The sequence below is a fragment of the Pelophylax lessonae genome, assembly GCF_965119305.1.
Source record: "Pelophylax lessonae genome assembly, chromosome: 4".
NCBI classification, from domain to species: Eukaryota; Metazoa; Chordata; class Amphibia; order Anura; family Ranidae; genus Pelophylax; species Pelophylax lessonae.
The window spans coordinates 255,236,527-255,308,615 of NC_138771.1; the positions used below are offsets into that span (position 1 = coordinate 255,236,527).

Sequence of the window (72,089 nt, forward strand, 5' to 3'; positions counted from 1 at the left end):
AGCATGATCCGAGGTGCCCCTAGGGAGGATGGAGGCCTCAAGGGTGATTGCTAGAAGAGGGTTGCTTTCCAACATGATATCTTTTCAGGAGAGGGTGGCATAAGTGGCAGAGTGGCAGGTGAAATGCCTCTCCCAGAGGTGCTTCCACCGCCAGACGTCCCACAGGCCGTAAACTTCCGCCCAGCGGGAGAGGGGGGAGTCCACCGCCGGGTCCACCCCCATCCTGTCCACACATGGTATCGGGGGCATGTTAAAATCACCAGGCAGTAACACCTGAGCCGCAGGATACTTAGCTAGGAGCGGGGTCAACGTATGGAGAAGAGACATACTAGCCGGGGGAGGATTGTAGATACCTGCAATAACCATCTCATGTCTGTCACACATACTGTAGCATGCAGAATGACATATTTACCCCCGGGGTCCAGGTGAAGATCCAAGAGGACAAACTGTAGGGACTTATGGATTAGGATGCTAACACCCCTCGAGTAGGAGGAGTAGGTGGAGTGGTAATGGGAGCCCACCCAGGGTTTATTAAGAGCCAGTATTCTACTACCCACGAGGTGGGTTTCCTGCAGAATACAGATATGTGGGTGGTATTTCTTTAGGTAGTCAAACATGGGGGATATTTTGAATTTAGAGTTAAGGCCCTGGACATTCCATGAAACAATAGTTAGGGGAGCCATGGCATCTGGGATGAAAATATCATAAGAGCCTGGATTTCCACCCAGGCCCCAGAAACAACTGCACAATGACTAAAGCCAGACTGCATAGCGATAGAGACCAGTGCCGACAATAGAGGGCAGCTCACAGCACGAGAGAGCGTCCCAATAGTCAGCTGTGCCAAAATTAAATCATGAAACAGACAGTACCATATGATAAACCCCAGCATAAGAAACATAAAAAACAAACCCCCTCCCCCCCACCCCGCGTCGCCCCCCAAACATGGGCGCGCTCTACATCCCCAAACCAGGATGGCAACTGCCAATCGGAGGAGTGAACAGTGGCACCCCGAAGGGTGTTGTGAGGCCAAGTTCTAGAGTCCAGGCCCACATGTAGATTGCTGTATGGAATGTTGAGATACCGGATAAGCGGTCCCTGCAGGAAAGCGGTTCTCCCGGAATAATCCGGGGGCACAATTCTTGAATGTAGGTAGTAACATAGAGGTAAGAACGAGGGTCAATGGAGAGGTTTTTTGGGTTGATCTCTGGAGAGTTTATAGTTGTGTTTTGCCTCCGTCCCTTAGAGTCTAGTGTGGGGGTATGGGTTGGTTTCTCAAGCCAAGGGGTAGGACTTTTACGGGCAAGTGAAAGATACACAGTTGTATAAAAGAAATGGTTGCAATTTATTGCGAATACAATTGTATATTCAACAAAAGAGATATTTTAAAAGACATTTGTGGTGATGTGAGGTGTTTGGGTTACAGACCCAAGGTGAATAGAAAGATGCTAGGTTTGGAAAAAGAGTTTCCGTGACAGTGGTGCAATATGTGTGACTTTGGTTATTTTTGATGAAAGAGACTCTGTTTCTCCAGGCTGGATTGCTTGGATGTTTCACAGAGAATTCATCAAACGTTGACCCGACGCGTTTCGGCTAACAAAGTAGCCTTTGTCAAGGGTTTTGTGTCACCAAGTCTGTAGAGATAGTGACGGATTTAATTATCATCTGTATATATCATAGTATTTTCATATAGTTGGTTACATAATGTCGGTGAGGAAAAACACTGGAAGTACATACGTTTGACCTGTTTTGGTGATATTTATTCAAGTCTTAGAAGATCCGCAGCGAGAACCAAGTGTGAGCAACCTGCAGGTATGGTGAGTGGTAAATATCAGGAGATATTGAATAAAAAGATTTTTTGAAAAGTCTAACATTATTGATGGTGGCGTCAACTTACTAGATATTGGTTGGATGGTCTGTTTATGCCTGGATTGGCAGATGAATTTTGGCGGCAAACAATATATATAAATATATATCTGGACGTCCTTGTATAGTGGCCAATCTGTAGGTGTATAATATATACATAGTGTTGGTATCCCAAATGTTTGAAGAAGGTGTGTAAAAAGGGGAGGTAAGTCTTCCACTACTTACAAAGTATGTTGCAAGTTCACGGTTACTGGGCAGCTCAGGATAACTTAAAAGTTATTTTTTCGGCTGAAAGTTAGGGAGATGAACATGTCTGTGTTTCATGTATATAAACACAGTGTGTATAATAATCTGATTGTTTAGAAGGGAGTGATAAGTGGGTACTTACTGCACAGGTGCAGCCGTCCTCAATGTCCACTCTGTATTTTTGGGTTCTATGCAGGTATCTAGATGCTGGAATTACATGTGACTTGTTTTGGTTAGAACTCCGAAAAAGACACAGGCAAATGGAGCCAAGTATAGTGCTTTTATTAGGGAGTGGTGATTTTAGCAATGAAAGGTAACACTTACAATTGTTTGGGGGTTCGCTGCAGGTTGCGTCCGCTCTGTCTCCTCGTTTCCCTCGGTGTGAGGGTGATGTGAGGAGACGCTGATTCCCCGGCCTTTTTAAAGCCCGTCGCGCGTGCGCACTGTGAGCCGCACGTACCGAGCTTCTTGTGCGACTGACGTCATTCCCTGTTGTGCGCACGCGCCTGTGGGGTGCGTGCGCATCGGGAGACTAGTCGCACATTATTGGCCGCCGACACGGGAGGAAGGAACCAAGATCCCGGGAGGGGGGTCTTACGGAAGATGGTATATTCCGAGGTGCCTAGTTTAACCCCTGGCTTGCTCAGGGGCTTTCCGTGCCGGGTGCGTTCTTCATGATTGAAAAATTTCATCAGAGGTCAATAAGTTATACCAAATATATTGAGAAAATGTAAATGTACAATAAATAATGCAGAGTATATATTTATTTATATAATCAATAGTATCATTAGTTTTAACAGCAGAAGGAAAAAGAAAGGAAAAAGGGCTCATTGTACCCTGGAGAACAAACAAATTTGGAGGTCATGTGGAAATGAAGGGGGGGGGGGGGGGGGGAGGAAAGAGGGGAGGGGGGGGGGTTTTGGGGAATTTTTTGTCAGAGTTAGTATATGGTCACGAATATGTATGTTCATAAAGGTGATTTTTTTGAACATAAGGTAAATTTAAACCTATTTTTTAGTATTACGCTTATAGAGGGATTTTATGTTTTAATCAGTTTTCCCTGATACAAAACCTTCCAAAAAGGGGCGATAGCTTGCTATTTCGTTTAGGCCCGGGGGTACGGTGGCTTTTAGACGTTGTATCCACCGTAGTTCTATTTGGAGGAGGCGTTTGTTCCAATCCCCCCCTCTATGTGGAATATGGATTCTGTCTAGAGCCATAAAGTTTATTTTGGGCATTTTGTAGCCATGTTGATACGCTACATGTCTTCCTAATGGGAGGTCAGGATTACACAGTTCCATGTTGTTTACATGTTTTCCAATTCTTTTTCCCATTTCTTGTTTTGTTTTCCCAACGTAGTATGCTCCGCACTCGCATCTCATTAAGTAAATCACTCCCTTTGTCTTGCAATTTGCAAAATGTCTTGGTATAAATTTTTCCCCATTTGGTAGTATAGTTTCCACACATTTTTTAATGACGTTGCATTGAGCACAGGATCCACAAGGGTACGTTCCTTTAGTTTTGCAGGGGTCTTTCCTGATGTTTTCTTTGAATTCACTGTGTATGAGGTTTTGTTGTAAGGAACCTGCTTTACGATATGTTATTGATGGGTTGTCGGAAACCAGATGTTTTATTTTGGGGTCCTCTTTTAGAATGGGCCAGTGCTTTTGAAGAATGTTTTTTATGGTGGGATGTTCGTTGGTATATCTCAATATAATCCGTGTGTTGTCTTTTTCTTGTTCTTTTTCTTTGTGTTTTTTGCCACCTGGTTGTTTAGTTGGGAATAAGATATGTTGTCTTAGATTTATGATAGTTACACCTTCCATCTCTATGGTTTTGTCTGTTTTTGTGTTTTCGTCTGGGTTTTCGGGTCTGTTTGCCCTAAAAAACCTTTCTGTTTTTTTGGGGGCTTTTCCTTAGGCTTATATGATCTTGTGAACATTTGATGATTTTTCTGGGGTGCTGGTGTTTCTCCTTCATTTGTTGAGGTAGGTTCAAGGGTGTAAGGTTCTTCTTCCCTATCTTCGGTTTCATAGTTTTGTGGGGGGATTATATTGAGATATACCAACGAACATCCCACCATAAAAAACATTCTTCAAAAGCACTGGCCCATTCTAAAAGAGGACCCCAAAATAAAACATCTGGTTTCCGACAACCCATCAATAACATATCGTAAAGCAGGTTCCTTACAACAAAACCTCATACACAGTGAATTCAAAGAAAACATCAGGAAAGACCCCTGCAAAACTAAAGGAACGTACCCTTGTGGATCCTGTGCTCAATGCAACGTCATTAAAAAATGTGTGGAAACTATACTACCAAATGGGGAAAAATTTATACCAAGACATTTTGCAAATTGCAAGACAAAGGGAGTGATTTACTTAATGAGATGCGAGTGCAGAGCATACTACGTTGGGAAAACAAAACAAGAAATGGGAAAAAGAATTGGAAAACATGTAAACAACATGGAACTGTGTAATCCTGACCTCCCATTAGGAAGACATGTAGCGTATCAACATGGCTACAAAATGCCCAAAATAAACTTTATGGCTCTAGACAGAATCCATATTCCACATAGAGGGGGGGATTGGATACAACGTCTAAAAGCCACCGTACCCCCGGGCCTAAACGAAATAGCAAGCTATCGCCCCTTTTTGGAAGGTTTTGTATCAGGGAAAACTGATTAAAACATAAAACCCCTCTAAAAGCGTAATACTAAAAAATAGGTTTAAATTCACATTATGTTCAAAAAAATCACCTTTATGAACATACATATTCGTGACCATATACTAACTCTGACAAAAAATTCCCCAAAAACCCCCCCCCCCTCCCCTCTTTCCTTTCCCCCCCCCCCCTTCATTTCCACATGACCTCCAAATTTGTTTGTTCTCCAGGGTACAATGAGCCCTTTTTCCTTTCTTTTTCCTTCTGCTGTTAAAACTAATGATACTATTGATTATATAAATAAATATATACTCTGCATTATTTATTGTACATTTACATTTTCTCAATATATTTGGTATAACTTATTGACCTCTGATGAAATTTTTCAATCATGAAGAACGCACCCGGCACGGAAAGCCCCTGGGCAAGCCAGGGGTTAAACTAGGCACCTCGGAATATACCATCTTCCGTAAGACCCCCCTCCCGGGATCTTGGTTCCTTCCTCCCGTGTCGGCGGCCAATAATGTGCGACTAGTCTCCCGATGCGCACGCACCCCACAGGCGCGTGCGCACAACAGGGAATGACGTCAGTCGCACAAGAAGCTCGGTACGTGCGGCTCACAGTGCGCACGCGCGACGGGCTTTAAAAAGGCCGGGGAATCAGCGTCTCCTCACATCACCCTCACACCGAGGGAAACGAGGAGACAGAGCGGACGCAACCTGCAGCGAACCCCCAAACAATTGTAAGTGTTACCTTTCATTGCTAAAATCACCACTCCCTAATAAAAGCACTATTCTTGGCTCCATTTGCCTGTGTCTTTTTCGGAGTTCTAACCAAAACAAGTCACATGTAATTCCAGCATCTAGATACCTGCATAGAACCCAAAAATACAGAGTGGACATTGAGGACGGCTGCACCTGTGCAGTAAGTACCCACTTATCACTCCCTTCTAAACAATCAGATTATTATACACACTGTGTTTATATACATGAAACACAGACATGTTCATCTCCCTAACTTTCAGCCGAAAAAATAACTTTTAAGTTATCCTGAGCTGCCCAGAAACCGTGAACTTGCAACATACTTTGTAAGTAGTGGAAGACTTACCTCCCCTTTTTACACACCTTCTTCAAACATTTGGGATACCAACACTATGTATATATTATACACCTACAGATTGGCCACTATACAAGGACGTCCAGATATATATTTATATATATTGTTTGCCGCCAAAATTCATCTGCCAATCCAGGCATAAACAGATCATCCAACCAATATCTAGTAAGTTGACGCCACCATCAATAATGTTAGACTTTTCAAAAAATCTTTTTATTCAATATCTCCTGATATTTACCACCCACCATACCTGCAGGTTGCTCACACTTGGTTCTCGCTGCGGATCTTCTAAGACTTGAATAAATATCACCAAAACAGGTCAAACGTATGTACTTCCAGTGTTTTTCCTCACCGACATTATGTAACCAACTATATGAAAATACTATGATATATACAGATGATAATTAAATCCGTCACTATCTCTACAGACTTGGTGACACAAAACCCTTGACAAAGGCTACTCTGTTAGCCGAAACGCGTCGGGTCAACGTTTGATGAATTCTCTGTGAAACATCCAAGCAATCCAGCCTGGAGAAACAGAGTCTCTTTCATCAAAAATAACCAAAGTCACACATATTGCACCACTGTCACGGAAACTCTTTTTCCAAACCTAGCATCTTTCTATGCACCTTGGGTCTGTAACCCAAACACCTCACATCACCACAAATGTCTTTTAAAATATCTCTTTTGTTGAATATACAATTGTATTCGCAATAAATTGCAACCATTTATTTTATACAACTGTGTATCTTTCACTTGCCCGTAAAAGTCCCACCCCTTGGCTTGAGAAACCAACCCATACCCCACACTAGAACGAGGGTCAGTAAAACCAGGAGCAAAAGGGCAGAGGCGGGGCTGCAGGATGTCAGAAGGACCAGTCTGGAAGATATCATCAGGGGGACAGGTGGAGCAGGCCTCCGCAACCAAGGCACAGGAACCGGCCTATGGCTCAGGACAAACAGGCCGCGTATCCGAGCGGAACAACAGGCAGGTAGCAGTACAGGTGTCAGGTCCTGGGGAGAGTTTCAATCCATTGGGAGGCGTCTTCTGGTGAGGTGAAAAAGCGGACAGATTCCCCATCTTGTACCCTCAGGCAAGCTGGGAAGAGCATGCTATACTTTATCTTCTTATTCCTGAGATCCAGTTTGACATGGTCAAAGGAGCGCCTGAGCCGTTGTGTATCCACAGAGTAGTCAGGGAAGATCATGATTTTAGCAGCTTCAAAACATAGAGTGTCCAACTTCCTGGCCTCCCGCAGGACCAGGTTCCTGTCCCTGAAGTTGAGGAGACGGAAAATTAATGTGCGTGGCGGGGATCCCGGGGGGCCACGGGCAGCTGGCATCCTGTAGGCCCGCTCCACCACGAAAAAGGGTGAAAACTGTGCCTGAGGGAGGAGGAAGCACAGGAGGTGCTCCGTGAAGGATGTGGGGTCCGGGGCTTCCACCCCCTCAGGGAGGCCCACCACACAGAGGTTATTCCTCCTGTTTCTGTTCTCAGCATCCTCTGCCCTTGATTCTAGTGCCTTGACCTTAGTCTTAAGGGTATGCAAGGTGGCAGTGTGATCATGTAGGATGTCCTCTGACTCCCCCACCCTGCGCTCTACCTCTGACATGCACACGCGCGGGGATCCCAGTGAGCGAACGGGTACGTCACTTTGCCTGCACGGGGCTGACCGCGGCAGTATATGTACTTGCGGCGGTCGGCAAGCGGTTAATCTGTGTTAGTGAGTACTGCGGAGATAATCCATCCACCTCACAGGGGTGGCATATCAAGATGCTGATTAGACAGCATGATTATTGCACAGGTGTGCCTTAAGGCCCATACACACGATAAGAAAATCTGTAGGGAAAATTCATCCGACGACCGATCTGCCGATTTTCGGATTGTTAGTATGGTGCTTTCGACAGCCAACTCCGACTTTTCGGCTGACAAAATCCTGATGTGCAGGCTATAAAATTTTTGTCCTCCGTAATACAACGTCCGATTTTCGTCTCATTAGTACAGATTTAGACGGAAAAAAATCTTAAGAGCAAGACTAGGCATGCTCAGAGATGAAAGAACACATAGAAAGCTATCCAACACATGACATCACTTCTGAAGTAGAATTCTGTCGTACGAGAAAATTCGTATGAAAATAACCTCTTCACTTTCCACATCAGACTAGCATGCCACAAAAAACGGACGACAGATCGTTCGATGATCTGATTGTGTGTACGGGGCTTTAGGCTGGCCACAATAAAGGCCACTGTGCAGTTTTATCACACAGCACAATGCCACAGATGTCGTAAGTTTTGAGGGAGCATGCAATTGGCATGCTGACTGCAGGAATGTGAGCATTTGCTGACTCAAGTCGGTTACGACGAAGAACTGCAGTCAGGTCGAGACCCTGATGAGGACGACGAGCAAGCAGATGAGCTTCCCTTAGATGGTTTCTGACAGTTTGTGCAGAAATTCTTTGGTTATGCAAACCGATTGTTGCAGCAGCTGGCCGGGTAGCTGGTCTCAGATGATCTTGGAGGTGAAGATGCTGTATGTGAAGGTCCTGGGCTGGTGTGGTTACACGTGGTCTGCGGTTGTGAGGCCGGTTGGATGTACTGCCAAATTCTCTGAAACACCTTTGCAGACGGCTTATGGTATAGAAGTGAACATCAATTCACGGGCAACAGCTCTGGTGGACATTCCTGCAGTCAGCATGCCAATTGCACTCTCCCTCAAAACTTGAGACATCTGTGGCATTGTGCTGTGTGATAAAACTGCACATTTTAGAGTGGCCTTTCATTTTTGCCAGCCTAAAGTACACCTGTGCAATAATCATGCTGTCTAATCTCTCTCTCTCTCTCTCTCTCTCTCTCTCTATATATATATATATATATATATATATATATATATATATATATATATATACAGTAAAACCTTGGTTTGAGAGTAACTTGGTTTAAGAGCGCTTTGCAAGACAAGCAAAATTTTCAAATAAATTTTGACTTGGTTTACAAGCGATGTCTTGATATACAAGTAGCTTCAAGTCACAGCTGAGTATAAAAGAGAAGAGAGGCGCCTCTAAGTGTAACAATATGGTTACATTTAATGAAGGTACAACATTTAGCAACTCACATGGTTGATGATTGGAACAGGCACATCTAAGTATGCAGGCATCCAGGCTAAAGCTGTCCACATAGACCATCCTCTGCACCGCCATCTACGTCATCCCTTCCATGCTGCCCCTCGCTTTTAGATCCCTTTACTGCAGGGTGGTCTTCCCGGTCAGGATTACAGACTGGCAGCCGGCGGTGCAGAAGATAGTCTATGTGGACAGCTTTACCCCGGATGCCTGCATACTTAGGTGTGCCTGTTTTATTCATTAACCATGTGAGTTGCTAAATGTTGTACCTTCATTAAATGGAACCATATTGCTACACTTAGAGGCGCCTTTCTTCTCTTTGATACTCTGTAGCTCCTACTGGATTTTGCTTCTTATCCCCTTGTGGAAGGGGCTATTTGTGGATGGACATTTTATGGTTATATAACCTATCGCAATGCTATAATCTTTTTATATGGACTATAAACTGAAGGACTTATGAATAAATGGTTGTGGAACGAATCATCTGAGTTTCCATTATTTCTTATGGGGAAATTTGCTTTGATATAAGAGTGCTTTGGATTACAAGCATGCTTCCGGAACGAATTATGCTCGCAATCCAAGGTTTTACTGTATATACAGTATCCCAAAAAAGTGAGTACACCCCTCACATTTTTGTAAATATTTTAGTATAACTTTCATGTGACAACACTGAAGAAATTACACTTTGCTACAATGTAAAGTAGTGAGTGTAAAGCTTGTATACCAGTGTAAATTTGCTGTCCCCTCAAAAAAATCAACACACACCAATTAATATCTAAACCGCTGGCAACAAAAGTGAGTACACCCCTAACTGAAAATGTCCAAATTGGGCCCAATTTGCCATTTTCCCTCCCCGGTTTCAAGCGACTCGTTAGTGTTACAAGGTTTCAAGTGTGAGTTAATTTTGGTGTTATCCCTCTCACTCTCATACTGGTCACTGGAAGTTCAACATGGTCCCTCATGGCAAAGAACTCTCTGAGGGTCTGAAAAAAAGAATTGTTGCTCTACATAAAGATAGCCTAGACTATAAGAAGTTTCCCAACACCCTGAAACTGAGCTGCAGCATGGTGGCCAAAAACATACAGTGGTTTAACAGGACAGGTTCCACTTAGAACAGGCCTCGCCATGGTCGACCAAAGAAGTTCAGTGCATGTGCTCAGCATCATATCCAGAGGTTGTCTTTGGGAAAGAGATGTATGAGTGCTGCCAGCATTGCAGCAGAGGTTGAAGGGGTGGGGAGTCAGCTTGTCAGTGCTCAGACCATACGCCACACACTACATTAAATAGTCTGCATGGCTGTCATCCCAGAAGGAAGTCTCTTCTAAAAATGATGCACAAGAAAGCCTGCAAACAGTTTGCTGAAGACAAGCAGACTAAGGACCTGGATTACTGGAACCATGTCCTGTGGTCTGATGAGACCAAGATAACCTTATTTTGTTCAGATGGTGTCAAGCGTGTGTGGCGGCAACCAGGTGAGGAGTACAAAGAATAGTGTGTCTTGCCTACAGTCAAGCATGGTTTTGGGAGTGTCATGGTCTGGGGCTGCATGAGTGCTACCGGCACTGGGGAGCTACAGTTTATTGAGGGAACCATGAATGCCAACATGTCCTGTGAAATACTGAAGCAGAGCATGATCCCCTCCTTTTGGAGACTGGGCCGCAGGACAGTATCCTAACATGATAAAGACCCCAAATACACCTCCAAGATGACCACTGCCTTGCTAAAGAAGCTGAGGGTAAAGGTGATGGACTGGCCAAGCATGTCTCCAGATCTAAACCCTATTGAGCATCTGTGGGACATGTCTGCAAATCACATGCGATGTCTGTGTATTGCAAATTCAGCCATACAGATTGTGTGGCTGAATTTGCATAGCATTCGGACCAAAGTGACACAGGACCCTTTTTTGGTCTGCACCAGAATCAGATTGCATAGGTGTTAACACCTATGCAATCTGAGATTCGTGTCCGAAATGGCGATATGCGGACTCATCTGGGGGTGTCGTTAACTTTGTATTGCCACCCCCAGCAATTCGCATATGGTTGTGTGAACTGCCTGCCAGTCAGGTGCGATGGGGGAACCTGCAGTGGATTTTCAGGGTTCCCGCGTCACATATGTGTGAACCGCCATGAAAAGGTATAATAAATTATTTACAAAAATGTGAGGGGTGTACTCACAAAAATGTGAGGGGTGTACTGGAGGAGTGCAAGGTCTTTACCATCCACCAGTTCCGTGATGTCGTCATGGAGGAGTGGAAGAGGACTCCAGTGGCAACCTGTGAAGCTCTGGTAAACTCCATGCCCAAGAGGGTTAAAGCAGTGCTGAAAAATAATGGTGGCCACACAAAATATTGACACTTTGGGCCCAATTTGGACTTTTTCACTTAGGGGTGTACTCACTTTTGTTGCCAGTGGTTTAGAAATTAATGGCTGTGTGTTGAGTTATTTTGAGGGGACAGCAAATTTACACTGGTATACAAGCTGTACACTCGTCACTACTTTACATTGTAGCAAAGGGTAATTTCTTCAGTGTTGCCACATGAAAATATATAATAAAATATTTTCAAAAATGTGAGGGGTGTACTCACTTTTGTGAGATACTGTGTATATACAGTATACATACATATGTATGTATGTATATATATATATATATATATATATATATATATATATATATACATATACATATGAAAGATGTTTTGATACTACATAACCACACCACTCCATCATTAGCCCCAGTGGTCTTGTCTGATGACTTTCTACTATCTGATGTTATAACCACCTTCGAAGTGTGCCAACATGTATTCTTCGTATGTACAGGTTTTACTTTTCCTAGCCTAATATCAGCAGCCATTGCAACTGCTGGTACATTCTACTGTGCGCTACCTTCTGCAAATTTTGTTTTATACATTATGAAAATTCAATACAAATTATTGAACAAATAAAAAACAAATGGGGTGGAAAGGGTGGAGATTCTCTTAAGGCCCCGTTCACACTGGGGCGATCCGACTTCCCGGGGCGACCCCGGAGCGGCCGGCACGGACTTCATAACATTGAAGTCTATGACGGTCGCTCCGGGTTGCCCCAAAGAAGCTCCGGACCCTTTTTCTAAGTCAGAGCGACTTGTGTCGCTCCTATTAGAACGGGTCCGCAGCTTCTCTATGGAAGGCGACCTACGGCGACCTGTGAGGCGACCAGGTCGCCTCACAGGTCGCCCCAGTGTGAACGGGGGCTTAAAAACCACCAAAAGAAAAATATTTGTCTCAAAATGATAATAAAAATGTAATTTGGGTACATTGATGCATGACTAATTGAGAAAGTGCTAAAATCTGAAAATTGGCATGGGCAGAAAGAGGGTGAAAGTGTCTGAGATTGAGGTGGTTAATGTGAAACTAAACTATATCCAAGTTCTCCAAAGAAAAAATTCCACACATATCCGCTACTTAATGGAGCCATAATCTCCTTTTCGTTGAATTGTTTTTTTATAGTGTGTTTCTGCTTCCTTATATAGTCCTTCCTGAGCTACCAAACCTATCCTTTTTCCACTCACTTTTGTTTTTTTATTTGAGCAGTACATGTCAGCTGTGGTCATGTGCACTGCTCTATGCACACTACAAATCCCAGAGTCCACTAGTTCCTACATACAGTGGCACCATGGAGAACAATTGTAGCCACCCTCTAACAGGAAGTCAAGTCACAGCCGCAAAAAACAGATATTTGGAGGAGGCTGAGAGCAATAGAAGGTACTTTGCGTGTTAAAGTGATATTAACCACTTAAGCCCCGGAGGAATTGGCTGCTCAAAGACCAGGCCCTATTTTGCGATTCGGCACTGTGTGAATTTAACGGACAATTGCGCGGTCGTGCGACGCTGTACCCAAATGAAATTGACGTCCTTTTTTCCCACAAACAGAGCTTTCTTTTGGTGGTATTTGATCACCTGTGCGATTTTTATTTTTTGCGCTATAAACAATATTTTTCAAATTTTTTTACATAAAATTTCCCCCAAAAATGTAAAAATCTAATTTTTTTTAACATTTTAGGCCAATTTGTTTTCTGCTACATATTTTTGGTAAAAAAATCACAATAAGAGTATTTTGATTGATTTGCGCAAAAGTTATTGCATTTACTAACTATGGGAAAGATTTATGCCATTTTTATCGTTTTTTTTAACTAGTAATGGCGGCGATCTGCGATTTTTTTTGCGGGACTGCGACATTGCGGCAGAATGATTGGACCCTTGACTGACATTTTTGACACTTCTGGGGGTACCAGTGACATTACTACAGTAATCAGTGCTATAAATATGCATTGTTACTGTCAAAATGACAGGAAGGGGTTAACTTTATTGGTGATAAGTGGGTTAAATGTATCCCTAGGGGCGTGATTCTAACTGTGGGGGGCGTGGCTAGTGATGTCATTACAGAGACATACGATCCTACATAGCAGGATCGTATGATCTCTGCACTTACATCAGTGAGAATGCTAGATGGCTGTGTTTACATCAGTCGTCTGCCTTTCTCCCTCTCCTGAGCAGGATCGCGAGTGGCCGGTAGACATCGGAGCCACCGGTCACACGCGCAGGGATGCCCATGAACGAGCGGGGGCGGGAGCGCCTCCAGCGGCGCGTGCTCGCCCCCTACAGGCTCCTGGGCGAGCGAAGTAGCCCAATGTCAGTTTGCCCAGGAGCGGCTGACTGCTGCAGTAAATATACTGACGGTGGAAGGCAAGTGGTTAAACAAACATGTCTATACTTACTTGCTCTGTGTAATGCTTTTGCACAGAGCAGTCCCAATCCTTTTCTTCTGGGGACCGCCGCCAGCCGGAATCGAGGCCTCTCCTTACCGGTGGGTGCCCCCATTGAATGTTGCACCTGTGTGTTGTTGATACCAAACCCCGCTGCTGCGTCCATTGATGCAGACAGTGGGACACTGCCCCTTCCCCCCCCCATGCCCATGTCACAGCATTTGATTGACAGCATCTGCTCAATGAGGAGGGAGACAGCAGGAGGAGAGGCTGCTCTCATGCACATTGCTGGATCAGATCGGGCTCAGGAAAGAAAAATGGGGGGGGGGGGGAGCTGAAGCACAGAAGGTTGTTCACCTTAGTGCATAGAATACATTAAGGTGAAAGACTTTAAAGCATTTGTTACCCTAACATTTTATATTCCTGATATGTAAGGAGTAAAATCCCAAAGTATTTGGGACTTGATATAGCGCTTGCTAATACTAACCAGAAATGGACAATTGCTTGTCAATATCCTAGGTTAGAAGTGGTGAACAAATAAATAAAGTGCTCAGGAATAATTGAGCATGTACGTAATAAAAAGATAAATGTGGATAAATAAATAAATGTCACAATTTATAAATATCACAATAAAATCATATAAGTTCCTTAAGACCCCGTTCACACTGGGGCAAGCCGACCTGTGAAGTTGCGGCGCGCAGCTCGCACCGCGACCTCGGAGTGGCCGGCACGGACTTCATATAATTGAAGTCAATGCAGGTCGCTCCGGGTCGCCCCAAAGAAGCTCCGGACCCTTTTTCTAAGTCGGAGCGACTTGTGTCGCTCCTATTAGAACGGGTCCACAGCTTCTCTATGGCAGGCGACCTACGGCGACCTGTCAGACGACCAAGTCGCCTGACAGGTCGCCCCAGTGTGAACCGGCTCTAATAGTGCCAAAAAATAGTCCAAATATAAAGTTCATAAGTGACTTCAGTGAATATGCAGGTACAACTTGAGTGCCAATAGGGAAAGTGCAGGTGCTTTGTGCTGGGTCCTCCAATAGTCCAAATGTTGGTACACGGTTGACACCACAAGTACCAGCATTTGGACTTTTGGAGGACCCAGCACAAAGCACCTGCACTTTCCCTATTGGCACTTAAGTTGTACCTGCATACTCACTGAAGTCACTTATGAACTTTATATTTGGACTATTTTTTGGCACTATTAAGGCACTTACATGATTTTACTGTGATATTTATTTATTTATCCACATTTATCTTTTTATTACGTACATGCTCAATTATTCCTGAGCACTTTATTTATTTGTCCACCACTTCTAACCTAGGATATTGACAAGCAATTGTCCATTTCTGGTTAGTATTCAGAAATATATAGTAACTAAGTAGAACTACTTCACTACTGTACTTAAGTACCGAAAGGCGGTATCTGTACTTTCCTAGAGTAGAATTTTTTTCTCCTACTTCCACTTTTACTTCACTACATTTTTTCGATGATTTCAATACTTCTACTCCGATATTTTTTTTTTGTGCTACATAATTACTCGTTACTATTATAAAAATTACCACTGCCAGAACAGTAGATGGCAGCTTTCATGAAGCTCAAAACATGTGTATAATGTCATGTGTACTTCTGACTTCTTTCTTTAATAACTTTAACAAACTTTTTACTTCTTTCTTTAATAACTACATAACACAGTACTTGTACTTTTACTTTCAGTACTTGAGTAGCAATTTTTTTAAAAAACTACTTGCAATACTTAAGTACAAAAAATGCTGAATACTTTAGTACTTCTACTCAAGTCACTTTTTGATTGAGCACTTGTACTTTTACTCACGTATTGGTTTCGAGTACTTTATACAACTTTGTTAGTATTATCAAGCGCTATATCAAGTCCCAAATACTTTGGGATTTTACTCTTTATCTACCTTTTATCCTATAGCAGCTGCTATTACCACTCCCCCCTCCCCCACAAGTATTTATATATTTAATAAACTCCCTCCTCCCAACTAGGACATCCATAGGCGCGAGGGATATACACCCTTTTGGAGTATATATTCACTTTTATTCCTGATATGTGCCTGCTGTACCATACACTTGTATAAGAAATGATCCTGTTCTCTTCATATTGCTTGCTTTATGAGAAATCCCTGGTGTTCCTGCCTGTCCCTGTAAAAACTGACCACACTGAGCAGGAGAACACATCGTGGTCAGTTCTTTAGGTGTGCTGCTCTCCAATGATCAGACTTGTCACTGTGAAGCTCAGTGTATTGCTGTTTCTCCTCCCCCTAGCTGTTATGCAGCTGAGAACAGAGGGAATGTGGTCACTTATAAAAAAAAGGCTTTAAAGGTGTAAATGAGCCTCAAGAAAACATTTTTTTTATTTTGCAATGCAGGTGCATTATGCCTTTAAATAGTGCTTGGCCCAACCAAATGATCTACAAGGAAAAGTCTGGAGCAGCCATCACTTGCCATGTTCTACAGAAGTACAAAAATAAGAAGAGTCTCTGAGGAACTAGTAGCTCAGGTCTATTGTACAGGGGGACTAGCACATGACACAAGGCAGACTCTCTGATCACTGCTCTGTCATGACTGAACCTTGGATCCCTTCCCTGACCGCTGCCCATCACTTCACAGGGCTGGCAATGAGCCCTCACTGACAGATCACACAGCAGCCTGGCCACGCCCTCCAGAAAGGCGCGCGAACCCGGACGGCCGGCGCGCGTTGCCAGGGAGACAAGGGAGGTGTACGTGCTGACGCTGTTCTATATGAGCGCGAGCGGCGGGACCTCTGCTCCTCTTATTATTTTACCGCCATCCTAGAGGGGCGCTCCCTCCTCCTGTCTCCAGGCACTGTGCGGCGGCAGCAGCAGCGGACTTCTGGCTCTGTCACCCCGGTAAGAGCTCTCAGCACGTCTCTCGAGCAGGCGGGACACCGACAGACATTGTGTTTTGGGACCGGGCGAGCCGACATATGTATGTGAGGAGACTGGGAGCGGCACCCGAGGGGAGGGCGGGGGAAAACTCCTATTACCCGGAACACACATAACGGAGCATCCTCTCCGCTCTGGCTGGATGCTCGGGCTCTGTCTCGCTCCCGCCGGACGTGTGACGGCTCCGGTCACAGCGGATGACAGTCATAGGCCTCGGCTGGGAGGGAAGTGGCAGGGCCGGAGCGCGCCCTAGAAGTGTGTACTGATGGCGGGAGCTGTCTGCTTGGTGGGGATGGAGGAGGAGAGGCGCTGTCTTCGAGCGGCCTGTCCTCTGCTATACACGAGGCGGCCTGGCAGCGCTGCACGTGTTGCTGTATTGATTAGCCTGGAGCGGATGCAGTGCGGCCTCCTCTCAGCTGCCGGAACAACGGAGCGCCCGACACGTGCACAGTATGGGCCGCACTCACAATGCCAGGATGTAGGCAGTCAGATGGGCCATGGCTGAGGAATGGCAGCAGTGATCCGCTGCTTACTCTACACGCCATCATAGAGGAAGGACAGCACATTGGGGGGAGTCAGATGGGCCATGGCTGGGGAAGGGCAGCAGTGATCCGTTGCTTACTTTACACACCATCATAGAGGAAGGGCAGCACATGGGGAGTCAGATGGGCCATGGCTGGAGAAGGGCAGCAGTGATCCGCTGCTTACTCTACACACCAGCACATGGGGGACTAAGATGGGGAAGGACAGCAGTGAATTCACACTCTACAGACCACCATAGAGGAAGGGCAGCAGTGATCCGCTGCTTACTCTACAGACCACCATAGAGGAAGGGCAGCACATGGGGGGAGTCAGATGGGCCATGGCTGGGGAAAGGCAGCAGTGATCCGCTGCTTACTCGACACACCACTATAGAGGAAGGGCAGCACATGGGGGGAGTCGGATGGGCCATGGCTGAGGAAGGGCAGCAGTGATCCGCTGCTTACTCTACAGACCACCATAGAGGGAGGGCAGCAGTGATCTGCTGTTTACTCTACAGACCACCATAGAGGGAAGGGCAGCAGTGATCCGCTGCTTTACACACCACATGGGGGTACAGCAGTGATCTGCTTATTTTACACACCAGAATAGAGGAAGGCCGACACATGGGGGGGGGAGTCAGATGGGCCATGGCCGAGGAAGGGCAGCAGTAATTCACTGCTTACTCTACACCCCACCATAGAGGAAGGGCAGCACATGGAGCGCAGCAGTGATCCGCTGCTTACTCTACACACCACCATAGGACAGCACATGTCTGGAGTCCAATGGGCCATGGCAGAGGAAGGGCAGTACATGGAAGGAGTCAAATAGGCCATGGCTAAGAAAGGGCAGCAGTGATCCACTGCTTACTCTACACGCCACCGTAGAGGAAGGCCAGCACATGGGAGCGCAGCAGTGATCTGCTGCTTGGTTTACACACCTAGCGCAGCATGTGTGGAGCGTCTGATGTGCCTTGGTTGCGGCATGGCAGCACGGGGACTGGAGCAGTTATCTTCACCTGCCATAGTGCTGCACATGTGATCAGTTATAACTCCAGCCATTTAATGGTTTGACAGTTTGGCAGAAAGCGCAAGCAAATGTGACTGTTGGCATTCTAGGCATGTCGCAAATGTAACTGTTTTGGTTTTTTAAACTGTTAAATTGATGGGTTTATTTCCGCTTTCAGCATTTTTGCACCTGTAAGCACCAGCCTAAACAGTTCTCCAGAACTGCTCTCCTTGTCCAGCCTGGGAAACTAATGGCTAAAATTTGGTACATGTGCTAACACTTGTCAGGGTAGACAGCTGGCGCACAGTTAACTGCAAAAGTTTAAAATGATTGTAAAAGCTTTATTTAAAAAGAATTACTACCTCTGCGCAGTGGTTTTGCAGAGCGGTTATGAATCGCCTCTTCTGGGGTCCCTCACCGATGCTCTGGGCTCCTCGGTGTGCCACCATAGGAATTTGCTCTCTATGTTGACACACCTGAGCCGCTTTGCGTTCGCCTGTTGACACAGCGTTGTCAGTGTACAGCAGCATGTTGCACTGCTGTACAGTAACATGTGATCGGTCAGGTGTGCTGCAGGATAGCTGGAAATTATAGCAGGTTACTGCAGCGCTGCATTTCAGTGTATAGAAAATTGCTTTAAAGGTGCTCTGCTCATATGGGAAGTGGGCGTTTATGCATACAAGGTACAAAAGCACTATTAACCACACTGAATGGACTGCTTCACACTCTTCAAATTCTGCAGCCTGTGCTTGCATTCCTATGTATGCAATGACCTCAAGCATGATGGAAGATACTATGTAAATGGAGGAATTTCTTCAGGGAAAAGTGGGGTCTGTGTTTGCAGCCGTTCAGGCTGTAAGGGCCCGTTCGCACCTGAGGCTGTGCAGGCTTACAGCCAAAGGCATAGAAACATCACATGGGCCTAAACACTTCCCCAAGGAAGGTGCATAAACCTGGACGACTGACATATATTACCAGGGAAATGAGGGAGGTGTGCATGTTGATGTGCTGCAGTCCTGTGTGGTTCACACCACTGCCACAGTGGTGTTTGCAGAAAAGGACCTGCACTATTTTCAGCACAGCATGTTGCAACAATGTATACCACATTGTAACCTGTTGCAGTAAATAAACGAATGCTGTGCCACTTTGTGACATTTCACTAAAGTTAAAAAAGTAAACGGTGTAACTTATGACCCAGCACCGCCCCTTCACAGTGCACACCAGTGGCCAGTCACTTGAACATCCACTATGAATGTTCATGGGATACAGTTGGAGAGATGGTGACTGGTAAGAGTAAAAAAGGTGAGTGGAGAGTTTGGCTTTTTTGACTTTTACTATTCTACATCCCTTCACTACTTTCAAATGTATCCCTCCTGCCTGTTTGACGTGTAAAGTTTAAAACGTTTGTGCTTTTCCCCATTCCTGGCCTGACGCATGGTATTTCTATAGCCAAATCCTGTAGGGCTAGGTTGAAACCCGATCAGTTTTTTTTTCTTTCATCCATCTGCATCCCTTTGAGGCTTTTCTTCATTTCTGCCTTGTAGACATCACAGGAAGAGGAAGAAACACCCCTTAGATAATCACCTGAGCGACCATTGGAAAATTTGCATTCTATCCTTGTTCTGGCACAATGCAACAATTTGGCTTTTTTCCTCACTTTTAGTCCCAGTGACTGTTTGTGGAGATGGATGGAAATATCCCAATAAGAAACAGAACATTAAAAATAACCCAACTCTAGGTACTAAAGATAAAATTACCCTTGCAGTTCGGCTTTCCCCTTTACACAGTGCAAGGCTAAAAGTGGTTCTAAATTCAAAATGTTCACCTTAAAGGGGAATTCGACTTCATCCGAACTAGCCTTAGAACTGTAACATCTGTTAACATTAGGATGCATTTACTGCCAGCCAGCTGTGGTTGAGGGTGAGAGGTGAGTAGTCAACCACTGTGGGGATAAATTACTGTTGTCTGAGGACACCCATAAGCTTCAATGACCCATCCGTTGGTGCTTCCTCTTCTCCCCGGCACCAATGGTGGCTTACACGGGAGTGGGGCCATGTCACCAGTGCAGCCTGAAAATGGGTAAGTATATACATTCTTATATTCTATTCCACTTTAATGCATTAAGGTAAAAACTCCCCTCTGTGTTCTACTCACCCCTATACACTAAGGCTGGGTTCACACTCCACATGGATGTGGCTCACAGCAGGGGTCTGGTGCCTCCCTGTTCTTTCAGGGCTGAATTTGGACCTGAAACAGAGCCAGATGCACATGACCCCTGCGCAATCTGCTCCGCAGCCGCCACGGTGATGTGGGAGCCAGCTCAATTGAGTCAGGCACACTTTCCTGTCATGGGAATTGGATGTGGGCAAACCCTCATCGAATTCGAACTAGTGTGGTCCCAGCTTTACCTGGCTCCTGTTGCCACTCCAGAGCTGTCTCTGCTGCAACACTGTGCCCGTCGCTTTTATTTTCAGTTAGACTCCTGTGTGAAGATATCATATTTTGATTTATTTTAGCCCCTCTTTGGACTAAAATGCAATGTTGGTGCATTATAGTCGACTAAAATTTGGTCAAGGAAATTTTTTCCCCGCTAACTTACCGCCAGTGTGGGGGAAGGGAGTGTGGATTACCAGCGCTGCTGTGTCTATAGATTCTCACATGGGAGAGGGACTGCAGGAAGAGGAGGTAAGGGATCTTTCTGTGCAATAGTTTCAGAGAATTGAAGTATAATTTTAATAATTTCAGTTATCTTTTGGTATAACTTTACATGCTCAAGTCAAATGATGCAGACGTAAGGCTATCTTAAGGCTAGGGATGCACCGAAATGAAAATTTTGGTCCGAAACCGAAAATGCAGGATGCCCTTGGCTGAAAACCGAAAATTATTTTCCCCCAAAAAAATTTACAATGGATAGAACAGGGGCATACACCAAAAACGGGCAGCGACGTACACCTGTCGCTGCCACCCTGTCACAGTATATGTACTGTGACGGGTTGGCAAGAGGTTAATTTAAACACCAATGGTATTTGTATTATGAAGCATGAGGGGTTAATGTATTGTCACTGCTGGTCACTCATCTATTAGTGACCGACCAGTGGCAGGTAATTAAGCCCTTTGTGCTGCATTAGTGCACTAATGCAGCACAAAAGGGTTAATTACCTGCCACTGGTCGGTCACTAATAGATGAGTGACCTGCAGCGACAATACATTAACCCCCTCATGCTGCATAATACTAATACCATAGGTAAGCTGCCTCAGCTCCCCGTCCCCCCCCCACTGCCTCAGCGTCCCCCTCCTCGGGTGTCCTGCATTCAAAATGCACCGCCTCTCAATGACGTCCCTACTACGATCTGTGCATTATGAATGGACATACCGGGGGGGGGGGGGCGGGGCGAGCGGCCGCTATAGAGAGAACTAATGTGATCCATCCCTGTCAGCTCAGCACGACTGTGTGAATGAGAACAGAACTGAGCTGACACCGGGCGGGCGGAGCGGCCGCTATTAGCTGTAACTGTGAGAGCTTCACTTCCTTGTCAGCGGAGATGCATGCCTGTCAGGGAAGTGAAGCTCTCACATAGTTACAGCTAATAGCGGCCGCTACACCCGCCCCCCCCCCCCCCCCCCCCCCCCGGTGTCAGCTCAGTTCTGTTCTCATTCACACATAGACGTGCTGAGCTGACAGGGATAATTCACATAGTTCTATCTATAGCGGCCGCTCGCCCCGCCCACCTCCCAGCCCGCCTGGTATGTCCATTCATAATACACAGATCGTAGTAGGGACGTCATTAAGAGGCAGGCAGCCGGCCAGAGGCGGGACTTTTAAAACCTGCGCTGCGCCCTCCTCCTTCCCCACGGCGGCCATATTTATTTTCGGTAATGTTAACCCATTATCGGTGGCCGAAATTTTGGTGCATCCCTACTTAAGGCCCGTACACACGTACCGATTGTCGGCCGTAAAGATTCGGCCGACGACCGATCGGCCGATTGTAGGCTTGTTAGTATGATGCTTCCGACAGTGCACTTTCGGCCGAAAAGAATCTGTCGTGCAAGCATTAAAATTTTTGTTGGCCAACACCAGAACGGCCGATTGTTCGCCAGTCAGTACAGAATTCGGCCGACAGACAGCAGATTTGCAAGACTGGGCATGCTCAGAAAATAAAGACCAGGAAAGTTAACCATCACATGACATCACTTCTGCAGTCGGCTGTTGTTGGCTGACAAAATTCGTGTGCAGTCTTTTGCACTTTTCAACAGACAAGACAGCACTCGGACAAAAGACGGCCGATCGTTCGGCCGACGATCGGTACGTGTGTACGGGGCTTTACTAAGGCATTTCTGGCCACAGTTGCATGGCTGCCTGCAGCCGCTGATCATTGTAGTCTGACAGCAGCAGGTGCCACTGTGAGAATAGTGTCTTGGGGGGGGAATTCCTCCATTCACCATGTGTGGAAGAACGATTTGTATGGTTAACTTCACTAGAACAGAAATAGAACTCTGGAGGTGGGGAATTCATCATTTCTGTTTGCGGGACAGGAAGTGAAGGATAAACAAAAATTAAAGGAACACTTTGAAAACACATGGAATCTCAATGAGGAGAAAAGATCATGCTTGATATCTATACTGGTATGGACTGGGTAATGTGTTAGGAACGAAAGGATGCCACAACGTTTGATGGAAATAAGAATGGTCGACCTACAGAGATCTAAAGTCAAGACACCTTGAAAATCAAAGTGAAAAAATGATGCAGCAGGCTAGTCCATTCTGCTGAAATTTAATTACAGCAACTCAAAATGGTGCCAAGTAGTTTGGCTCCCACGTACTTGTATGCATGCCTGACAAGGTCGGGGCATGCTCCTAATGAAGATAGATGGTGTCCTGGGGTATTCCTTCCATATTGGACCAGTGCATCACTGAGCTCCTGAACAGACTGAGGTACAACCTGTTGGCCTTGGATGGACTGAAACATAATGTCCTTAAGATGCTATGTTGGATTTAGGTCAGGCGAGCATGGGGGCTATTCATTGGAATCAATTCCTTCGCCCTCCCAGGAACTGGCTAAACACTCTTGACATATGAGGCGGGCATTGTCCTGCAGAAGGAGGAACCAAGGACCCACTGCACCAGCATAGGGTCTGACAATGGGTCAGAGGAATTCATCCTGATACCTAATGGCAGTCACGGTGCCAATGTCTAGCCTGTAGAGGTCTGTGTGTCCCTCCATGGATATGCCTCCCCAGGACATCACTGACTCACCACTAAACCGGTGATGATGAATGTTACAGGTAGCATAATGTTCTCCAGACCCTTTCACATCTGTCACATGTGCTCTGCTCAGGGTGAACCGGCTCTCATCTGTGAAAAGCACAGGGTGCCAATGGTGACCTGCTATTTCTGGCTTTCAATGACAAATGCCAGTCGAGCTTCACTGGCCAGTGAGCACAGGGCCAACTAGAGGGACCTTGGGGCACCTTCATTAAGTCTGTTTGGTCAGACATTCGCACCAGTGGCCTGCTGGAGGTTCTTTTTGTAGGGCTCTGGCAGTGCTCATCCTGTTCTGCTTGCACAAACTAGCAGATACAGGTCCTGCTGATGAGTCAAGGACCTAAGGCCATGTCCAACTCTCAGAGTAACTGCCTGTCTCCTGGCATCTTATCCACGCTCTTAAGACTGTGCTGGGAGACATTGCAAACCCTACACATTGATGTGCCATCCTGGAGGAGTTGGACTGCCTGTGCAACCTTTATAGCGGGGATCTCTAAACTATGGCCCTCCAGCTGTTGCGGAACTACATGTCCCATAATGCCTTGTAAAACGTTTGACATTTACACATGTCTATGCATGATGGGAATTGTATTTCCTGAAAAACTGGAGGGCCATAGTTTGGAAACCCCTGCTCTATAGCGTCCAGGTATCCCCTCATACCAGTAGTGACACTAGCTAAATGCAAAACTGTCTCCTGGAATCTCCTCCATACTCGACTGTGCTGGGAGACACCACAAACCTGGCAATGGCACATATTCATGTTCCATCCTGGCGGAGTTGGACTGCCTGTGCAACCTCTATAAGGTCCAGGCATCTGCTAATGGTACCAGAAGTTACACTGACGCTAGCCAAATGCAAAACTAGTGAAAGTCAAGAGGAGTAGGGGAAAAAATGCCATTTGCCTCTACCTGTAAAATCACTGTTTTCAGAGGATGTCTCATTGTTACCCATCTAGTGCACTTGTTTCATTAACACCAAAGCAGCTGAAACTGAACTCGCTCTGCTGCTTAACTAACCAGATCAACATCTCAGTTCTATTGACTTGATGCTATACCCTGATTAACCACTTCTGGACCTGAAGATTTTCCCCCTTAATGACCAAGATATTTTATGCGATACAGCACTGAACTTTTGACACTTTTGGGGGGCAGTGACATTCCTACAGTAATCGGTGATAAAAATAGGCACGGTTACTGTACTAATGACACCAGCAGGGAAGAGGTTAACATCGCCAATCAGTTTTAAATGTGTCCCTAGGGGGGTGCTTTCTAACTGGAGGGGTGTATTTACTTAACCACTTTAAGACCGAAAGCTTTTGCTGCATAATGACCAGGCCCTATTTTGCTGTTCGGCACTGCGTGACTTTTAACGGACAATTGCGCGGTCGTGCGATGTACCCAAACCGATCCTTTTTTTCTTTCCCCCCACAAATGGCTTTCTTTTTGTGGTATTTGATCACCTCTGCGAATGTTTTTTTTTTTTTTAATACCACAACAAAGAGCGACAATTTTGAAAAACAAAATTTTTCACATTCTGCTATATAACATTCCCTCAAAAATGTAAAAAGCTAAATTATTTAACATTTTAGGCCAATTTCTGCTACATATTTTTGGTTAAAAAAAAGCACATTAAGCGTATTTTCATTGGTTTGCGCAAAAGATATTGCGTTTACGAACTACGGGGAAGATTTGTCATTTTTATTTTTTATTTCAGGTACTTAAATAGCGCTGTCAATTTACGCAGCGCTTTACATATATACATTGTACTTTCACACCAGTCCCTGCCCTCAAGGAGCTTACAATCTAAGGTCCCTAACTCGCATACATGCACAGTAGGGCCAATTTTTTTTTTTTTTATACAGGATCCAATTAACCTACCAGCATGTCTTTGGAGTGCCCGGAGGAAACCCACGCAGGTACAGGGAGAACATGTAAACTCCAGGCAGGTGGTGTCGTGGTTGGAATGCGAACCAGCGACCCTTTTGCTGCTAGGTGAAAGTGCTAATCACTACACCACTGTGCTGCCCATTTTTTTTTTTTTTTACTAGTAATGGCGACTATCTGTGATTTTTTGCGATATTGCGGCGGACAGATCGGGACCCCTAACTGACATTTTTGACACTTTTAGGGGTACCAGTGACATTACTATAGTAATCAGTGCTAAAAATATGCACTGTTACTGTAATAAGGACACTGGCAGGGAAGGGGTTAACCCTGTGGGTGATCAAGGGGTTAATTGTAAGCTTAGGGGAGTGATTCTAACTGGGGGCGTGGCTTGTGAGATGACCATAGACATGCGATCCTATATCGCGGGATCGCATGGTCTCTAATCATCTCAGGGAGAAGGATGGACAGCTGTGTTTACATCAGCCATCCGTCTTTCTGTCAGTGGGGAGAGATTGTGAGTGGCCGGTGGCAATCGGAGCCGCCTGACACTTGCACCAGCTTCCCTGCTGACGAGCGGGAGTGCCCCGCTGCCGGTGCATGCTCGCCCCCTAGCTCCTCCCAGGTGAGCGCCGTCTATGTACCGGACTTTGCCTGGGAGAGCCAGCCTGCCGCAGTACATCTGCGGTGTCTGGATGTAAAGTGGTTAATGAACAGAGACCTATGTTCCGAAGTAAGAGGAACACAGGATCCCTGGGTTCATTACCGACAGAACAGTGGGCTGCCGTGTTTACAACGGCAGATCGCCACTGTCTCCACGGGGAGCAATCGTAGGTGCCCGGTGGCAATCTAGGCCGCAGGAACCACTGGTCACACTTCTCCCACTGATGCAAGGCACTATTTTCCCACAGACTCCAAGGATGGGGTGCTATTCCTCCCACTGACACCAATAGTAGGGCGCTATTGATGTTGAACCATTTCTCCCACCAAAAACCTTTATGGAGCGTGATTCCCTCTACTGACTGAAGGCGCTATATATATATATATATATATATATATATATATATATATATATATATATATATATATATATTTAGTGTGTGTGTGTGTGTGTGTATATATATATATATATATGTGTGTGTGTGTGTATATATTAAAATATATATTTTTTTATTATATTATGGCCATAGTCTGGCCCTACCTAAAGTCTCAAGAACAATCTGGCCCTTAAGTTTTTGGAGACCCCTGGTATACCAGCGTATAAGTGGTGTTTTTTTTTTTTTTTTTTTTTTTTTTTTTTTGGGGTATGACTTTTTGTTCGGAGTCCTTGTGCTGGAATCTCAGTGATCTCAGTGGTGCCTTATCTCAGCATGGCTTACACATATGGGTTCTTTTAAAAGTTTAAACACAAGATTCATACTTGTGTGGATGCAGCATCGGTCCCCAGGTACTTCACACTGAACAAAACAATCAAACTGCAGATCGCTCGGTTCTCACAGATCCCTGAGCAGAGAGCTGGTGACTGTCAGCAGCTTTCTGCTATGCCCATCAAAGCTCACTGGAGAGAGAGCTCGGCTCTGGAGAGAGAGAAGGCTGGCTCAGGCTCGCAGCGACCTGCTGTGGCTCAGCCAGGTGCCTGTCCAGGCATGTGGGCAGATCCTGACAAAGTTGTCCTGATCTAGCTTGAGCCTGGACCAGCTCTGATCTCAGCCGAGAGCAGGCTTCAGCTGAAAACTGATCAAAGGGAGTGCAGAACAAACCGTGAGGAGTTGGATCGGATCAAATGCAATGCACAGGCTCCATTGTTTACTTCTCAAGGCTTCCAGAGGCTGGAAGTAAACAGACTAAAAGTGGTAATTCTGTTCATCAATCTTTACTTCAAAATGACATGTGCCTGTAATGGTGAAAACTGACTGGTAAAATTGTCCAAAGGTGATGTTTTAAAAGCTCTATAGATCATTAATGTATAGCTAGCAAATGATGGGCCTCAAATTATTGCTCACTCCTGTGTGAATGGTTCACCTAATGTGTGGCACAATTGTCTTGGTAGAAGTGTGCACCTGTTAAGGGGGTTGAGGGCTTTGGGGGTGTTTTTTAGGTTTTCTTTGCTTTGCTATCACAAGGAGGCTGTTAAGCCCTCCTATGAGCATAGTGCAAGTGACAGGCCTATCAGTTGAAGCGATTAGATACTTTCTATGTTCGACCGCTTATTGCCCAGCCAGAACGCCTGGAGACAACCCTGAACCTGGAAGTGACCAGAGCTCAATAAAGCTCTTGTGCACATTTAGAAGGGAGTAGGCAGCTTTATAGCCGTTTAGATTACTCCTGCTACATAGCCAGCAGCTAGAAGTAAAAATGTAAACCTTTTGTTTGCATGCTAGCACTGCTGATAAAAATTAGGCTGGTGCCTACAAAAGGGTTAAAGCAAAAATTGTATGTGTATTAGGCTTTTGCTATGTTATAATGTGCTATAATAATGCATTGTAATTATGTTGGAATGCATTGCTCCAGTGCTGGCATATTCCCAATGCTGTCACTGCTGTCCCTTGCTGCTGCCGCCATCTTAACACCGCCGACAGGTCTGGGGTTATCCCTCTCACTCAACTCCTGTACATGCAAGAGATGCAGTGTCCCCAGCCCTGACTTCATCCTTTGCATGGAGGGGGGGGGGGGCCATGTATTAGGGAAACTTGACATATGTAATATATGCAGCAGGTTGTGATTGCCTGCCGGAACACTAAACATACAGCTGCTTATGGCTGTACACATGCTGCGATGCTGTGCTTCACAAGTGCAGTAGAATTTATACAGAATGTTGCCCAGCAACTGCTAATCAGGAGGCCATCTATTGCCTTCTCACCACCTCTAAAACACCTCTGAATCACTTTTTAGAGGAGTGGTAGTCTTTTCCACACATGTGAATGAGCCCTTGGAGCAACAAGGTGGGCTGGGGAATTTCTAAAGCTGAATTCATAGTAAATCTCTTTGGTCTTGCTTGTCTGGTCCTCTTTATTTAGCTTTGTTGTTTGAGAGGTAATATGAACCCCTGAGGCTTGGTTCTCGGTGACCTGATTGCTGTGATAGCTCCTGATTGGCTGTCAGTGATCAGTCACTGTATAACCTGAATGGAGAAATATGCAGTTTTCTCCTTGTTTGGGCTCCTATACACTACAGCTTCTAAATGTGAGCTTAGGAGCTTTTGGCATTTTAGCCAAAGCTCCTAACGCCTCTCCATAAAAGCCTATGTCAAATGTACACCTAGGCCTTTACAAGAGTTTAGAAGCTGCTACGGTTCTGGGGGGGGGGGTTAACCTCCCTCCTGAACGCAGAAGAATTGCGTTCAAGATCCGAATGTTAAGCCTGTGGCACTGCTGAGCTGTTATGGAAGCCCAGGTTGCTTTGATGGCAGAGGGAGGAGGCGCAAGAATCCAAGTTGCATGAGGTCCAGTTAGAAGTTTCCACAGTCAGTGATCCTTTGGGGAGCCATGTCATCTGGTGTTAGTCCACTGTTTTATCAATTCCAAAGTAAGCGCAGCCCTCTACCAGGAAATTCTAGAGCACTTTGCTTCCCTCTGCTGACCAACTTTATGGAGATGCAGATTTCATTTTTCAGTAGGACTTGGCACCTTAACCACACCATACCAATACCTGCTTTAATCATGGTATAACTGTGCTTGATTGGCCAGCAAACTCACCTGACCAAAATACCATAAAGAATCTTTGGGGTATTGTCAAGAGGAAGATGAGAAACCAGACCCCAACACTGCAGACGCGCTGAATAGACGCTGATTTCATTTTCCACCAACTTGGCCCACACTGCCAAAAGTAACAATACTTGGTTTAATGATCATTGAGTCACTGTGCTTGATGGGCCTGAAAACTCGCCTGACTGAAAATCTGTGGGGTATTGTCAAGAGGAAGATGAGACCCCAGACCCAACAATGCAGACAAGCCAACTATTCAAAATCCATTTTTAATTGGTCTCGCGTAATCTAATTTTCTAATACTGAATTTTGGGTTTTCACGAGCTTTAAGCCATAATCAAAACTATAAAAAATGCTTAATTGTATCACACTAACGCATCTATATAAAATGAGTTTCACTTTGAGTTGAATGACTGAAATTAACTTTTTTAAGGAGATTTAAATTTTTAACTGCACCTATACAATTCAACTTTTTTTTTTTTTTTTTTTTCTTATTGTGACATTTTCCTTTTTTATATGGGATTTAATTACTATTTACCACCAAATGAAAGCCCAATTTGTCTTTGGGAGGAGTATAGTTTACCTGGATACAAAGTAGTAGCGATAGTTTATACATGTCAAAACTGCTTTCAGGTGTTAAGATTTGTTTTACCCTTTGTCTGGAACGGGTTAAAAGTAAATATGAATATTTCAATAATTAAACATTTTTTGTAATGCCGTATTTTTATATATCTTTTTTTTTTTTTTTGTTCAGGTGTTAAGAATCTGAAAAATGGCCAACATAGACAAGTAAGTATTCTTTCTTCTTTCTAGAAATCTATAGGAAACCTCAGGTAACCCACGCTGTAGGGAACCCGAATTAGAGTTGTGTAAAATGGGCCTAAGTGGACACCTTGTTTTCTTGTTGCAAAATGGGGCAAGTTTCTTCCACTAGAGTCCTAGTTGGCTGTAATGGGGGTAAGGGGAAATATCTGGAATGGGGGCTTGGATAACAATATAAACTTGACAGATTGGCACACCTTTTCCAAATTTCATTTTGCCTGGAGTTAACGTAATTATTTTGATAGCTTATTATGAATAGGCTTATTGGTATTTGGAAGATAATGCTCCTGTGTTTTTTGCCTGGTAAAGATGACAAACATTTTAAGCTTTTGTTTTCTAAACAGCAAAGAACAGGCAGAACTTGACCAGCAGGATATGGAAGATGTAGAAGAAGTTGAAGAAGAAGAAACTGGCGAGGATGCTAATAGTAAAGGTAAAATGGATCATGTGGGATTTTTTTGGATACCCTTTTGATCACTAATGTAATAAGACTATCGCTGCAGTGTTATTTTCTTACTACTTTGAAGTTTTCAAAAGTTTTGATGCTTTTGCGCTTGGCTAATTCTTTTGACTTTGTATTCACTCAATCATGGAACAATATTGAATGTAATTCTTTTGTTCTACTTCCAGCTAGACAATTGACTGCACAAATGATGCAGAATCCTCAGATTCTTGCTGCCCTGCAGGAAAGGCTAGATGACCTTGTGGGTACTCCTACAGGTTATATTGAAAGGTAAGTCAACATTCTAAAGCAAAAAGTGTTTAATAGACTCTTAGCTTTGTTGCACAACAGATCAAACTCAATCTTGATCACAGCCTAAAGCCTCATACACACAATTAGATTATCGGGACAAATTTTCGTCCGTTTTTTTCTGCATGCTAGTCTAGTCTCAAAAGTGAAGGTTACTTTCATACGAAAATTCTCATACGACTGAATTCCACTTCAGAAGAGTCATGCGTTGCATTGTCTTGTATGTGTTTTGTTTCCGAGCATGCGCAGCCTTGCTCTTACTATTTCTTTTTTTTTTGGACAAACTGCACCAATTAAATGAAAATCGGACGTGTTCATGTACGAACATTTTTATTCATTTATGGCCTGCCCATTTAGCTTTTGTCGTATAAAAATTCCCAATTGCCTGTCGAAAGCACCAGACGAACGATCTGAAAATGGCAGATCGGACGAAATTTTACTGCTTTTTTTTTTTTCCTCATCGTGTACAGGCCTTTCTCTTTGCAAGCTTTTTACTTGCACAGTAAAGTTGTGAAGCTTGCTATTTTAGAAAGCACAAGAAATTTGAATAAGTACACAGTATAGCTCACATTTTAAACTTTCATATAGAAAGGTCTTTTTAGAAACCAGTACCACAGGGTGTCTTAATCTAGAAAATAAGAGGCTTGTCTGTCAGACTGACGTTGGCCTAACGTAGGTTAGCACATGTGTGGCTTCTCTGGCGAACAAATTACATGCATCTTGATGGTGTCTGTTTTTAGGCATGGCTCAAACAAATTAAATGGCTTGCGGATGCTATAATGCAAAGCCGTATCAGTATAGTAACATTTTCTATGCCAGAATGGAAATTTTGTTCCCTTATCTCTTGGCTGATGCAAAGTAACTGGGTAAGACATGCCAGCATGTCATTTCTCATCACTCAGTTCGGTCCCATGTCTGTGCGTGACAGGATCTGTGTTTAGAAAGCAAAGAACCTGCATAATGAAGAGCAGAGTACTTGTGTGTAAAATCTGGAATTGTAACCCCTATTTACTATAGTCTAAATTTCAGTGTGGTGAGTCTAAAAATGTTTTTTCTGTTGCAGTTTGCCTAAAGTAGTCAAGCGTAGAGTAAATGCACTAAAAAATCTTCAGGTGAAGTGTGCACAGATCGAAGCAAAGTTCTATGAAGAAGTCCATGCATTGGAGAGGAAATATGCCGATTTATACCAGCCACTCTTTGACAAGGTGACTTGTATTCATTATGTGTATACTTATTCTTCACCTTACTTTTTACTAACTATAAATGTTGAATTTTTAGAGAAGCCAGATCATAAATGCTACATATGAGCCTACAGAAGAGGAATGTGAGTGGAAAATAGATGAAGAGGAGGAAATTTCAGTAAGTACTCTATGGATTTTTCAACAATCTTTATTGATTGCGGTCGGTAACATGCTTTTTTTCCCATGGTTTTGCTGCCATTTTGCACCTGCGAAAAAGAGGTGACTTCAATAATGCACCCAAAACACAACTGCATGTGCATTTTTCACACCTTTAGATCGTTTCCATTCATATCAATGGGTAGGTTTGTTTTTGGTGTGTAGGGGTTTTTTTTTTTTTTTTTAGCTTTGTTTCTGGCAGAGGTTCAAGATTAAGTCTTTGGGCTCTCAAGGCTGGGTAGATGTTTGTCTTTTGAGAATAGAGCTGCAGACACAGCAGGTTTTTCTTGACAACCTAGAGGGCATCACTGAGCCTCACCTAGTCACAAGTGGTAGAGGTTGGAAAGTACTAGTTCAGAAATGTTTTGACCCCCCCCCCCCCCAGTTGACCCTCCCACTATGTCAGTCTTTCTAAATATGACCTTTTTTATTGTACCGCATGTCGAAATGACTTGCTACCAGACTACACAATGTTATATTTTCAGCCAAATCCTTGTTCATACATATTTTTTTTTTTTTTTTTTTTTTTTTATTGGGCTATGATGCAATACTAATGCTGGCCATACACTATACGAAAAATCGCTCAAACTCCTTTTGGAAAAACAAGCAGACGGTCATGTCATCGTGTAAAGACTGAATTTGATCGATAAATCGTTCAATGGACACCCGTTCTTTGTTTTGTCACATATGCCTAGTGAAAACAATTTGGGCGAGAAACACATTAACCTTTCAATTTAACGTTCGTTCTGCAGAAGGATCTACTTTTTTTTTTTTTTTTTTTTTTCCAGCTCTGAAGTTAAAACTGATTTTTCTATTTGTGCCTATTAACTGGACGAAGAACAAATGGACCAAATGATAGATTTTTTAACTTTTTTCAGCTAGTGTATGGCCAGCATTAGACTGCAGTGTTTAGTTTCAGATATTCTGGTAAAATGTTCAGCTAGGTATTTGGAGATTTAGCTATAAAGGTTCTGCTTGGTAAGGTTTAGGGCTTCTCACCAGATGCAGTCACCCGTAAACACTTAGTTTTACTAAATCCACTAAAGTAAAATCAGTCTGTGTATATACAGTAAAGCATGCTGGTTATACTCACTGTGGAACCTAAGGGGTTAATCCACAAAAGGCCGTTTGATCCTGTCTTCTGATACACTCCTTCTTCCACTGTCCCCAATCTGCTGACAGCCTTTGGAGTCACTCTGTACATAATCAGTTTAGTGTGTATTGCTAAAGTGGGTTATCCCCCCCCCCCCCCTTCCTTTTTAATGGTGCAGGTTATTGGCACGGGGCAAATCTGCACTGTCCAGTTAGGGGTCCTTCAGCCTCATAGGACACCAGAATGGAATGAAAGCTCCAAGCATTAACCAGACATTGATAGAAGTCACAGGGCAGCTATATACTGCTGAGAAGGTAATTGGCATGGCAGTTTATAGTTATCAAAATAATTGCATTTCCGTGTCTGTGGGAGACCAGATATAGTTAATGCAGGGTCCTGGGTTTAGTAACACTTTAGGTAAACTAATTCAATTGACTTAGTTTAAACCTTTTGTGGTGCATTTAAGACGGTGTGTGTTTTTGCAAACAAAAAAAAATACTGTAAGGTAATTCAAACGTTAAGGTAATTCAAACGTGTAAAAGTGTGTGTAATGTCAACACCTTACAAATGCATGTATATTTGCATGCATCGCAGTATATACAAGCCCTTGTGCTACTACCCTGCCTGCAATTTTACTGCTAGGAAAATGTAAATTTTATTTTAAGTGTAAGAATTTTATGGTTGGGTTGTACAGGAGTCGGACTTGTACGGGCCAATTAAACCTGGATAAGGGTGCTGCTCTTTAACTCAAGCTTTGGGGATGCCCAGCACTCATTACTGTGAGCAACTTTTTAATAGCAGTTTTCGTTCAAGGAGGAGATGAAGGAGAAAGCTAAAGTTGAAGAGGAGAAAAAAGACGAAGAGAAAGAAGACCCCAAAGGAATTCCAGAATTCTGGTTAACTGTATTTAAAAATGTTGATCTTTTGAGCGATATGGTCCAGGTATGCCTCAATTGCATGTTATCTATAAAACGTTCAATGTTGTAGTTGTCTGCATTTTGGCTAAAAACTCTTTGCTTTTAGGAGCACGATGAACCCATCCTAAAGCATTTAAAGGACATAAAAGTAAAGTTTTCAGATGTCGGTCAGCCAATGGTAAGATCTCATGCATCAGTCTCCTTAAAATAGATGTAAACCCTCACCTTGTAAAACAACCCATTCACTTTAAAATAGAAACGAGGCAAAACATTTGTATATACATGGGGGGGGGAGTAAGCTAGGGAAGAAGCGGCAGGACACTGACCTCGGCGAGGGCTGTGTAGGGAGTGGCATGTGAGCACATCTGACCTTTGGAGAGCAGGCGAGTTCCATAGCTAGAACTGACTGGTGTGTTCTACTGCTTAGTGTGGTCAGTTTTTTATAGGGAAGTGCAGACTGTCAGGAACACCAGGGATTTCACATAAAGGAAGCAATACAAATCGAACAAGATACCCTTTTCATAAAAGTACATGGTACAGCAGGCACATCAGGAATGTGAAATGTTGGCTTTACATATTTAACTTGCAGTTGTAAGTACCTAGTGAACATTTCGAAGACTAAAAATTGCTGCACTTGTATCACAATATATAAAATGTATAAATCAACTGCCTTTAGCACAATAAGTGACTTTAAATGGCATGTATATTGGCAAAATATACTTTAAACCATATCAATTAGTGAAAAATGTCAATCTGTCATCCATCAGTCCTATTTCAGGTCTTCCAGTACATGCAAGGAAAAGTGTTCTCCCAAAGATGACCTCGACCTCTGACGAAAGCACATGTCAGACCCCTGCCCTTACCAACCCATGACAAAGGACTGGCCAGTCTTACACCGTGCTTTCACTTGGGTAAAATTTTTTTTTTTTTTTTGGTACTCTTGGAGGGATCTGGGGCTCGAACAGACCTCAAACCCCTCCTCTGCACCTAAAAGCATTCAAAACGCCAAGTTTGGCTGTTTTGAATGCAGTAATTTTTTTGAATTTGGCACGGAGTACCTGGAAGTGATGTCATGACATTACTTCCAGGTTTTTACATGGAGAGCTGATCTGAGCCGAATGCGGCCTTGATCGGGTCTTCGCTTCGGCGGCTGTGCAGGCTGGTTGCCCGGGTCTTCCGGTAAGACGGGAGACCCGGGCGAGCCGCATCATTTGTCCTTAGACAGCTGACTGTCGGCTATGGACGCCGGTATTAGGGTGATGCCTCTAGCTGCAGGCATCACTTTGGTACATGCACTTTCCCGAAATATCGGCAATATCGGTCACCTTGGCCGATTCCGATATATCGGGGAAAGTGCAGATCCGCCCTCGATATATTGGCTTTGTTGATCGGTCGATCCCTAGTCTGTACACACACTGTCACCAGACAGGCATGTTTAGAGATTTATTTATGGTACAGTAGCATTCAAGGGACATGGTTTCTTTGCATGCTTTAGAGACAATTTTTAACACTTTTCAAAATATAGTTTTATGAAAAGGTCAGTGGTGCAATATATTTACAGAAAGGGGTGCTACAGAGGAAAAGGTTGAAAATGCTAATACCAGGACATTATGTATTCTTCAGAGTCCAGCGACTAAGGGGAAAAGTTGCAGTGCCTCTCGTACCTTTAGATGTACCTTGGCCAAACAAACTGTGCTGGCCTTCTTCTTTTTTTTTTTTTTTTTTTTTTTTTTCTCAAAGGGGTGTGTTGACAGGGGCCATCTGACCATTTTAAGTGTCAGAGGTGTGGTTTCTGGGACGTTACTGACTGTCCCCAGATAGCTTTCTATAGGTTTTATTTGGGGTTTCCAGAAGGGGAATGTGGATTAGTTATTGGGAAGGATCTGTGTCCGATCAATGGGACTGAGGACACCCTGGCATAAGTTAAGTGTTTGTATGGTGTGAGGGGGGGGGGGGGGGGGGTCACAGGCTTATGAAACAAGGCTGAGATGCATGTGGAGACATGAACAAAACTGATGTTGTTGCATACAGCTTTTCATGGACCCAATGCGCACAACCATTACACCACAAACCTCAAAAGGCATCTGCTAAACTTGTCCATCACAAAGGTCAACTGTATAAAACTTTTAGGACCAAAATAGCAGTAAAATTCCTCCAGGCAGCAGAGGTCAGCCCAATTAAACTACCTTCCACTGTTTGTCCAAGAATGCCCTCCAGCACAAGCATGATTCATTGGATTGCATGAAGATTAAAAGCTTTGTGTGAAGCAGCCTCCCAGCACCCCCTAATACTCTGTCTAGCAATGTCTACAAGTCCCTTGGCTGTCCAGGACTCTCCTTTCTGATTGGCTGAGACACAGCCATGGGAGCCAGTGGACAGATGGGGCTCAATTGTAATTTCTGTAGCAATGCAGGGAAAGACTGGTTAGGAGCGAGGATGTTAACACTATCATATTTCATGAAGTAATAGCACAGCCAGAATATGGACATATTTACTTGTCAATTTGTAGCGTTTTGAGCCCAAACATGGGCTACCCTAGAGTACTGGTAGCAGAACCAGCCCAAATGTATCTCCTAAGGTAAACTGGGCATCAAAACCTTTCAGTCAGCCAATCCGGAAAGGGGGTGTGGCCGAACCACCGCTTCATGTCTGAATGGACACATGGAGCTGCAGCTCAGCGCTGCTGACTTTACTATCACTTTAATAAACATGGTGCACTCAGTGTTGCAGATAGAATTGCTTTGTACAGAAAGAAAGCAGCCTGGAGCAGTTTTGTTGGCATTGAGTTCTAAAACCTTTTCTGAAGTTGACCCTTCTGTGTTGAGGGTCAACTATGTAAAGGTAAGTGGACACCAGCTGGAGATTGGTGGGTGTCTTTCTCTTTGGGGAAAACCCTTTTCTTGCTTTTCCTGGAAGATTTGAAATTGGATTAATGGTGTCTTAAAGATGGACATATTTCACAAATGTTTGTAAGAATACATTTTGTAGCTCTATATACACACAAGTCTTACACTTGTGAGAAATAGACAGTTGAATTGTACACATTTTTTTATTTGATATAAGCGCAGCACAATTTAGTTAATGGTAAGTTTGAACCTTAAAGGACTAACAAAATGCTCATTTTTTTTTTTTGCGGGCAAAATGTGCATTTACTTCACTGTGCAATGCTTTCAAGGCTCCTAAAACAGAATACTGATGCCATGCAGGCCTCCTGCAGACTGAGTGAGCTATCTGCCAGGCAGTTTTACATTGACATGAAGAATCCATGAACTATACAATCAGTCATCAGTGCCATGGTAGTTTGAGAAATGCAAGCCTACAGCCATAAAGGCTGTCGGTAGTTGTAGTCCATTCACAGAACACTAAATAGAATGCAGCTGTGTGCGGCTCCTGACACGCTATTTAGATGGGGGGGGGGGGGGGGATACATTTGTAATATGTTTCGCCCTGCATATGGGTTTAACCTGTTACAAAAGGTGAACTCATCCTCTAATTTTTTTTTTTTTTCCGAATTTATGCTGGTTAAAATTTTTGTACTACTCTGTAGTCAGACAAAATAACAGGAACAAGCCATTTCAGGTTTTTAGTGTAGTGTACTTTAGAAGATACTTGCTGCTTTTTAGGTTTTGTATTTTTAATCTAGTAGTTTACTACTGACTTTTTTTTTTTTTTCACCTCTATCCCCAGAGTTTTACTTTAGAGTTTCATTTTGAGCCTAATGAATTCTTTACAAATGAAGTTTTGGCAAAAACATATAAAATGAGGTCGGAGCCTGATGAGACTGATCCCTTCTCATTTGATGGACCTGAAATTATGGGCTGTACAGGGTAAGTTGTGTTTTTTTTTTTTTTTAAAGCAAATTTAGAAGCTGTGACGAAATTCAGCAAATGGTGTTTCCCATTGCACACTGGTGACTGAGGTTTCGATATAGGTGGCAGACTAGCGATTGTGTATTTATAAAATGTTGGAAAATGCCTCACTCCTGCAGGCTGGACAAAATTTCTTGTTTTTTTTTTTTTAATGGGATTAATTCTTGTGATTGAGCCATCTAGTGGCCAAAATGCAGTATAGTTTTCTGAACTGAGAAAATGCACTGCAATTTGTCCAATAGGGGGGGTGACAGTTGCAGAAAATACAGGGAAAATTTATCCAGCCTGGATCTGTGTATTCAACTAAACTTAGTTTTAAAATGGTATTTATTCTTTTCCCATTGGAAAGCTTTCATCTGTTCTGTCCAGAGGTGATGGTGGGAAATCCCAATAGGTTACTCATTTTACAAACTTGTATCCTATCCGAAAATGTTTGTCATGCTATAACCCAACGCCATCATAGGCAGCATCAGTGAAATAATGCCAGCGTACCAGAATTGACGTTGACTAGTTGCATTGTAAAAAAAAATGCAATGTTTCAGAACTCTGCAATCTTCCTAAGGGTGCATGATGCAATTAGATATATTGTAAGAATTCAGGTGTGTGCTTTCCAATAGATAATGCAGAGGTTTCTACAGCTGGATGGTGTAGATGGAGCCCTCCAGCCCCCCCCCCCCCCCCCCCCCCGGGTAGCTTTCTGGCTCACTTCCTTTTATGAGCCACCGCTGAGAACCTCCTAATCTGATTGCTTGTATGGGGACAGTGTCATGAGGGTAGTCTATCTCTGTGGGTGTGCATTAGCGCATGCCTGACCTCCGGGGAGGGCGCACTGTGGGGCTGCTTCCATTCTTATTTATTTTTTGCAAATTTTGCTTGTGGGTTCCTCGGGTTCAGTATGGACCCTGCAGGCCATGTGTCCCCACCTGACCCACCTCACGGAGGCCACAGGGCCTTGCGGATCTCCACTGTCATGCTTTTTTTTTCGGGCAGCATTTAGGCCCGGGTGGAGGTGCGCTGAAACATTTCTCCACCTACTCCTGCCTGATCTGATGTCTAGGGTTCGGAGTCCGACTTGGCCACCGCAGACCAGTGTTAATTTTGGCAGCAAATTTCAATTTAGTTTTAGTCTTAGTCTTAGGACTAAAATGGCATTTTAGTTTTAGTCCCATTTTAGTCTTCTGCAAGTGTTTTTAGTTTGTCGTATTTAGTCAACTAAAACTCCAGTACATTTTAGTCGACTAAAACGTCCTACATTTTAGTCGACTAAAACGAATTTTAGTCATCTATAATCGAATGGGTGTAGTTCAATTGTAATTTGTAATGCATTATTTAAGCATTTCTCTACAATTTCCAAACTCATATACTACTGCTGGTCCTGGAATGAAAAATCTAATATGTTATTATTTATGGTATTAAGCTTTGAGCATGCACCAGTGTTAATTTTGGCAGCAAATTTCGATTTAGTTTTAGTTATAGTCTTTTGACTAAAATGCCATTTTAGTTTTAGTCTTATTTTAGTCATCTGAATTGTTTGTTTTTAGTCGTATTTTAGTCGACTAAAATTGTGTTAATTTAGTCGACGAAAAAGTTTTAGTCGACGAAATTAACACTGCCGCAGACGTGGGGGGTCCTCCCTGCCGGGTCTGGTACCTCGCACCGTCTCCTCGGATAATGAGGATGACATTTCTACCTCCCCTGCCGCGCATGATAAAGGCGTTGGTGGATGCATGACACCCTGCAATTTGGAGGATGCAGCGGCGACTGCACCTGGGGAGCAGGTAGCATCTGGCACTCATGTAGGATGGGGCTGTCTGAAACGTTCCCCTGGCATGTCTAAGCGGCTCCTAGACGTTACCCTTTTGAGGAGTCTCTTGTACAGTGGACTGTTCCGCCTTTGGATGTATGGCCTCTAGGCTGCATAGGACTACTGTTCTGGTGGAGGAATCCCCATCCGTTAAGGACTGGGGGATAGGATGGTGTGGGCTCTGGCCCGCGATCTGCACTCCCTGGCTGGGCCTGCGCTGGGAACAGTGTTCATGATTGCCCTTGCCACGCAGATTCAGCCTGAAGGGCGGAGTTCCAACGCCGTGACTTGGTGAAGGGCGAGTCCTTCCCGCCCTGGGGAAGCTGTTGGTCCAGCTGGTGCAGGGGCTGCGATTTGTTTGCGATGCCGCACTGGATACAGCTCCTTTTTTGTATGGGTCACCTGTCAGTTTCGATGGTGGTTGTCCGGCGTATACTTGCCCGGAGTGTTGGTCTGCGAATCAAACTTCTAATAAGGCTTTAATGGATCTCCCTTTTCAGGGGTATTGCCTGTTTGACGCTCCCTGGATGACATTATATAAGGGTTTCACAGGGGGAAGAGTGCCTTTTCTTCCACAGGCTAACAAGGGTTAGGGCCTTCATCACAGACAGGGTCCCTTCTTTTCGGCTCTCAAATAGTTTCTCTTCCCTCGGACAATCGATGTGGCAAAGTCCTTGAAGACTTCCTCGGATGGTTCCAAACGACTCTGGTCTGAACAAGAGTCGTGTGTGTTTTCTCCAGACTACCTGAAAATGTGTCCTCACCCATTTAGGCGGTGGGGGGACCTTTTTTGTCGGTTCTTGGACCTGCGGTTGGCCGGTTCCCCCAGTGCCCTTCTTTGGACTCGCTCCAAACATCCATTCTGAGGACTAACCAGAACTGGACAGAATACCACAGATGTGGCCAGACCAATAGTTGTATAAATGGCAGGATTATACTTTTAGCTCTGGAATATATACCCTTTTTAATGTGCTAATATTTTCTGTCGTCCTTGGTAGCTGCAGCTTGACGTTGCATGCTATTGCTCAGTTTGTCTTCCGCTGGGACCCCCAGATCTTTCTCTATTGAATCCCCCAGAGGTTCTCCCCTTAGTGAGTAGTTTGTTTTTTTATCCCCAATGTGCATTACTTTACATTTCTCCTCAATAAACCTCATTTGCTATGTAGTTGCCCCTGCTATTTTGTTCTGGTCGATTTGTAAAATTTCAATATCCTGATATTGTTTGCCTTATTTTTTTCAGACAAAAAAAATTGGGGTGGAGCTATGTGTCCCATCCCCTCTATTTTTGAATAAACAAAATTGGTCCCAAGACAACCTTGGGGTACCCCACTTACCACTCCAGACCATTCGGAGTACGATATCGCCACCCTTTGGACACGCCCCTGTAACAAGTTTGTATCCATGAACAAACTGTATGGTTGATACCTGCAGACCTGAGCTCGTAGATGAGCGTTTATGGGAAACTATCGAAGGCTTTTGCAAAATCCAGATAAGACATCCACAGGCCTCCACCCCATCTAGATGCCAACTCACTTCCTTGTAGCATGGTAACTGGTCTGGCAAGAACAACCCTTTGTAAACCAATGCTGATTACTACTGATGTTACTGTACAGCAAATTCTTGGATTTTGTTCTTGTATCACCCCCCTCCAATTTACCTATTATGCTGACTGGTCCTTAGTTTTCCAATGTCTCTGCCCTTTTTTTTTTTTAATAGTTGTTCCTCATTGGCTTTTTTGCAGTCAGCTGGTACAATTCCTGTCAGTATGCTGTCCACAAAGATTAGGCACAATGGTCTAGCTATAACCCAACTGAGTTATTTGAGGCGTCTCGGGTGTAAGCCATATGGTCCTGGTGACTTTGTGTTAAGCTTATCCAATCTTTCCTTTATTCCAGCCTCTTGTTAGCCACGAGGGCACATACTGTGATGTGCTAAGGTGTTGGCTTCAAACCCATTTGAAATAGTGAAGCCCTTATGAACGATAAACATGTTATACTTGCCTGCTCTGTGCAATGGCTTTGCACAGAGACCCCTGAACCTCTTCTGGGGTCCCCTGTTGGTGCACTGGGCAAGGCAACTTCTGCTTACTTCCAAGTGCCACCATAGCAAGTTGCTTGCTATGGGGGCATTTTTGCAGACTCTATCCTCAGCCAGACTGCATGCATTAAACACACAGCATGGCTTGGCCCTGCCCCCTCACTCCCTCTTCACAGAATTGACAGCGGCAGGAGCCTGTGACTCCCTCTGCAGTCTGAGGAGAGAAGGCAGCACTGCAATCAGGCTCAGTAAGTATATGGGGGGGGGGAGCTAAAAATAAGTGGTGGATTTTTTGTTTTTTTTATTAGAATTAGGGTAAAGAGCCTTTAGATTTAAGTGATGTGCAATTATAGATCATATTCATTACTTTTTACATCTGAAATCCTACTGTGCAGGAACTTGCAAGAAACGGAAGTGTCAGTTTAATTGTTCTGAATGGTTTCTTACAGATGCCAGATTGACTGGAAGAAAGGCAAAAATGTTACTTTAAAAACCATAAAGAAGAAACAAAAACATAAGGGCCGTGGTACAGTAAGGACTGTGACAAAAACTGTTCCCAATGACTCATTCTTCAACTTCTTCACCCCTCCTGAAGGTTCGTTATACTGCCTAGAATTGACATAGAATGCCCACTTCTGCACCTTTATCTCACTATTCCGCAGCTTGGCACTTTTCTGTTCCTCCTGATGGAGCAAATTCAGTGCATTACTTGCTGATGTAATGGTTTGTAAGGGTCTTGCAACCATAACCAGTTTGTAGACGCACAGAATTTCTTATTGTAATGTGTTTAAAGAAATAGGTCTCAAATGTGATACTTTGTGCAAAAAGACCTAATGCAGTAAAAGCATGCTTTGTATTTATTACTGCATAAATGTTTTATCAATGGCCATAAAATGCACAAATTTAAAAGGCAGTGCTACGAAGAGTCTGTCCATCCACCCATGCTTTCGGTGTAATTTTATAATTATTGGCTGTTTTTGCTAGACATAGTTAATGGGGGTGGGGTTACCCATGGACTTGCCTAATGAGGCAGACACCACTACCACTATTCCCTTCACCACTACCACATTCATTTGAATTGCACTTCCAATGTGCAGTTTGGCCTTACCCTTTATAAATGTATGCCATAATAGAAATTAAACTATTTTGTCCTTTCTAGTTTTGAGGTATACTGATATTTGTTGGAAGTTCAGTCCATGTGCATCCATTTAGTTTTGTTGTAAATCATAGGTAGTTGCATGGTGCCCCCTTAATGTGACAGTGTTTTTGTGTTGTTGCATAACTAATATAATGTTTTCTTTGTTTTAGTACCAGAAAATGGAGAACTGGTAAGTCATAGTAAAATTTTGAACGCCAGCATTTTTTTACTTGTTGGGGATACATTTTACTTTCCTATAAATTTTGTGAAATCATAGTGAGCGTCAAATCTTTGTAGCTCTAATGACCTATTGGGCTGATATTACTGTGCAAGTTTTTTTTTTTTTTGTATGCTCTGGTCTGTAAGAAAATACATAAAGCTAGCTCAGTCTTAAATGAAACGTCTATAGATTTTGTTTAAAATTGTAGCCTAGCTATTTGACAGCATGCCCTTGTCTTAAAGTGGGGGTCGATTGTGGCCATTTCATGGATTTTCCCTGTTCTCCCATACAAGTACGCAGGAAAGGACACCAGAGCAGGTAGCGATGTTTGGCCATCACTTTTCTACCCCCCTCTGCATATTGTGACGATTGGTGGGGAGGGTAGCTTTTTCTTGTGGCAATGAACAGTAGGTTGTATGAAATCTTTTCCACTTTAGTTGTCAACCGATCAGAAGGTTGGTGAAAACCTTCCAGTAAAACCTGTTGGGTGACTGCTGATGTCCCAGTAGAAGATACCCCCCCTCTCATTAACCACTTGCCAACCACGCTCTAGCTGAATGACGGCTACAGCGCAGTTGGCTAGTTCTGGGATGCTGTCATGTCTGCTGATCAGATTGAGGTAAATCAGCGGCTCTTTACCACGTGACAAGCTGTGTCCAATCCAATCACAGCTGATCATGGATGTAAACAGAAGTATTGTCATCAGAACTCCTTTCCTTCACTAATGAGAAGAGCCGATGTTTTTTTTTTTTTTTTTTCTTTTACAAAAGCCGGTTATGTACACTGACAATTGGGGCACAGATTATCTGTGCAGTCCCAACAGTACCCACCAGTGCTGTCAATCTGTGCTCATCAGTGCTGAAGAAAAATGACTGGTTTTCAACATTTTTAAGTCTATGAAAGCTTTTTTTTTTCCCCTCAATTTCTTAAATCCTCATTAGCTTGAGTTATACATTTAAGAGGAAAAAATAGCACACTTGCAGTAAAATGAAGTCAGCATATGGGTAGTAGGAATCTCCAAGATGGATACAAAACAAGGCTTTGTGCAGGGACCCACTCTGACAGCAGTCAGACTGCCAACACGGCCTTCTGAGCCTTAGGGCTCTTTCACACGGGCGATCCGATCAGATCCACCTGTCAGTTTTTTGGCGGATCTGATCGGATCCTCCATGCAGCTGTATGGGGAAGCGGATGTAAGCGGAGACGCCTCCACTGACGCCCGCTACCATCCGCATCCGATCCTGTCCGTGAAATCTGGACGAATGGAAACCCTATTTTTCCATCCGTTCAGGGATTGGATGAGAGCGGACAGACGGTCCGCTCTCATCCAATCCCCCATAGAGCAGCGGGAGCTGTGACACCTCCCTCTCGCACTGCAAGCGGAGACGGAGCTGTCATCCGCCGGCTCAGCGGCGTTTGGCGCATCGAACCCTGCTGAGCAGCACAGAAACCGCCTACCGAGGCGGACCGTGTGAAAGAGCCCTTAATGCCTCGTGGCGACCTCTATGTGCTGGTGGAAAGAGGGTTGGTAACTTGTTTCGAAGGAATCCCCTCTTCAGACCTAATGTTTTGTATCTATCTTTGTTTGATTTCCAAGGGGGTTTTAATGATGGGGTTTAAAAAAAAAACTTTCATGCCTAGGCGAGAATGACTTGCTGCCAACCCCTTTTGCCGTTCTACATGTGTGCAAATATGCCTCAGGGTTTTGGGGGCCAGGTAGTCCTGTTTCACATCTGCACATGAATTCTCTGTCCCGACAAAGGCATGTGAAGTCATGAACAAAGCTGTGTGCACAGAAAATGTGCTGGGCGTAGCCAGATTCTTCTGCCTAGTGTCCTACTCCTGTAAGGGGCAGTATAACCCAGTGGTTATTAAGATCGGGAGCTGTCCAGCGGTGAACAAGAGATTTATTTTACCCATAGGTAAGCTTCACTATAAGCTTTCCTGTAGGTAAGTGACATAGCTGTGTTTTAATACTAGTGATCGACCGATTATCGGCACCACCCATATATCGGGGGCTAATATGCACTTTCCCCAATATATCGGAATCTGCCCCTGAGGTTACCGATATTTCGGGAAAGTGTTGTACCGGAGTGACGCCTGCAGCTAAGAGGAATCACCCCGGTACCGGCGTCCATAGATGACGGTCTGCTGTCTTGTAATGACAACCGATGCGGCTGAGAAGAGGGAGGCCCGGGCATCCTACCTGCATGGCTGCCAAAGACCCGATCAAAGCCGCATTTGGCTCTGATCGGGTCTCCCATGTAAAAAAACCTGGCAGTGATGTCATCACTTCTGGGTACTCGGCACCAAATGAAAAATGACAGCATTCAAAACAGCCAAACTTGGTGCTTTTTGAATGCTTTTCAGTGCCTAGGAGGGGTTTGGGGTCTTTTAGACCCTCCCAGATCCCTCCAAGGAGTACCTGTAAAAAAATTTTTTCCACATGTCCGAAAATATCAGCCGATGACCAAAACATCGGTATCTGCGTTTGATCGGGCGATCACTATTTAATACCACTTTAAAGTGCTTCTGTTCATGGTAGTGACAGGTTGGGTGGCTTAGAAATAGTTTATTCAATTGGGGGTATGGCCTTTATAGGCACCCCAAGGATTACAACAAACTTAAAATACTATCTCTATTGGGCAGAAATAAAACCATATTAAATGGATATTGTGCCTTCAAACAATTGAAGGGAAAAAAAATCCCGGTTAACTGCATAGTTATCCTTTTTGTAATGACTATGAAAGTAGCAGCTGGTTGGGGAGTTCCACCATCCTTTTGCCTTTACATCCATTTGCAGCTACCCAATTCTGCAGGAGGAATTGAACAGCTTAAGTCTAAATGTGAACAAAACAGTTGTGAAATACAATACATCACATCAGCAATGTACACAATCCCATAACAAATTTTGTTAAATTTACGAACTGCTTGTGTCACAATCACAGGTGTGGGTGACATTGGTGGATCAATGTTCCCACTGAGCATGGGAGTGCATACTGGATGGGGAGAAAATTATCTGTAGTGGGTATCGTAAAAGTAATGTTAATACCCAAAGTTGTAGTATTGGGGCAAGTTAAAATGTCTCTTTAGACTCATGGGTATCCATATGTAGGCTAATCTCAGCCCCTGAGCCCTTCAATATTTGTTTTCTTAAAATTCTCAGTAGTGCCTTGCACTCGCCTAGGGATAGTGATACAAAAACACCACACCTGTGATTGTAACACAAGCTGCTCATTTGAAATCATACATCACAACAGTTTTTTCCTAGCATTTAGACAGTGTTTGTTAGATTCCTCAAGAAGCTGGAAGCTGTGAAACAGAGGCAAGATTAAACTTTCTAACCAACTGCTTCTTTGATACTGGATACAAAGGGATAACTGCATGTATAGCTTGGCGTTCTTCCATCCATTTGTATGAAAACCGAATATTTGATTTACTGTTTCTATTATTCATATCCAATATCCATATCCAATAAAGATATTGAATTTACAAGTTACAAGTGTTCCTTGGAGTGCCTAATATAGTTCCATTTATGGACTTTATTTCTATTTCCAATATGGGATGTATTGGCCCACATGTTGTACGGTTTCTTGAAGTTGCCACCCGGTAGAGACCCTGTTGTCTTTTTTACACGTAGGTTGGCTTTGAAATGTCAACTGATGCAAGTCCAGGTCATCAGATGGGAAAAGGGAGCCTGCTACTTAATAGGAACTTTTTTCATGTATTTTGTGCTGGATACACTTGAATGCGGCATTTGGCTGCCTCAGATGTAGTGGTTTAGCATTTTTTTTATATAGGTAGCAGTTGGGCTCTAACTTTGTCCCAAACTACTTGTGACTTTCCCTCTTTGCCTGACTAGGATGACGATGCTGAAGCTATTCTTACTGCAGACTTTGAAATCGGACACTTTTTACGTGAGCGAATAATTCCTCGATCCGTGCTTTACTTCACTGGAGAAGCTATAGAAGATGACGATGATGATGTAGGTATCCACTTTATATCTAAAAAGCAGCTTATGTGCATTTTTATGTATTTAGTACTAATATATATATATATATATATATATATATATATATATATATATATATATATATATATATATATATATATATATATATATATATATATATATATATATATATATATATATATATATATATATATATATATATATAGTGCTATTCTCGACTTATTATACTGAACATGTGTGTTGCTTCAGATGCTGAAGATCTAATTGTATATGGCTTGAAAGAATGCAAATGGTATGCACAGCTAGGTCAGCATTCCTATATGGAAATTGTAGTAATGTATTTTGTCGTATTTTGTCTTATTTTAGTATGATGAGGAGGGTGAAGAAGCCGATGATGAGGTAACTATACAACAGCTACACAAATGTATTTGTTGAAATGCAAATGGTGACACTGTTAAATAAATTTTCAGACCAGCTATGTACATTGCAAGGAAGACTTTACCTTTATCCACTCCAGTTAGGAAACTCACAGCTAAGAGGGAGCTTGTACCCAATCTAAAGTATTGTAATAGGAGCACTAAATCTTTTAGATTTCCAAACTATCAGAAAAAAGGAAAACGCAGAATAGAGCTGGGCATGCTTGTTTGTCAGATATAGGGGAAAAAAGCCATCCACGCTGTCAGGAAATGGCTTCCTGGGAGTGTTCTGTACATAGGCAATGTAAAGAATTTCTATGTAATTCTGTAAGCAAAATTCAGTTTTCTAATGTCTGTTTATAGATTAGATAATACTGTGTTTTCTGTTTAGTCTCCCTAGCTAGAGAAAAGCACACCTTCAAATTAACAGTATAGTGAGTAGTGCACATAAGATATGTAAACTTCTAGAGACTGGAATATATCCATTTTAAATATCTTTTTAAAAGCTCATGAAGTGAAATATTGCAAGTTTTGCGAATACTGAATCAGTCTCCATCTGACTGGATAATTTAGAGCTCTGTTACAAAATGTGCCTGGCTGAGAACTGACATTGTAAAAAGTTAGCAAAAACAGTTTAAAGTTCAGTAAACCAAACTATAGCAAAGTTGGCAAAATATTGATATGGGCAAATTTTCAGTGGGGACTGTCCTAATGTTCTGCAATACATTGTAAAAAATCCTGCTTGGTGTATTTTGGGGAGTGAGCCCCAAAGAGGCTGTATGTGGTGGTGCTCCATGAGTTTTTCTGATCTAAACTGACAGTGACTAAGCTTAATTTTTCCAACTCCTAGGAAGGCGAGGAAGAAGCAGATGAAGAAAATGATCCAGACTATGAACCGAAGGTGAGAACTTTTATATAGATTTCTAAAGTACGCAGATTACATTGTACATAATAGTACTTATAAACTAGTCAGCATTTTATGCATGCTGTGTTCATTTGGAACACAAGTAGCATTTTATTTATGTAGTGCAAGTTTTCAAACCTACCTTCCTAAAGCATGCAATGTGTTGACAGTCTAACAAATGGAGACATGCAGTTTTGGTTAACTACATTCTATTTCTGTATGTGTACCTTTGACATTTTTCCTCACTAGGTTTAAATGGTGTCTAGAATTCATGTTCTGGGTATGTAAACTTTGCCTTTGAGTATCTTAATACACTAATGGTCTTTGTGTTATGACTCACTGAGCACTAACCTTTCCTTGTAGAATGCACATTTCTGTATGTCAAAGTTGGATTTTATTTCTAAACTGTTAGCCAAAAAGGCCTTTAGGTGCAGTATTTGTACAACTCAGGCTACATTGCTTCTTGTATACCTTGAAGCAACCGCAAAGATGTTTATAAAAAGCGAATCAAATGTGCACAGGTAAAGATTTCCAATTTTTAGAATTTGCTTAGGAGCTCCATCTCTTAAAACGGAACGGGCAGGTAACCAGGAGGTAGTCTGGTATTATGTTCACCACCATTTATCTGTGCCAGATGTTGAACAGTGATGCTCTGAACACTGGGATGTCAGGATGACTTGTGGGTTAAACTGCTTTTTTATGAAGATTTTTAAGAGTTGGAACCAATCCTGTATTTTGTTTTTTTGGGCAATGAGCCTTTTTGAAGATTTAATGTTTGGGGCACATTCATGGTGAACTGGCACAAAATGGGTTTTTCTTGGGTTTATGGTATGTCTTATGAAGACTTGAAATTCTTATTTTTCTTTACAGAAAGATCAAAACCCGGCTGAGTGCAAACAGCAATGAAGCAGTGTGTATGTGGCCTTGAGGATTACCTGCACTGTAATAAATTAAACTATTAGTTACTTACAGCCTTATGTTTTTGTATCTTCTTGGTAGAATAAAGTAAACAATTTTTTGTTATAAAACAATAAAATTAAAACATTTAAAAACATGTTCAAATGGTAAGATCATTGGACTTAGTATTTTAAGTGTAATCTCCTGCCAGATATTTAATAGGATGCAGAGATCCCTTAAAGCATGTTCTTCACTGCTTCATAGTCTTGGTTATTGTGGAGTCTTTTTGCCATGTATATCTCAGCAGTTATGAGTCTTCACAGCTGCAATCAGATAACCAGCCTTCTGTTTAGATCAATCTCCTACGGAACCAAAGTATTTTTCAGCCCAGTAGTTTTAAACAGGTGTCAGTCGCTTGCAATAGCTGTGCCTTCATGACTTTGTTCTAGAAATACAGTTATTACCTTGAAAATGGTACATTCAAGAACTTACCCTTGCAATATATCTTTCCAATCAGACCATGTCCATTGATCATGTCTGCTTGTTTATGCTATGGGTTTTTGTATTATGTGACTGTGATCTACAAAGAAGTAATGGTCAACATAACAAAGTTATTGTTTACCACTGGGGTGTTAATAAAACCTAGTATTTTCAGAACTCTGTGTCCTATTTTTATTGAACAGGTTCACTAGGTGGAATATTTGTGCTAAAACTGTAGTCTTGCAGGGCTGACTTGATGGTGTGAAATTACCTTGTGACTTTTCAAGCATCCAACCATATGCATGAGAATAAAGTACAGGTAGTGTACACTTAAACAAGTTAGTTAGAACTTGTGTTCTCCAAAGCAAAACTACCACATGTGAACATATGTCGTCAAACATTTTTTTTTTTTTTTTCTACTAATTGCTTCGAAGGCAAAATGTTTCTAGGCAAATTTAGACTTGGAAGTTCATGCCCCACATTCTGAATTGGTAAAAACATGAGATTATCTCTTATGCTAGTAGACAATACTGGACCTGCGCAACTTCACTGGTTTCATGATTCGGTTACGATAATGTCAACGATTCACTTTGTATTTGAGCACTGATGAGTTTTTGATTAAAACCATGGGCAGTAATTGTGATGCATCGAGGAATCCGCTTATCAGTGCCAAATTACACAGGGCAGCGATCTGCTGTGTCACGGAGCTTGGATTTGAATATCCTGGCAGCTGCTGTCAAAGTCCCACCTCCTAGACCAGCGCCCATGATTGTGGCACTGATTCAATTTCCCAGCATTGGATCAGCGTGCCATCTATCATAGGAGCCGGTCTAGGAGGTGGGACTTTGTTACAGCGGCCGCTGAACATTTCAGATCCATGCTCTGTGATACAGTGGAAGATCGCTGCTGTCTGACCTACACAAGGAGAGGAGGACTCTGACAAGGGTGCTGGGATGATGTCATTCTCTGCATTGCAGAATTGTTTAGGGCTGAATTGGGATGCGCAACGATTATTTTCAACACCCCTAGACAGTACACTTGCAACCTACAGAGCCACATCAGAATAGAGCTGAAACATTTAGTACATAGGACTAAGTCCATATGTCAGCCTAATGTTGAAAAAGCATGCCAGCTCAGTTGTGACTTAATTTGCTGTATGCCTAGAAACCCAACAGTGATTGCAGAAAGTCCAAATGGTCCATTGAATCTGCCCGAATTTATTTCTCTATCGTTCATTGACAGACGCAGCTCCTCATCTTCATGACTCATGGGGTTATGCTCCTCCTAGGAATAGGCACTAGGCAGGAAAACGTAACCACGCCTATGGGGGCTGTCCCTGCAGGCATAACCCCTCAGGCTCTGCTGTCAAACACTTTGTTCTGCCTAGTTTTAGGAATAGGACCTACCTCTTATTTTGTTTATAGCGCAAAAAATAAAAATCGCACAGGTGATTAAATACCACCAAAAGAGCTCTATTTTTGGGGAAAGGACATAAATTTTATTCAGGTACAGCGTCGCACGACAGCGCAATTTTCCGTTAAACGCAGTGCGGAATCGCAAACAATGGCATGGTCATTAAGGGGACATTCTTCCAGTCCAGAAGTGGTTAAGCCCAGTGTGCATGGAGCCTTTGGCCAAATGTACACTGCAGCTGCTGAACTTAAGTTTAGGAGCAGTTGGGTGTTTTTTTTTCAGCAGCTCCTGAACTCTGTTAAGGTGACCAGATTTTTAAAATGAAATCTGGGGGACAAATATATACAGTATCTCACAAAAGTGAGTACACCCCTTGCGTTTTTGTAAATACTTTGTAATTTCTTCAGTGTTGTCACATGAGAAGATATAATACTTTGCTACAATGTAAAGTAGTGAGTGTACAGCTTGTATAAAAGTGTAAATTTGCTGTCCCCTTAAAATAACATCATGGAGCTGGTGGATGTTGGAGGCTTGCGCTCCTCCACTTTCCGTTTAAGGATGCCCCACAGATGCTCAATAGGGTTTAGGTCTGGAGACATCATTGGCCAGTCCATCACCTTTACCCTCAGCTTCTTTAGCAAGTCAGTGGTCATTTTGGAGGTGTGTGTGGGGTTGTTATCATGTGGGAATACTGAACCTCTGAAGCAATGTTGGCTGCACTTGTACATCTATTTCCCAAAGACAACCTTTGGATATGAGGCCGAGCATGTGCACCTCAACCCCTTTGGTCAACCATGATGAGGCCTGTTATGAGTGGAACCTGTCCTGTTAAACCGCTGTATGGTCTTGGCCACTGTGCTGCAGCTCAGTTTCAGGATCTTTGCAACTTAAAACCTAGGCTCTCTTTATGTAGAGAAACAATTCTATTTTTCAGATCCTCAGAGTTGCCATTTGGTGTCATGCTGAACTTCCAGTGACCAGTACGAGAGAGTGAGCAATCACACCAAATTTAACACACTTGCTCCCCATTCACACCTGAGACCTTGTAACGCTACCAGTCACATGACACCGGGGAGGAAAAATGGCCAATTGGGCACAATTTGGACATTTTTACTTGGGGTGTACTCTTTTGTTGCCAGCGGTTTAGACATTAATGGCTGTTGTTTTGAGGAGACAGCAAATTTACACTGTATACAAGCTGTACACTCGCTACGTTACATTGTAGCAAAGTGTAATTTCTTCAGTGTTGTCACATGAAAAGATATAATAAAATATTTACAAAAATGTTAGGGGTGTACTCGACTTTTGTGAGATACTGTATATTCTTTTTATTGGCAAATGACACAGAAATGCATAATACACAGAGCTGGACACAGGACTGCATAATACAGAGTGCTGGGCACAGGACTACATAATATAGAGGCTTTTGAAAGGCATAGAGTGCAGGGTTCAGAGGTTAACTATGCACAGAGGACACTTCCCCCCACATCCATAGCTCACCTCTGCACCCTTCTCTCACAGATTATCTCTACAGCCACCTCTTCGCCCTTCCCCCACCAGCTAAACTCTCCTTTTCTTGATGCAGCTCCATCAGCTCTGACCCTTGCTCCCCCACTGCCTCTCACCTGTGTACAAACAGACCCCCCCCCCCCCAAGCTCACCTCCCATTCTCAGCCCTCCACACAGTCAATTTTGGCCTTTCCTCCAATGAACAGCAGCAAGAGCTGCAGAGGGCGTCTGCATCTGAGCCACCAGGCTGTTTCTCAGCCAGCCTGGGATGCCCTGTACATTAATCCAGTCTTGGACCGGGGACAGTGTCAATCTGGGGACGTCTGGTCACTCTTCTGTTATCTTATTTGTACATGTACACTCAGTCGTTTAGCAAGTCATAGTAGTTTAGAGGCAGTGGCGGTTACAGGCATTTTTTGTAAGCAGAAAAAAAAAAAAATCATGTTGAGGACTGTAGTCCAGTGGCATATCAACCGTCAAATGCTTGTAACCATGGTAAGCTGCATTTATGGATGTTTGCGTTTATAAGCGATTTTAAAGGGGGAAAACTTTTCTGATCATTTTTAAACATAAAATGTTGAAAAAAACACATTTCACCACATGCTGCCTGCAAGTTTGAAACCACATTGGACATTGACCCAACGTGTGATATTCCCCTCATCAGCCAAGCTTGCAATAAAATACCTCACAAGCAGTTGACTTGTAGAATAAACCTGAAGTTGACTTGGAGTTTGACCCACCCTGTGTTAAACCTTTTGAGAAAAGGACCTGATTTTGTCTTGCGTCACACCTATGCGCTTTTTTTGATGTGTGTTTTTTTTTTTTGCAGAATCTCACTACAGCCCATTAACAGGGTTTCCTATGGGACTCATTCACATCTGTTTTTTTTCTTTTTTCAGCCACTGCGTTTTTGGAAAGGGTCGGGGACTTTTATAAACTCAAAACGGTGCTTTCTCTTACGTCCTCCGACAGTTGCCGCCCACACATAGTCTTCACCAATGGGTATTGACCTCTTATCCATATGAGCAAGCTAGGCATAAGACTTATTAAAAACAAAGCATTTACATACACACCTATGGGGGCTGTCCCACTGGTCCATTACCCCCCCTGCTATCAGCCATCCCAACTCAGTTTGTCTTCTGCCTAGTTAGGAGTGAGAGAGGCTCTCCCTGTGCTGGGGCTACAGTCTCAGCCTTTTTTTTTTTTTTTTTTTTTCTTCTTTGATTTTATTTCAGGGAATGTTTTTTTTTTTTTTTTCTTCACATTACTAGCTGTTTATTTTTCAGCTTTTAGTTAGTCACTTCTTCAAGATGACGGCGTTGCGGAGCTGGGAGTCAGACTGGTCGTCCTGGTTTTCCAGGACAGAGGGCCTTATGGAATCCCAGCCCGCCATTGAGCGTTTAGCAGGCTATGTGTTCGCCCTGGCCTCGTAAACGACCCATCCCTGTCCTCAGGGATGCAAGCCTGCGAGGTGGCTACCTCGCCTGGACGTCTACCCACGGTTCTCTGTGCACTGTTAGTGTCCTGCGTTTTGGCTGACGGCACCCCTGCCATCTGAGGGTGGGCGGTTTCCCCTCAATGAGAGGCACCCCACACCATTGGGTACAGGTAAGTACATTCTGTGTGGGGCCTCTGGGGCTGGCAGTCCTGTGTGTCTGTGTTATCCCCTCATGTCTGCATTTTTTGGGCTCCCTGGCGCCGGTCCCTGCGGGGGTTTTTGTCTCTCAGCCTGTGGGTTTGTGGGGGTCCCTCTTCTGTGTCACTTTAGGGTGCTTTGGGAGGTACAGACACGTGTGGCGACCGCTGCGGGGTTAAACACCACCGGTCTGCCATTTTAGGTGTGGGCAGCATGTCTGGCTTCACTGTGGGCGCTTATACAGCATTGTATGTGGTGTTTTGGCGCCATCTTGTGTGTGGCAAAACGCTCGTTCCAAGCACATGTCGGTGGGCATTTTCCCGAAGCCTCCGATTACTTTCTATAGGCAACCATTTTTCCTTTGCATGAAGTCTCTATTCAGCCTCTTGCGGTGACATCACTTCCTCCTGTTCAGGAGAGATCGGCTGCGGTGGTAACACTTTGTGGGGGTCTGTCTGCTGTCCTTCTTTTTTTTTTTTTTTTTTTTTTTTTTTTTTTTTTTGTGCAAATACTTCTGGCTATCAGTTTATTCCTGCTTAGGGGTCTGTTTGTCAGTCTTGTAGTGGTGTGCTGTGGGGGTCTGCGGCGCGCTTAAAGGGCCAGTACCACAAAAAAACTTTTTTACTATGGAATCTCAGGACAGCAAATTTCCCCCCAGCCTAGTGGGGGATTCAGGTTTTATGAATCTTCTGCTCTGACTTTGTCTGCTGCAGTGGCAACTTTGGTGTCCAAAGTAGATATTCTGATGACTGAATGAGCTAATAGAAAAAGGCTTTTTCTTCTGATTCTGAATCTGACATGGTTGCCGTAGGTAGCGTGCCCCTTGCAGGGTCTCACTCTTCTCAGTCTGAGGGGCAGGCGTAGGTTGCAGGGGTGGATGATTCCCCCCTGGGACAGCCGAAGACCGCGCAGCTATGGATGCGCTAATTCTTGCCATTAACCACTTAAGCCCCGGAAGATTTTACCCCCTTCCTGACCAGACCCCTTTTTTCAACGTCCCAACAGAGCTTTCTTTTGGTGGTATTTGATCACCTCTGCGCTTTTTATTTTTTTGCGATTATTAATAGAGTGAAAAAATGAAATTTTCAAATTTGTCTTCTAAAAAATATCCAATATACTCAATTTATGTCATTTTTTTTTGGGCCAAAATATATTTAGCTACATGTCTTTGACAAAAAAAAATTCAATGAGTGTATTTTTATTGGTTTTCGCAAAAGTTATAGCATCTACAAACTATGGTGTAAATACTGAAATTTACGCAGCTTTAACTTCTGACTGCCTATCTCATTTCATGAAGTGCTAAAATGGCAGGGCAGTACAACCAACCCCCCCCCCAAACTACCACTTTTTGGAAAGTAGACATCCTAAGGAATGTTCTGAGAGGCATGTTGAGCTCATTGAATATTTCATTTTTTTGTCACAGGTGTTTGAAAAACTACTAAAAAAAAAAAATATTTTTTTTTTCTTTACACAAAGTTGTCATTGAAATGATATATTGCTCACACATGCCATGGGTATATGTGTAATTACACCCCAAAATATATTCTGCTTCTCCTGAGTACAGGAATACCACATATGTGAGACTTTTTGGGAGCCTAGTAGTGTACGGGAGCCTGAAAACAAATCACCACCATCAGAATTTCAAAGGGCGTACATTTTTCATTCCATTTTCTCACTACCTATAACGGTTTAGGAGGCCCCTGAAATGTCAAGATACCACAAAACCCCCCCAAATGACCCCATTTTGGAAAGTAGACATCCCAAGCTGTTAGCTGAGAGGCATGATGAGTCCATGGAATATTTTATATTTTGCCACAAGTTTTGGGAATATTACAATTTTTTTTTTTGTTTTTTTTTTTTTTTTTACACAACGTCACTAAAAGATTTCTCACACATGACATGGGTATATGTGGAATGATACCCCAAAATACATTCTACTGCTTCCCCTGAGTATGGGGATGCCCCATATGTGAAACTTTTTGGCAGCCTAGTTGTGTACGGGACCCCAAATCGATCACCATCTTCAGGTTTTCTAATAGCGTAAATTTTTGATTTTACTCTTCACTACCCATCAGTTTCGTAGGCCCTGAAATTTCAAGATAGCACAAAACCCCCCCAAATGATCCCATTTTGGAAAGTAGACACCCCAAGCTATTTGCTGAGAGGCATGATGAGTCCATGGAATATTTTATATTTTGCCACAAGTTTCGGGGAAAAATACATTTTTTTATTTTTTTTTTTTAACACAAAGTTGTTACTTAATGATAAATTGCTCACACATGCCATGGGCATATGTGGAATGACACCCCAAAATACATTCTACTGCTTCCCCTGAGTACAGGGATACCCCATTTGTGAGACTTTTTGGGAGCCTAGCTGTGTACAAGACTGTGAAAACCAATCAACACACTCAGGTTTTCTAATGGTGTACATTGTGCATGTCACCTCTGCACTACCTGTCAGTTTCGGAGGCCCTAAAATTCCAAGATAGCACAAATTACCCCATTTTGGAAAGTAGACACCCCAAGCTATTTGTTGAGAGGCATGGTGAGTCCATGGAATATTTTATATTTTGCCACAAGTTCCGGGAAATATATAATTTTTTTTTTTTTTTTACACAAAGTTGTCAGTAAATGAGATATTGCTCACACATGCCATGGGTATACGTGAAATGACACCCCAAAATACATTCTGCTGCTTCTCCTGAGTACAGGGATACCCCATGTGTGAGACTTTTTTGCAGTCTAGCCGAGTACAGGACCCTGAAAACCAATCCCCACTTTCAGGCTTTCCAAGGGCGTAAATTGTTGAGGCCATGAAATGCCAAGACAGCACAACCCCCCCAAATGACCCCTTTTCGGAAAGTAGACACCCTAAGCTATTTGCAGAGAGGCATGTTGAGTGTTTTGCAGATCTCACTTTTTGTCACAAAGTTTTGGAAATTGAAAAAAGAGGAAAAAAATGCATTTTCCTGTTATTTTTCTTCATTTTCCAAAAAAAAAATGAGAGCTGCAAAATACTCACCATGCCTCTCGGCAAATAGTTTGGAGTGTCTACTTTGCAAAATGGGGTCATTTGGGGGGGGTGCCATCTTGCCATTTCATGGACTTCAAAAATGTGATAGGTAGTAAGGAGTGAGATCAACAATTTATGCCCTTAGAAAGCCAGAAGGTGTGGATTGGTTTTCCGGGTCCTGTACGTGGCTAGACTGCCAAAAAGTCTCACACATGGGGTATCCTGGACTCGGGAGAAGCAGCAGAATGTATTTTGGGGTGTCATTTCACATATACCCATGGCATGTGTGAGCAATATATCATTTAGTGACAACTTTGTGTAAAAAAAAAAAAAAATAATAATAATTTTCCTGACACTTGTGGCAAAATATAAAATATTCCATGGACTCACCATGCCTCTCAGCAAATAGCTTGGAGTGTCTAGTTTGCAAAATGGGGTCATTTGGGGGGGGGGGGGGGGGGGGTTTGTGCTATCTTGGAATTTCAGGGCCTCTGAAACTGTGACCGGTACTGCAGTGGTAAAATCAGCAATTTACGCCATTAGAAAACCTGAAGATGGGAATTGGTTTTTGGGGTCGCGTACACAGCTAGACTCCCAAAAAGTCTCACACATGTGGTATCCCTGTACTCAGGAGAAGCAACAGAATGTATTTTGGGGTGTCATTTCTCATATTCCCATTGCATGCGTGAGCAATATATCATTTAGTGACAACTTTCTGTAAAAAAAAAAAAAAAAAAACAAATTGTCATCTTCCCGAAACTTAGGGCAAAATATAAAATACTCCATGGACTCAATATGCCTATCAGCAAATAGCTTTGGGTGTCTACTTTTCAAAAAGCGGTCATTTGGGGGGTGTTTGAACTGTCCCGGCATTTCAAGCTCAATCTTATCCACACATCACCCACTCTTCTAACCACTTGAAAACCAAGCCTTTTCTGTGACTTTTTGTTACATTAAAAAATATTTTTTTTTTCTCTGTCGCTCATTGACAGACTCAGTCCTTCCTCTTTGATTAATATCAGTAGGGTTATACTGCCCCCTACAGGAGTAGGACACTAGGCAGGAAAAACGTTCTGGCCACACCTTAGGGGCAGTCCCAGAGGGTATATCCTCTCTCCCTGCTACAGGATGTCAGTTTTTTTCTGCCTAGTCAGGACCTAAGTTCCTTGCTGAGATCTCTGGTCCTGGCAAGCTTTTTTTGATAAATCTTTTTTAGTTAGTTTTTTCTCTCCAGTTTTTTTGTTCCTGTAAGATCTTCAAGCAATTATGCTGGAGCTGGGCGATGGGCTGGATGTTGAGATCCAGTGGTCACCCCAGCCGGCCTACGAGCGTGTGCAGGCCCTAGCTCCGCGCTGGGTCGGCTGTGACATAGTCCCATTGGACGGGACTGGCCCTGCGAGCTAAATGTCTCGCCAGGTCGCCTACGACCAGTCAGAAACTGAGTCATGGCGTCCGTATTGGTCGACAGCCCCCCCACCTCGGTGGAGAGGGGTTCTGTTAGGAGTGGGTGCCCGCCTGTTCCGGTATGGTGAGTAGAATGTTCCCCCTCCCCCCTGTCGGGTTTTGGGAATAGATGCGGGCCCTTCTGTGGATGGTTGGACCCTCATGATCCCGGGTCCCCTCTATCCTGTGACACACTCCACATATCTCCCTACTTGCAGGTATACCACTCCAGGAGGCTTGGTTTGGGAGCTGACTATCTACACTGCAAGGAGCCTGCATTATAAAAGGAAGGAGCCATGACTGAGCTCAGTCAGGGATGGACAGGGCGCCGCTGGCGTTACTGTTTGAAAATAGCCATGCAGAGGCGTGATACGGTCAAGCACCTACCTATTGGATAGCAATGCAGGCCGCACGGACCGCCATCCTTCCGCAGGCCGCACGGGCTGCCATCCTTCCGCGGGCCGCCATCCTTCCGCAGGCCGCACAGGCCGCCATCCTTCCGCAGGCCGCACGGGCCGTCATCCTTCCGCAGGCCGCACGATTCTTCTGCAAGCCGCCATCCTTCCGCAGGCTGCACGGACCGCCATCCCTCCGCAGGCCGCACAGACCGCCATCCCTCCGCAGGCCGCACAGACCGCCATCCCTCCGCAGGCCGCACAGACCGCCATCCTTCCGCAGCCTAATGTCTCCTACATGGGGCGGCCATCTTGGAGACACCCAGCTACCTTGTGGAGTAGCGGTGGGAGTGCCGGAAGGCGTGTAAAGGGGCGGAGCCGCCTCCTTTACCCGGGTAAATGGATTCACAAGACTTCCTGTTCTGTAAGGACAGCGCTGAGAGCAGTTCGGTAGAAGCTTCTGTGCATCAGGTGGTGAGCCCTTGGGGTCTCTCTCTCTCTCTCTGTGGGGGTCCGAAGCAGGTGTCACTGAGGGGCGCTGTTGCGCTGGGGGATTACACAAAAAAAAAAAAAGGTTTTTCTTTTGCAATCCTTGGTTGCTGGCAAGTGTCCTGGATTTATCATGGAACCTGCTACACATGTATCCCCACCTGATCCACTCGAGGTGGCCGCAGGACCCTCCAGTTCCCCACTTACTATTGATGTATTGTCAGCGGTTTTGGAGTCTTTTGTATCCCGGGTGGAGGTGGCCTGTCAGGGACGGGGCGCAAAGAAGCGACCCCCGCCTACCCCTATTTCATCTGACACTTCAGATACAGATTCTGAGCCTGTCGCAGCAGCTGCAGGTCCCTCTTCTGGGGCTAGTGTCTCATATCCCGTCTACTCGGATAGTGAGGAAGACATTTCTCCCTCCGCTATAGCACAGGATGAAGCATTGGTAGATGCACTAATTGTGTCTGTGCGGAAAACTTTAAGACTTGAGCTTATACCTATGGAAGCAGTTGATACTGAAATTGCTTTTGGTACTCGCAAGCCTACCAAGATGGCAAAGGTGTTTCCTTTGCCCAAATGTTTTCAAGATATAATTAAGGAAGAATGGGTCCGTCCAAAACGAGCCCCTGGTATTTCCAAACGGATTGCTAGACGCTATCCATTTGAAGAATCTCTCCTTAATAAATGGACGGTTCCACCGTTGGTGGATTCACCGATTTCCAGATTAAATAAAGCTACGGTTATCCCGGTGGAGGACGCTCCGTCCTTTTGGGATCCAGTGGACCGTAAAGCGGAATCTATATCCCGCTCGATATTTTCCCTGATAGGGTCAGCCTTAAGGCCAGTGTTCACCATTGCTCTGGTTGCACAAACATTGACAGAGTGGACCAAGTTGTTACGCCGAGATCTGGAGGGGAGAAGTCTCCCCCCGGCAGTATCGGACTTGCTGGAGCAGATGGTACAAGCGCTACAGTTTGTCTGTGATGCCGCTCCATTAATGGGGCGCGTATCAATCTCGGCGGTGGTCCTTCGGCGTATGCTGTGGTTAAAATGCTGGTCGGCGGATCAAGCTTCCAAAAAAGCTTTGACTAATCTCCCCTTTCAAGGGGATTGCCTGTTTGGTGCCACCTTGGATGAGATCATCAAGGGTATCACTGGTGGCAAGAGCACCTTTTTACCACAGACTACCAAGGGGAAAGCACCGCGTTGCAGACGGGGACCTTCCTTTTCCGCTCATAAAAAATTTTTTCGCCGGACCGCTTAGAAGCTTTGCGGGGGGCAGTGACGGATTTAATGCAACAAGGAGTGGTGGTCCACGTTCCTTGGACAGAACGTTTTCAGGGGTTCTATTCGAACCTATTCACAATACCCAGAAAAGAGGGCAAGGTGCGTCCAATTCTGGACTTGAGAGCACTCAATCTTTTTGTCCAGGTAGAAAAATTCAAGATGGAGTCCATTCGCACAGTAGTGGCCTCCCTGCATCAGGGGGATTTTCTGGCGTCCATAGACATCAAGGATGCCTATCTTCACATTCCCATATATGCAGGACATCAGCGTTTTCTTCACTTTTCCGTGGGAGAGAACCATTATCAGTTTGCGGCGTTACCCTTTGGTCTCGCCTCTGCTCCCCAGGTCTTCACAAAGGTCTTGGCCCCAGTTTTGGCACTGTTGCGACAGCGGGGCATATCGGTTCTAGGCTACCTAGACGACCTTCTACTCCATGCGGAGTCTCCGCAGGCTCTGTTACTAAACTTGGAGATCACGATGATCTCTTTGGAAGAGTTCGGGTGGCTGGTGAACCGGCAGAAATCATCCCTGGTCCCTACCAGGAGACTGAACTATCTGGGCCTAACTTTGGATACATCCTTAATCTTCCTGAGTTTCTCCACCGGGAGAAACACTTTTGCTCAGTCTGCGACTCAGTTATTATTTACCGTCAACTGGCCTTCTCTGCGGACTTGCATGAGGATTCTGGGACTGATGGTGGCCTCCTTCGAGGCAGTACCGTTTGCCAAGTCTCATACCCGGATTCTCCAAAAGGAGATTCTTCTCAAATGGAACCGGAATCCCGATTCCCTGGACAATCGGATCCGGCTGAGCGTACGGACCAGGGAATCTCTGGTTTGGTGTCTTCGATCACCAATGCTCAGTCAGGGGAAGTCATTTCTTCCAATCTATTGGACGATTGTCACCACGGATGCCAGTCTATCCGGGTGGGGTGGGGTTCTCGGCAGACGATCTGCTCAGGGGCTCTGGTCCCTGGAAGAATCCAGGTTACCGATAAATGTATTGGAACTGAGAGCGATCAGACTTTGTCTGATTCACTGGACCGAGCAGCTCCGGGGCAGCCCGGTGCGGATCCAGTCGGACAATGCCACGGCCGTGGCTTACGTCAATCACCAGGGGGGCACCAAGAGTGTCCTGGCGGCCATGGAAGTGGCCAGCATCTTTCGTTGGGCGGAACGATTTGTTCCAGCCCTCTCCGCGGTATTCATTCCGGGGGGTGGAGAATTGGCAGGCAGATTTCCTCAGCCGCCAGATTCTGGATCAAGGGGAATGGTCTCTTCATCCAGAGGTATTTCACCAACTGTGCCTTCGTTGGGGCACCCCGGATGTGGATCTGTTGGCATCTCGGCTCAACAGGAAGGTGCGGAGGTTTGTAGCTCGCTCCCGCGATCCTTTAGCGGACGCAGCAGACGCGCTGGTCGCCCCGTGGGGGCAGTACCAGCTACTGTATGCCTTTCCTCCTCTCAAATTGCTGCCGAAACTTCTTCGCAGGATAGAGGTGGAGGGAATTCCAGTTATCCTGGTAGCTCCGGACTGGCCTCGTCGGGCCTGGTACGCCGACCTGGTCAGGCTGGTCGCAGACGTTCCTTGGGGACTTCCTCTCAGGGAGGATCTGCTGTCTCAGGGACCGATCTTCCATCCTGCTTTACGATCGCTGGATTTAACGGCCTGGCTGTTGAGACCCAGGTACTGAAGGACAAGGGGTTGTCAGCTTCAGTTATTCCTACTCTAATTAATGCAAGGAAAGCGACTTCCAGAAAAGTCTATCATCGCACATGGAAGTCCTATATCGCGTGGTGTGAATCCCTTGGGTTTCCTCCACGTTCCTACTCGGTGGCCCGTATATTGGCTTTTCAGCAAAAGGGGGTTGAGCAGAAACTGTCCTTGAGCACTATCAAGGGTCAGGTTTCAGCGTTAGCAATCTTCTTTCAGAGGCCTCTGGCTACTCATTCCTTGGTGCGGAGTTTCATCCAGGGGGTGCGGCACCTGGCTCCGCCGGTGCGCACGCCCTTGCCGCCCTGGGATCTTAATTTGGTGTTGTCGGTTCTTCAGAAACCTCCCTTTACAAATATTAGGGAGATTCCCTTGCTTACCTTATCCCAGAAGGTGGCCTTTTTGGTGGCTATCACGTCTGCACGCAGGGTGTCAGAACTGGCCGCATTGTCCTGTCATTCCCCATATCTGGTGGTTCATAGGGATAAGGTGGTTCTTTGTCCGAATCCATCCTTCCCTCCTAAGGTGGTTTCAGATTTCCATGTAAATGAAGATATTGTATTACCTTCCCTGTGTCCTAAGCCCAGTCATCCTCGGGAGTTTGCGTTACACTCCTTGGATGTAGTTCGGGCGATCAGGGTGTACTTGACTACTACGGAATCTTTCCGTAAGAGGGATTCACTTTTTGTGATCACGGATGGCCCTAGAAAGGGGTTGCCTGCGAGTGCCGCGACTTTCTCTAGATGGATCAGACAGATGGTGGTACAGGCTTATTCTATTAAGGGTCGGGTTCCTCCGTTCCCTGTTAAGGCGCACTCCACTCGGGCGCTTAGTGCTTCCTGGGCCTTCCGCCATCAGGCGTCAGTGGTTCAGGTTTGCAAGGCGGCTACCTGGTCGTCGGTTCATACCTTTACAAAATTTTACAAAGTTGATGTGCTGGCATCGGCGGATGCCTCTTTTGGCCGCAAGGTTCTGCAGGCCGCTGTTTGAGGAGACCGGTGGTCTACCTCGAGGGTTTTTTTCTGTTGGGTTTTCAGTTGAGTCTCATCCTTTTGTCTGATGAGCCTTTAAGACTTCTGGTTGGCACCGGTTGGGCCTTCTGGATTGGATTTTGATTTCCGTTATCCCACCCCTCATTTGTGGCACTGCTTTGGGACGTCCCTACTGATATTAATCAAAGAGGACTGCGTCTGTCAATGAGCGACAGAGAAAATTGGATTTTTTGTAAGAACTTACCGTAAAATCCTTTTCTCTTAAGCTCATTGACAGACGCAGTACCCGCCCCTCTATTTTGAGTTGGGTTGGGTTAAATTCTCTGACACTGCTTTGTGACATAACTGACATCCTGTAGCAGGGAGAGAGGATATACCCTCTGGGACTGCCCCTAAGGTGTGGCCAGAACGTTTTTCCTGCCTAGTGTCCTACTCCTGTAGGGGGCAGTATAACCCTACTGATATTAATCAAAGAGGACTGCGTCTGTCAATGAGCTTAAGAGGAAAGGATTTTACGGTAAGTTCTTACAAAAAATCAAATTTTTTTACTAGAAAATTACTTTGAACCCCCAAACATTATATATTTCTTTAAAGCAGAGGCCCTATAGAATAAAATGATGGATGTTGCAAATTCTTTTGTCACGCGGTATTTGCGCACAGATTTTCCAAACGCAATTTCTGTGAAAAAAATACATTTTTTTTTAAATTTATTGCACAAATACACTATATAATTCCAATTTGTTTGGTAAAATTTAAAAGATGATCTTAAGCCGAGTACATAGATACCAAACATGACATGCTTTAAAAATTGCGCACGCCTGTGCAGCGGCAACAAAGTACGTACATTTTTAAAAACCTTTAAAAGTCTTTACAGGTTACCACTTTAGACTTACAGAGGAGGTCTACTGCAAGAATTACTGCACTCGACCTGGCGTTCGCGGCGATACCTCTCATGCATGCTGCAATTGCGGTTTACATATGACACTAGACCAACGCTTGCTTGCGCCGTTGCACGCAAGCATGGGGGGAGGGGGGGGGTCTTGATTTTTTTTTTTTTGCTTTTTTTATGTTATTTTGACACCTTTCCTTTCTTTTTTTTTTTTTTTTTTTAAATCCTTTTTATTGTTATCACAGTGAATTTAAATATCCCCTATGATAGCAATCTATAGTGACAGGTACTCTTTTTTTAAAAAAATTGGGGTCTTTTAGACTCTAGATCTCCCCTCTGAACTTAACGCATCTGCCCACACCTAAATTGGTGTGATAAAATACTTTCCCAATGGCCCTGTTTATTTCTGGGGAAACAGAAGTCATGAAATGCTTGTAGCTTCCGGTATCTTAGGCCACAGAGATGATTGGAGCCATTCTCATCTCCAATTAGCTCTATGGTTAGATAATTGAACCACCGGCTGCACTCTCGGGTTAACCGGTGGGACAGGAGAGCCCGAGAAAAACCACGGAAGGCGGCAGGGCGGGGTTGTCCCCTCCCACTGTATGTAAAAGCAGTCTAGCGGCCAATTACCTGCTAGGATTGCTTTTACATGTAAGCTGACCGCTGGCTGTAAAAAACGATACCAAGATGATGCCTAAATCTACAGGCATCATCCTGGTATAACCACTCAAAGTCCAGCAACGTACCAGTACATTGCTGGTCCTTGTTTGGCATATAGTGTAGGATTTTTTTTTTCATGCAGCCTGTGGGCTGAACGAAAAAAAAAGAGAACCTATCAGAAATCAGCACAGGAATAATGTGTAGTATTAACCGCCCAAACATCCACCCACTTAATTTAATGATGGGTATACACGACACTATTCCATGTATACCAAAATAGGATTTTAACTGTAGTGCTGAAATCAGAAAATCACCATAGCTGCTGCCAGCAAAGGTATCCATATATGCTGAGCGCAAACGCTGTTTGTGTCAGAATATATAAAATCAATGTGGCAGCCGACGAGTACCTGCAAGAGAAACAGGTCACAAAAGAATGAAAAACAAACAAAGTACAGTAAAAGTACAGTGGGAAGAGTAGAAGAACATATAAAATGACTCGCACAACAACTGTTTTTGGATCCTTTTATTTTTCTTTCTAACTGTTGTTTCTTGATTTGTGACTGCGATTTTCCAGCTTGGGTCTCTCATGTACATCCAACATCTTTCGAGACCCTCTGTTTGTGTACCCTACACTAAAACTCCACTAGTGTATGGTAGCGCTTAAAACATTCCCCGATGCAGAAACCAGGTTGGTCAGGACATTTGGGACAATAATAGCGGGTGTCACGCCTAAATCCGCGCCTGCTACAGGCACGACATCTTCTTTGGGGTCGTCTTTGGGTAGGGGTACTCGGAAGGACATTTGGAAAATGTCTCTCATGCAGCCGGCTCACTGCATCTGGAAGGGGAAGTTGGGCAGGCATGCCTCCTGGGTACGGGTAGGCAAGGATGATAGCTTCCTGGAATTCCCGGAAGGATCCAGTTCATCCTAACGCCCTGTATAGGACAAAGGCGTTCAGCATAGCCAATTGGTAAAGGTAAACAGACACTTTTTTGTACCAGCGTCTGGCTTTATGGGCAACTAAATACGGTGCCAAAAGCTGGTCGTTAAGGTCCACCCCTCCCATATTAAGGTTATATTCGTGGACACAGAGGTGTTTCTCCATAACGCCAGTTGCCGTAGGAATTTGGATCGTCCTGTCTGCGTGAAGGGAGGACAGAACATAAACATCCCATGTATCACTTCACTGCAAGCAATTTGTCAGTTTTCAAGCAGGCTCTCGCCCCCCGACTAAGACGGGAATTTACAAGCTGTTGGGGGAAGCCCCGGCGATTAGGTCGCACGGTGCCACATGCGCCAATTTGTCATTCAGAAAGATGACTAAATAGTGGCACGCTTGTGTAAAAGTTGTCCACATACAAATGGTACCCCTTTCCAGATAAGGGTGACACCAAGTCCCAAACTATCTTGCCGCTGCTCCCTATGTAGTCTGGGCAGTTCGGGGGCTCCACAGTGCTATCTTTTCCCTCATAGACCCGGAAACTAACTGTATAGCCTGTGGCCCTGTCACACAGTTTATACAGCTTGACCCCATACTTGGCACGCTTGCTGGGGAGGTACTGTTTCATAGCAAGGCGGCCAGTAAATTTAATCAGGGACTCGTCAACGCAGACAACTTGTTCGGGGGTAAACAAGGCTGCAAACCGCTGACTGAAGTTGTCTATGAGGGTCTGAATTTTGTGGAGCCGATCATATTCAGGGTCTCCCCGAGGACGACAGATTTCATTGTCGCTGAAATGCATAAATTGCAGAATTTGCTCATATCTCGCCCTGGACATGGAGGCAGAGTACATGCGCTAATGGTGAACTGGGCTACTCGACCAATATAGCCGCAATTCACTCTGTTTAGTTATGCCCATGTGGAGGGACAGGCCCAGAAAGATTTTAAAATCGGAAACCGTTATAGGTTTCCAGCCGAATGGTCTGGCAAGGGGCGAATTTGGGTTGGCGGCGATGAATTGTTGTGCGTATAAATTTGATTGATCCACAATAGATCTAAAAAGATCTTCTGTGAAGAACAGCTCAAAAAAGTTCAGGGGCGTAAAACCAGCTGTCTCCACGTGGATTCCAGGTTGGGCAGTGAATGGGGGAAGTACTGGCGCTGTAGAATCAGTGGGTTGCCAATTGGGATATGCCAGCGCATCAGGGAGAACACTATGGGCTCTACGGGCCTGTCTTCGAATACGCGGTGGCTGCAGGCCACTACTCGTGCTAGCCACCGCACCAGCTTCAACTGCACTTATGGCACTCGCCACGTCACCAAGTGATACTGCAGTGCTGGTTGTACTAGGTCCAGGTTGTACTAGGCCGCTGGCGCTTGCCAGGTCGCTAGAAGGATTGAGCGGCACTAGTAACCACACTCTGCTCCATACGAGCACCCTGCGATTCCTGCATCTCAACAACTCCAGAATGGGGTCGGGTACGCCTGGGTCTAACAGGGACCCATCTGTCGTCTGAGCTATCTGTCAGAGCCGCTGCTGTCATCAGGTTCGTATACTGACACTAATTCTGTCAGTGTAGCTTCCCCATCGCTATCATCTGACACGGCCAGTATACTATAAGCCTCTTCACCACTGTACAAACGTTTGGATATTTTGGTAACTAAATTTACCTGTACAGTGGTGTTGACTCACAGGTAAAAAAAGCACCTGGTTGTCAAGGACTATTTCAAGCGCTACCAAAAAAACTGCTAATGCTAGCAGGGATCAGGCCTGACTCTTCTAACACAGCGGTTTTGTGTGTTGTGTTTTTTTGGAAGTGACAGTAATCTATTGATTACTACACTTGCCTGGGTGAACGGGTTAAACGCAGGCGCTAGCAGGAATCAGTACTGACCGTGCAAACACCGCGTTTTGGGAACCCTAAACTATGGGGACGCTAGTATAGTTCTGATCAGATCAGATATTGATCTGTTCAAACACTATACTAGTAATGGAAGTGTATGTGTGCGTATGTGTGTGTGTGTGTGTGGTAAGCAAGGGGTTATTTCTAACTATGCGCCGGGGATCTGCGCTTTTTTAGACTGACACTAACACTAGCTAATGTCACCTGTGTCACTAATAATAGTGATCAGAAAAAAAACTGTACACTATTAAAGTGACACTGTGACAGGGCACGGAAGGGGTTAACTGGAGGGGATCAGGGGGTTAAATCTTTATTGGGGGGAGGGGTGGCGGGGACCCTAAACCTCCTTTGGGATAGAAACTAAGTCGCTAGCGCTACCTCAAGTCACAATCACACTAATGCAAAATACAGTAAAAACAGTATATTACGTGTGTATTAGTGTGCAATGTGACAGGGGGGAAGGGGTTAACTGGATGTGATCAGGGGGGTTAAATCTTTATTGGGAGGGGGTGGCGGGTATCCTAAGGATAAAAGGAATGACCGCAAGCGCTAAACCTGGTCACAAGTCACACTTATACGGGTATATAGAAAATGCCATATACTGTATACAGTGTGTGTTGTGACAGGGGGTGTAGGGGTGATCAGGGGGTTAAATCTTTATTGGGGGGGTGGCGGGGACCCTAAACCTCCTTGGGACAGAAACTAACTTGCTAACGCTAATTCAGGTCACAAACACACTAATACAAAATACAGAAAAACAGTATATTACGTTTGTATTAGGGTGTAATGTGACAGGGGGGAAGGGGTTAACTGGATGTGATCAGGGGGGTTAAATCTTTATTGGGAGGGGGTGGCGGGTATCCTAAGGATAAAAGGAATGACCGCAAGCGCTAAACCTGGTCACAAGTCACACTTATACGGGTATATAGAAAATGCCATATACTGTATACAGTGTGTGTTGTGACAGGGGGTGTAGGGGTGATCAGGGGGTTAAATCTTTATTGGGGGGTTGCGGGACCCTAAACCTCCTTTGGGACAGAAACGAAGTCGCTAGCGCTAATTTAAGTCACAATCGCACTAATACAAAATACAGAAATACATTATATTACGTTTGTATTAGTGTTCAATGTGACAGGGGGGAAGGGGTTAACTGGGGGGGATCAGGGGGTTAAATCTTTATGGGGGGGTGACGGATATTTTTAGTTAAAAAAGGGGGTGGTCGCAAGCGTTACACCTGGTCACAAATCACACTTTTACAGGTATATAGGAAAATGCTATATACTGTATACAGTGTGTGTTGTGACAGGGGTGTAGGGGTTAACTGGGGGGGGGGAAATCGGGGGTTAAATGTGCCTATCTAAGTGTACAAGTGTGTGCTTGGTGCAGTACTTACAGTTAGATGTGCTCTCCTCTCACGCTGGGGCCAAAAAGGATCATGGGAGGGGAGGACACATCTTTTCTGAGCCTGTGTTTACATTTCACAAGCTCAGCACAGGATCTGATTGGGCAGAACCGATCTACAGGTCCAGGCCAAAAATGATTGGCCTGGACCTGATGACTGATCGGTTCTGAACCCAATTGAGTCATCGGTGGGACCGCGGGAGTGCGCGCGCGCCACATCGGCGATGGCTAGTCACGCACCGATACGTCACTTTGCCTGGCCGGGGCTGACCGCCGCAGTATATGTACTTGGTCGGCAAGTGGTTAAGGAAACACTACATTTAGAGGATGAGCCCAATCCTCCGGGAATTGTGTCCTCTTTTGGTACACACAGGACCTGCAAGGCGGCGCAGGTGTTTCCTTGTCCCGCTGAGTTTCACGCTACTGTGAATGATCAACGGCGTCATTTAAAACGCACCTTTGTGGTGCCAAAAAAGTTTCAACTCCTTTATCCCTTTGCGTCTCCTACGGATTTGCGCTGGTGTGTGGCTCCTCAGATGGATCACACTGTGGCCAGATTGAACAAGGCACTCTGGTACCCACCGAAGATTCTCCAGTGTTAAGGGATCCTACGGATAGGAGGATGGAATCCCTTGCCCGCCATGCCTACATGGTGGCGGGTTCCATGCTAAAACCTATTTTCGCCTCTGTCATGGTGGCTCAGGTGGTGGCGGATTGGACCAAGGTGCTGAGACGCACCCTCGTGGCTGATTCTGCCCCCCCCCCCCCCCTACTACCGTGGAGATGGTGGACCAGAGTTATCAAGGGGTCATGTATTTGTGCGATGTGGCCTTGAATGAGGCCCCATTAGCTGCGCGCCTGTCCAGTGTCACGGTGATTAACTGTCGCCTGATATGGTTGAGAAGCTGGTCGGCTGACCAGACTTCCAGGAAAACGGTGGCTGACATCCCCTATGCGGGGTCTCGCCTTTTTGGGGAATCCCTGGATGAATTGGTTAAAGGGGTCACTGGGGGCAAGAGCACTCTGCTGCCCCAGAATCCTAAGGGCAATTTTTTCCGCGGTAAGCGGGGCCCCTCCTTTAAACCAAATCAGGGGTCCTTTCGTGCCTTCAAGGCACAGAACAAGGCAAGACCCTTCAAGGGCCAGGGTGGCCAGAGAAAGCCCTGGGTGGGCAAACCAAAAACCGCCCAGGCTGGTGCGGCGGCCCAGTCCGCCTCTGCCTGAAGGTGCGCCCTCACCCGTTTCAAGGGTGGGGGGACGTTTGCGCAGTTTCCTCCAACCTTGGCTGCTCCGAATTCCGGACAGGTGGGTTCAGGAAATCATTCGATCAGGATACAAGATCGAATTCCTTTCGCGGCCGGCGGACAGATTCTTTCCCTCAAATCTTCATTTGACCCCAGGGCGGTTACAGGACCTGCATCAGGCGGTGCAGGATCTCCTCGCCCAGGGGGTGATCATCCCGGTGCCTCATCGGGACAGGTTTTGGGGGTTTTACTCAAATCTGTTCACTGTGCCCAGAAAGGAGGGCAAGGTGCGTCCGATTCTGGACTTGAAAGCTCTGAACCGCTTTGTACGCGTTCGGAAGTTCGCATGGAATCGCTCCGTTCGGTGGTAGCCTCCCTGAGTCCAGGCGAATTCCTGGCCTCTATCGACCCTAAAGGATGCGTATTTTCACATCCCCATTTTCGAGGGTCATCAGAGGTACCTCCGATTCGCTATTGCGGAGGAACATTATCAGTTTGTGGCGTTACCCTTCGGTCTCGCTTCGGCTCCGAGGGTGTTTACCAAAGTGCTGGCTCCCGTTCTGGGCCTTTTACGGGCACAGGGCATTGCGGTCTTGGGATATCTGGACGTTCTCCTGTTAAGATCGATTGCCAGTCAGAGCCTGCTGCGCGATCTGTCCACTACAGTTCAGACGCTTCAGGAGTTCGGATGGACCATCAACGTGCAGAAGTCGACCTTGTCTTCTTCGGTTTGCCTCCCATACTTGGGAATGGTTCTGGACTCTGCTCAAGCAAAGGTGTACCTGCCGGAGGACAAACTCCGGACCCTACAGAACGAGGTCAGGGCCCTCAGGGTAAACAAATCCTTGTCACTCCGGACCTGTATGCGGTCCCTGGGGTTGATGGTGTCGGCCTTCGAGGCCATACCGTTTGCACAGTTTCACACGAGGTCTCTCCAAGCGGAGATCCTGGCCAGATGGGACAGGCTGCCTCAGTCCTTGGATCTGAGGGTGTCTCTGAGTCACCAAACCAGAATGGATCTTCTGTGGTGGCTTCAGTCACCGGCGGTGGCGGACGGAAAATCCTTCCGGCCGTTACTGTGGACGGTGATTACTACGGATGCCAGCCTGTCGGACTGGGGTGGAGTCCTGGGCAACCTGTCTGCCCAGGGCACTTCGTCGGTGGAGGAATCCTCCCTCCCCATAAACATATTGGAATTGAGAGTGATCAGGCTGTGCCTGCTCCATTGGTCGGATCGTCTCCAGGGCTGTCCTGTACGGGTGCAGACGGACAATGCCACTGTGATGGCTTACAATCACCAAGGGGGCACCAGGAGTGCCCAGGCGGCCCAGGAAGTGACCAGAATTCTGTCTTGGGCCGAGACTCATGTCCCGGCGATAT

General features: G+C 44.7%; 1 protein-coding gene across 3 annotated transcripts; it reads left to right on the plus strand.

Moving 5' to 3' along the window:
- The first annotated feature begins 16,544 nt into the window (after positions 1-16,544).
- On the plus strand, positions 16,545-49,949 carry NAP1L1 (nucleosome assembly protein 1 like 1). 3 transcript variants are annotated; one of them, XM_082256073.1, is made up of 16 exons: positions 16,545-16,659; positions 29,817-29,843; positions 30,221-30,309; positions 30,507-30,609; positions 31,691-31,832; positions 31,906-31,986; positions 33,931-34,059; positions 34,141-34,212; positions 37,722-37,861; positions 42,194-42,339; positions 43,053-43,072; positions 46,965-47,087; positions 47,442-47,474; positions 48,342-48,392; positions 48,645-48,675; positions 49,266-49,949. In XM_082256073.1, exons 2-15 carry the CDS (start codon positions 29,827-29,829, stop codon positions 48,648-48,650), a joined length of 1,152 nt encoding a protein of 383 aa, XP_082112199.1. In that variant the 5' UTR covers positions 16,545-16,659; positions 29,817-29,826; the 3' UTR covers positions 48,651-48,675; positions 49,266-49,949. The 3 variants fall into 3 exon arrangements, with proteins under 3 accessions (XP_082112199.1, XP_082112197.1, XP_082112198.1); XM_082256071.1 differs by lacking the exon at positions 48,645-48,675; XM_082256072.1 differs by lacking the exon at positions 48,645-48,675 and having other exon boundaries at positions 33,934-34,059.
- The last annotated feature ends 22,140 nt before the right edge of the window (positions 49,950-72,089 follow it).

Coding starts and splice junctions, on each gene's coding strand:
- NAP1L1 (XM_082256071.1), top strand. Junction 30,310..30,506: donor CGAGGATGCTAATAGTAAAG/GTAAAATGGATC, acceptor TTCTACTTCCAG/CTAGACAATTGACTGCACAA. Junction 34,060..34,140: donor TTTTGAGCGATATGGTCCAG/GTATGCCTCAAT, acceptor CTTTGCTTTTAG/GAGCACGATGAACCCATCCT.